This window comes from Cnephaeus nilssonii (genome assembly GCF_951640355.1).
Source record: "Cnephaeus nilssonii genome assembly, chromosome: 19".
Classification (NCBI taxonomy): Eukaryota; Metazoa; Chordata; class Mammalia; order Chiroptera; family Vespertilionidae; genus Cnephaeus; species Cnephaeus nilssonii.
Window position 1 is genome coordinate 47,908,887 of NC_137090.1, and position 71,438 is coordinate 47,980,324.

Below are 71,438 nucleotides of genomic sequence, written 5' to 3' on the forward strand. Positions count from 1 at the left end.
TCCTTATAAGAAAAAAAAAAAAAAAAAGATGAACAATCCTAAAAACAGGAACTCTTTATCAATTTATCTGAAATTAACTATGACTATGAAATACAATACAAGCTAGCCTATCTTCCTGATAAGACAGAAAACATCTTTTCCACTCAAAGTGAGAGACAAAATAAAGAAGCATGATAAGAGAAGACAGATTTGACCACATCAAAATGTAATGAACATATTTGGCAAAACACACATCAAATTGAGACAAATGGCAAGCTAGAGAAACCATTTGCAAGTTACAAAGCTGATATTCATGACAATTCAGATTTGCTAACAATCCAATGGAAAAGAGGGCAAAAGGTCTCAAACTGAAATTCCAAAACAAGGAATAGGCCGAAAGTATGAGGAAGATATCCAACTTCAGTTTAAACCAGAATGAACAATTCAGATGAAAATATTGCTCTTTCTCACCCTGGACAGGGTACCTCATCAGTTGGTTGGGGAGTCATCCCATACACCAAAGGGTTGCAGGTTTGATTCCCAGTCAGGACACATACCTAGGTTGTGGGTTCTGAAAATGTTCTGGAACTAGACTGTGTTTGTGATGTTATAGAACAGTTGCAAAAATTGTGAATGTACTTGATGTTGGAATTTTTACTTGGAAGGATCATAGAACGAAAATTTATAAAATTTAAATTTATTTTAATATAATATTTAAAATTCATTTTATTTTACTCAATAGTATAAGGAAAATACACTAATATTCTAAGTGTGTGTAAGATAAACACAAAAATGTTTTAAATTGCTATTATTGGGGAGGGAAAGTCCTCTCTGCCATGGCAGCTGACACACACTGAGGCCCAGGACCTGGGACCACAGACCTTGCAGGAGCTGAGGCGAGTGGCTCACAAGCTGCAGGTGGGTCCACATCTGGAAGTTCAGGGACAGCTGTGCCTGGAGCCTGCTCTGGCTCTGGAGAGGGCAGCAGAGTTGGCGTTTCCTCTTTAGGTGTTTCTTGATCTTGCTCTGGAGCTGCTTCTGTAGATCCAGGAAGAGAACATGTTACACAGTGACTGCCTTTTGTGCCTTCCAAAGAAGGGAACCTCCCATTTCCATCACTAAGTCCCAGTTCAAACCACACTCCAGGAAGTCCTCCTGAATGCAGACGAGGGGCACTGACCTGAGCGGCTCTGTGCTCCTGCCTAACCCCAGCCTCTGGGAGCTCTTCTCTGTGTGGTCCAGCCACATGGCCTCTCCCTCAACCACACCACGCTCTCTGACTCCTCCTGTGTCTCCACCTCTGTGGGCTCAGGTGTTCCAGCTGTGAGGGAGATACTGGGCCTGGTTTGGCATGTTTGGGACTGGAAAGGTGAGCTCTATGTGCACAGAGCAAAAGCATGATCAGGCTTGGAAATTCTGGTGGCCAATATAAATCTGGAGGGTACTGGTCCAGCCAGATGCCCAGGGTGCAGGAGATGGCCCTGGGGAGAGAGAGAGATGGACAGCAGGATCTGAGGCCTGACCTTTCCTTCCACACGACCCTCCCAGAGCACCACTCAGAGAGCCGGGGGTCCTGTGCCTGCTGCTCCTGCCCATCCAGAAGCCAGACCTACTCCTTGCCCACCTTCAACCTGGCAGTCCTGGCAGAGATGTGCTTGGTCACCCAGGAGGGGCTGACAGAAAGCCCTCCTAACTGACAGCTCTGGATCAATGAGGGAAACACCTGCCCCCTTCTTCAGAGGAACCTGACATGCTCTCTCAGTGTCCCTGTCCCTCCCACTACCCTCCTCCCCAAATGTCAACTCCATGAGGACAGGGAGGGCTGGTGTCTATTCTGTCATGTCTTTCACTCATTGGCACACAGTAGGTGCTCCAGGAATAGCTGACCAATGAACGAGCAAAGAAAATCTGTCTACACCTCTGGCAACCAAGAGACCTCCTAACACCTCAGCTTTTGGCTCCTGCACTTATATGCTGCCTAATTCACTAGCTGCCTGTGGGGTTCTCCTCGTCCCATTGACATTTACCTCCCATGGGTAAAGAGCAACAGCCACGCTGCCACTGAGGAGGTTCTACCAGATTAGTAAGCAAGGTCCCAGGATAGGGGTGCAGGCAGGGCTGGGATTAGGAGCGGAAAGGTATGAATTTTCTGAGGGGCTCACTCTGTCCACTGACCTCCCCACTCGCCCACACCACCCATATCCACATGCACAGCTCTCTGACTCGTGTCCTTTTTTCTAGAAGAAGCCCTCAGACATCTGCCCTCTTGCAGAAATACCACCATGTGTGGGATGCAGGGTTCTGACAGCACATTGAATTCACACTCTCCATACTCCCCTCCTGGCTCTGATCCAACACCAAATCACGTTTTCTGCTGTAACAGAGGTCCGCCGTCCTCTTCACTATACGGGAAGATTCGCCATAGGAAGAGGAGGCCAGGAGGACGTCACGTCAGCTGTCCTGTGGACACTACGAGCCTGTGAAGCCTAGTGTGCCTCAATCGCTCCCAACTACAAGGAAGCTCTGCAGTGCAGGCTTGGGGCGTGCTCTGAGCACTGGATTATGGTCAGGGCCTAGAGAAGTATCTGCACCTGGCAGGACGTCAGATATATTTGCTGAATGAATGAGCCTAAACCAGCCCCATCTCAGATAGCTAGGAGAGCCTGGGCCCCACTGCTCACCCCGGGGTTTCTGCTCTGGCTTAACCCAGGGCAGGGACCCATAATGGAAGTTCCAATCTCTTTATCTAATGAGAAAAGTGCTTAGCCCTGGGCCCTGAGTAGAATCACAAATTTGGCAGACTTTGTCAATATGAAGAGAAAATGACCAATTGGCTCAAACACAGCCCCTCCAGCAGACCTCTCCACTGTCCAGGCACCCAGAGGCACCCCACTGAGATCCTACACTAACCTTATTGGACCTCATTTCTCCGCATGTTCCAAGGAACAAACACTCAGAGGCATGCAGTGACCTGAAGTTTCACAGCAAACAGACGGCCAATGACCACTGTGCTGTGCAGGGGAAGGGGCTCACCTGGTACATGGCTGGTCCCTCACCTGTTATAGCAAATGCTGTATAACAACACGGAAGGGTGGGGACAAATGTGGGGTCCCTGCCCAGGAAGTTGGGCACCTGGTATTTGCCCCATTTGTCCAATCAGTGAGCCCAGGTGGTCAGTACCACACTGGTCTTTTGCTTTTTCTCTTCTGTTTTGCCTCGTGAGGATGGACTTTATTGGACACCACAAGTGGGTGGTGCTGGGGCCACTGGGCTGGTTGGCAGCGGGGCCCAGAGGTGGCTGACCGGCCTCCGTGTTCTGACAGGTGCCCCCATGGGAGGCCCGCGCTGAGTCGGGCACACAGTGAGGCTGACTCCCCGGGAAACAGAGTCCTGGCTTCCAGAAGGGGCAGGTCTTGACGGTGAGAACCTTTCTCAATGGCGGTTTCTGCGTCCTGGGGGCCATCAACTCAATGATTGTCCAGCTCAACACTGTCTGCCTGACCCCCCACTCACCAGAGCATTCTGGGTAATAAGCAGAGCAGCTGGGGCTCCCTGTGGGCTCCACCACGTTAGTTTCCAGGTTGTGAGCTCATTCACACTGAATAGGGTTCCACTTTGTGTTTCCTGGGTCTGTCTCGGTGCTAAACTGAACTGTGAACAGAAAAGCAGCTGGTCCTTCCCGGGCTTGGCTAGAGCAGGGGGATGGGTAGGGGACAGGCAGGCTCGAAGGTGGGATTGGAGTGTCTGAAGATGCGGGTGGGGAAGTGCTTGACGTGGGAGCTTCACGTTGTTCCACTCCACACCGTCGACGAGGACCCGCAGTGTGTTCTGCGGCTGCTTGGCCCTGCAGATCAGGCGGCTGATGCCCTCGAGGCACTGGCTCTGGTACGCCACGTCCTTATCCTTGGTTTTCTTGGGCAAACACATCACCTTGTTGTTCTCCTTGTCCACAGTCATAAACCTGGAGGGCGTGGCTCCAGCCTCACCCCTGCTGGGCAGCCTGCTGACCTGCAGAGACTAGAAGGTACACTTAAGGGTGTTGCTGGCAGTAGCCTGGTCTTTGTTCTCAGTGTCTCTCTTCCTGTCTGTGGGCTGTGCTGCCATCCAGTAATCCACCTGTGGCCCCATCATCTCAGCGACAGCACCTGGCTCAAGGAGGACTCGGGAGGAGGGAAGATGTGTGAGGCCTCCTTGTTTGCCGCAGACCTGTGTGGCGGGGTGGACGACAACACGCTAGAGCCCAAGTGGGCCGCATAATCTCAGTGTCCTGAGGCGACCCAGAATGGTCCCACAATTCCAGTTCCACCACCCCCACGAAGGGAATGATGGTCAAGGACTCCTCATTGGGGCTCTTTTGTTTGTAGGTGAGTGTGGCCTCCACGAAGGGCAGTTGGTGGGCACAATTGTCCCCTGCCACATACTGTGTGATTCTCAACACCATGCCCAACGTGTCCTGCACAGCCCTCTGGGACTCCTTGTAGAACAGGTCCTGCCTGGCCAGGTCCTGGAAGAAGCTCTTGTAGCGGTAATGCACGGAGCCCAGGTACCTGGCCACAGGGTGGGAACCCAGCAGATGACCAGGAAGTACATGTAGCCCAGCCAGGGACAGGGGGGCACGGTTGTAGGACAGCAGTTCTAGGAAAAGCCAGAGCACAGAGCTGAAGTACTGCTGTGCCCCTTCCACCGGGATCTTCACAGGGTTCAGGGGCTGGGAATTGAGGTGACAGTGTCTTTGAATTCACGAGATGATGGTGCTGAAGGCCACCTGGACTTCAGACTTGGAGCAGGTGCACACCTCGGGCAGCATGTGTTGCTGCAGGACTCAGACGGGAACTGCCCCTGTCAGTCAGAGGTGTTGAGGAGGAGGATGTTCTGGGGCAGCTGGTGTCAGAGATGAGGATGTGGTTCAGCTGGTCGTATACCGTCTCCCTGGGGATCTGCAGCTGACTCAGCGAGTCGGGGCAGTGCTTGTTGTCCAGGCTGTGGGCCCACTTGTTCTGGCTGTGCCACCAGCTGCTCCTTCAGGGATGTGCCCCAGCCCCAGCAGCCCTCCTGCTCTCTGGGATCTGGTGGAGGGGATGAGGAGAGACTCGGTCTTGGTGATGCGCCCACTGGTTGCTTGGGGCTCGTCTTCTTAGGCACGTGGGTTGGACTTTGAGGCTCCTCTGGCGCTGGCACTGTGGATGCTCTAGCTCTCCATTTGAGAGCTGGGCTGGGACAGGTCTTCCAAGTATGGCCTGAGCCAGGGCTTCGGGGTCCTGAGGACACTCTCATGGGCCCCTATCACTGGGCTTCCCTAGTGAGTCATACAGCAGATCCAGGTCCTCTACCTCAGGGACCTGCTCCGAAGACTCCTGCTCTGACTCCAGGACCTCCTTCCACATTGGGACCCTGCGCAGCCACCCCCCAACTTTCTTGTTGGCATCTTGTTGCCTGGTCATGAATGGTGATCTTACTTCTCCTTGGTGCTGCTTTTTGGACTCCTCAAAGTCAAAGTCCTCCTCCTCTTGGTCCTGCCCGTGCACGGAATCATGGCTGGCCTGCTGTTCCGAGAAGATTTCATACTCCATCTCTGAGTAATGAACCCTGGACTTGGCCTTGAGGCCGGCCTGCCAGGTGCTGTCCTCGGGGTCGATGGGTTGGCTGGACAGGGAGGAGATGCTGAACTCAGCCACCTGGGCAGATGCCTCCATGAAGGTGCTATGGAGGTTCAGCATCTGGCCACCCTCGAGGGGTCGCTGCATCACCTCAGCCATGTCGATGGTGCCCTCGGCGAGCGCCCGGTAACCCAGGATGGTCTGGTTTTTAAGAGGCTGCTTCTGCTGCAGCATGATCTGTAAGTTGTTGCCTTCTCTCTTGAGGGAGTGAGGGTACTGGAGGGAGAAGGTCAGTGCCAGGTTGGTCTTCACGTGACCACTAGGGGGCAGCAGAATCTCGTCTGACCTCAAGATGTTTTTGGAGCCCTGCATTTTAACAGTGATCACCACAGCTCTGAGCTCCTTCTCCAGCTCCTTGTAGATCAGCAGCTTGGCTAAGGTGAGGCTACACAGCCTTGGCACGCAGGCGGGGCTGGAGCAGTCCACCTCCCAGGTGGAAAACAAGTTCATGGGCACCTGTGTGTTGAGTGCGGCGGGTATGCTGTCCAGGCCAGTGGGCACTGACATAGTGGTCTTATTTCTACCCTGTGTTGGGAGAGGGGGCACATGCCATCAGAGGCAGCTCATAACCTGTCAGGTGGGTTGGGGGCTGCAGCTCAGACTGAACCCCAAGCACTCAGTGATTGGTGGCAAGTAGTGGGACAGGAGTGATCATAGGGACCACATGCTAACTTGGCGGCCTTGCAAACTAGAGACCTAAAGTGACCAAACAGGATGGTCTGAAATGAAAGTGTTTGTGTGTGTGTGTTTTTTTTAACTAAAAGCAGCTTATGGTGGATAGTGGTGTCCTAGGTTGTCATCTTCCCTTAAAAAGGTTTATCTTTATCTTAATTGAGCCCGTCTATTGTCTTTTTGCATCTATAAGAACATATTTTTGTAATATCAAAGGAATTTTCCTTTATTCAGACCCCTCAAAGCACAGGCACTGCTCTGCTCTCTGCAGAGACCACACTTGCCCTCATTGTTATTGAGTTCATTGTTGACTGTTCACATCCTGCACACACCTGAGTGAAAGAAGTATGTGTCTGTCATTTCACCTTTTATCCAGTCCCAGAGAGTTCCCTGCTGTGATTTCTCCTGCTTCCCTAATCTGTCACCAATGGATTTCATGAAACCCACACAAGTCTCCACTTTTGATTGTAATGTATAAAATAAGGTGCAAAGCTGCCATTCTCCAGAGCATTATTATCTCATTTTGTTGAGATTTTGCTTCACCGCAATTGTCTACACTTTGGCTCAAATAAACTCAGAAAAATTCTGCACAGGTTTCCATGTTTTCTACACAGACAAGAGAAAAGGTTCTCAGCAGGCAACGTAGACTTGGAGGTGAGTGATGATGAGACACTTTGGTGTCAGTCACTTCTTAGCAGAGGACGGACAGCACCTCCCTGTGTTAACATGGTCACCTTGGGATTTCTGACAGAACATCCCATTCTAAGATGGGAACACAGAGGCTTTTCCTGGGGTGGGAGGGTCTGGATATTAGAATAATGGGGTGTTCAGGGCAGCACCGTTCACATGACAACAGGAGGGGATCACGTCCAGGTCCCACAGCAGTGAAGAGATGGATCGCCAGCCCTGATAACAGGTCCCCCTCCAAGTATGTTGTGCAGCCCAGGGAAGCCCCAGCTCCTGACCGAGAGGGACCACAGGGATGTGATCCTCCGGGCAGCAAAGGGCAAAGCAACAGACTTGGTACCTTGAGCCCCGTGTCCTTTTGGGAAAAGCATCCCTACTAATCACCATGATGTGTAAGAGTGGGAGACGATGAGTAAGGATTGTCTGGACAACATGGACATGTAGAGATGGGCATTAAAAGGGAAAGTCTGTAAAAAATACAATAATACACTTGACTGAGCATGACATGAAATGGTACAAAGTCTTCTGATATTCCTAACAGTTTGTGGGCAGTGACTTTCCACCAGTGAGAGTGGGCTGTGGGGAGGATATAGGCCAAAGATTCCTTTGGAAATTGGACTCTAGGAGGGAGCTAGGAGCATGACAAGGCATCTTCTGGAACACAGGGCTCTCTTCAACTACATGGGATCCTGGAGTCTGGGTCACCTCAGCACCTGCACTCACCCTGCGGTCCTGCTGCACGCTGGAGGGTGGATGGGGCCCCTGTGCCTCCTACAGGGGCATGGAGTTGAGGACCCCATCTGTCAGCTCCTCTCTGTTGTCCTGTGCGGAGCTCTGTAAAGACAGTTCACAGTCACCAGGGGAAAGCCTCAGCGCCCTGTTTTGCTGGTTCTGTGCCCCTGTGACCCTCCACTCCAGGCGCACACACACAGTGTGATGCGCTCCGAACTCCACTGCGAAGGAAAAGGCGTGACATCCTGAGGGCTTGGATTCCCATAGGCAGAGATAAGGGTCCCCTCTGGAACCACATCTCCAACTACCTGTACTTTCCTGGGGTGTGATCACAGCAGGACCTCTAGGTGATCCACTGCCCCAAAAGCTGTTCCTGCCCCAGGGTTCTCCCTTCAGTTCCCTCTTCCCAACACATGAAGGGGAGGGGATGTGGGCTGTACAGGGATGGAGCACAGAGGTGGCCTGGCCTGAAAGGGTCTGCCCAGGCCACCTTGTGTTACCTGAGGCCATATTTTTTAAAATGGCCAGCAATGTCGGGGACAAGGGTTGAACCAATGTCTGCACCGTCTGGGAAAGCTCTCACTGTGGGGTCTCCGGAAGCAAGAGCACCAATCACTGGGAACACAGCAAGAGAACATCTTGCACTGGCAAATGCCTCTTGGCAAGTATGCTGCCTGTGGGGCTGATGTGGGTGCCAGGTTACAGGGTGTCCAAGTTCTATTGGTTAGTGACCTCAGTACATGGGATTGTCTTGCCTGAGTCCCCTCATCTCATGACAGCTATGCAAATAGTCCTGTGGGCTGCTGTCTGTTGTCCCCTCTTCTCCATGAAGCACCTGATCTGTACACACCTTTAGGGGCAACAACACATCTCTCCCCCAGCCCCCTAGAAACTCTGGGTGCAGCCAGGGTCCCAGAATTGAGTAAACCAAACTGGACTCAGACTCAACCCCTCATTCTTACCTCTTCTGGATCCTGGATAAGTCATTGTGTCTGTCAGGGCCCATCTCTCTCCTCCTGCACAATGGGTTATGCAGCAAGTGCTTCTTAGGGCTGTTCAGGCTCATGTGGGGAGTAGCTGTAAAGCAGGAGGAGGACGGTCACATGTAGGTAGTGCCTCCAACCTGTTTTTCCATCCTGTTGTCACCTCCTCTGAGTCTGCTTTTCTTCTAATCCTACCCAAGATCATCGCATTTAGAGTGTGTGTGTCGTGCCAGTGCTCCCTTTCTGGATCCCAGAAGAAAATGGCCCCACATAGGGAGGAACTGGCAGGAGCTGCCCAGTATGTCAGGATTTCTAATTTCCAGACCAACTCTGTTGGGAAGGTGGGAGCCTTGGCCTGGAAGGTCTGAACATTCCTGAACTCTGGACTCTGAATGTCATGTACCCTGGCCAATCCCTGCCTGACTATGGGCTTCTGTTTCCCACTTATCCAATGAGGGTGTGATTCAGAACTACGTAAGCATGAGATCAGCATAGGGGGGCCCAGCCACAGATTTCTCCACTGTGGGTGGGTTGTGGAGAGAGGTGCACCTTTGTGATTCCAAATCTAGGTGCCTTTTCAGACAAATACTGTCTAGGCTGCCAAATGCCCACTGTCTCTCCCATGCCATCTCCTTGTCTGTACACGATTCCACCAGTGCAGCCCTTTCCAGAGCCCCTGAGGAAACCTGGGTGCAGCCAGGACCCCAACTTTCAGGACACACAGCTGGGTTTATCTCAGGCTCTGCATTCTGACCATCTGTGATTCTGGGCAAGGCATGGACCTCTCGGGTCACTGGTTCTCTCCTCAGTGACTCCCCATGGTCTTCACCTTCCTCATGTGGTGTGAATGTGTGCCTCCCTTTATGTGTGGGTGTCAGTAGTGACTCCATAGAAGACGGCAAAGGGATCCAACACAACCTCCATGATTTGGCTCTAAAACATTAGTGATTATCCCAGCCAGAGTGGTTGAGCATCATTCTGGGCACTGAAAGTTTGCTGTTAGGTTCCTGGTCAGGGCACATACCTAGGTTGTGGGTTTGATCCCTATTCAGGGCGCATACAGGAGGCAATCAATTCATGCTTCTCTCTCACATTGATGTCTCTCTCTCTCTCTCTCTCTCTCTCTCTCTCTCTCTCTCTCTCTCTCTCTCTCTCTCCTCAATTTTTTGGGAAAAAATTAATTTAACATTTTAAAGCAAATCCATTTCATTTATTTTTTTAATCTTTATTGTTGAAAGTATTACATATGTCCTCATTTTACCCCATTGACCACTTCTAGCCAATTCCTGCCCCCCTCATCAGGCCTTTACCACCCTATTGACTGTGTCCCTGGGTTATGCATATACGCATACAAGTTCTTTGGTTGATCTCTTCCCACCCTGAAAAGTTTTTTAAAATGTTGGTGTCTACCCACTTGCTCACTCTGATCTGTTCTCTCTCTCTCTCTCAGGCCACACTGAGGAATAAGCCTCTGTGCTCTGTGCTGCTATCTGGAGAGACCCACATGGCCTAGCACTGAATGAGACCAACAGACAGAGAGGAAGTCAGGCCTTCCATCCAAACTGAATTCCAAAGTCCCCCCGAGTGAGCTCAGACCCTCAGTGACACAGATCCTGCGTCAGCTGACACCACAGTAGTCCCAGCTGAGTCATGAGGGATTCTTTGTCACAAACATGTGAGCTAATAAGTGTGTGTTGGTTAAGTCTCTAGTGTGGGGGAACTCTCAGCAATAGATCTCTAGCACAGTCGTCCCACACCAGGTGCTGCCCTGCCCTCCTATCTCCCTCATTTTTCTCCTCCCAGTTCCCTACAGTCCCCACCGCCTCATTTCTAACACCCTCTGCCTCTAGTTTCGAGGATGGCTGTGAAACTTAGGAAAGGACCCTGGAAAGTAGAGCCAAACTGAAAAGTGTAATTTGAAATAGGAAACAGCCTCTGCTGAGACCACAGTTCTGAGCTTCCAAGGTAAGGAGATGCTCCACGCAAGGCGGGTGGCTGCCCCTCCAGGCCCATTGCCAATGCGCACAAGTGCACTGACCATCACCACGGACCTCTAAGGTAGACCTGCCCCTTGATTTCCAGACCTCCATTTAATTTCACAAAGCTTTCATCAGCTGCCATTGTAAAATCAGGATTAAGAGGGTAGACAAGTATTTATTCAGCTTTCTGGTTTAGGAATTGCATCCTAAAGAGCCTGTATAATGTCCCCACGATGAGCTCACCTTCTCAGTGCTTACAGTCCTCAGGGTCAATGGTAGGACTCATCACACTCCATTAGAATTTCCTTTCTATCTGCGTCAACCAACAGGGCTAAACTCCCTGAGAGCAGGGACCCTGGATGTGGTCCAAAGTTAATAGTTAATACCTATTTGTCCTGAGACAGTGTAGCTTGTGCCATGGCAGGCGCCATACAAGGCTGTTAGTCCATCCTCACCAGGGTAGTTCAGAGCACAGAAGAGGACTGATGTAAAAGGAGAAGCCAGGCTGTCTCCACAACCTTGTTCAGCCTCGGGGCGTGAGAAATAATGGCCGCTGGGCTCTGGTGAGACGGAAGAGCATCAGGAAAAAGCCCAGATGAACCAGAGCTCAGGGGCTGAGGGTGGAGAGAGGCTCTGATCCTAGAGGAGACTTTGAAGGGGTGTCTGTGGAGGAGATGAGTGTGGACCCCGGGCCTTAGAACATTCCCTGTCCCCTCTTCAGTGCTGTGAACCAACAGAGGAGATGCTCAGAATGCTGTTCAGTGCTAGTGGAGTAGGGTGGAGTTTCTGTCCAGGTGCAGGTGGCAGTCAGTGTTCAGGAACTGCTTGTTGCTGGTTAAACCCTACAGCATTCTGCAATGTGGACACCAGGGGGCACTTAAAGTAATGCTTTGCCCATGTGCTGGTGGGAGATGTCAAACAAAATGTGGGTTCCCAGGGGTAGCCCTGATATAAAGGGTCCCTGCCCCAATGCTCCTGGTCAATTTCCCCGAAGTCCCATTGTGCTGAGTCTCAAGAACACATTCGTAGAGCTGATGGCTCCTGAGAGACTAATTATTCCCAACCTATGACTCATTGGAACCCCACGAAGGCCCAGAAGAAACAGACTTGCTCAAGGCTCTGAAGGTTTATAGAGTTAAATTTTATAGAATCGAAATTAAATTTATACTTAAGAGTATTTCATTACATTTTCTTTCAAATAGATTATATATTACTGGATAGTATAAGAAAAACACAGTAACATTTTAAGTATATATAAAATAAACACAAATATTTTCAAACTGTATATAAAGGGGATGTGGGAGTCCCATCTGCCATGGCAGCTGACACACACTGTGGCCCAGAATCTGGCACCACAGGCCTCCCAGGAGCTGAGCTGAGTTGCTCAAATGCTGCAGGTGGTTCCACATCTGGGAGTTCAGTGACAGCTGTGCCTGGATCCTGCTCTGCCTCTGGAGAGGGCACGATGGTTGCATTTCCTCTTCAGATGTTTCTTCATCTTGCTCTGGAGCTGCTTCTGGAGATACAGGAAGAGAACATGTTACACCATGACTTCCTTTTGTGCGCCTTCCAAGGAAGGGAACCTCCCATCTCCATCATTGAAGTCTCAGTTCAAGCCCCCACCCCAGGAAGTCCTCCAGTCTGCAGGCCAGGGGCACTGACCTGAGAAGCTCTGTGCTCCTGCCTAAGCCCAGCCTCTGGGAGCTCTTCTCTGTGTGGTCCAGCCACACCCCTCCCCACTCCCCAACACTTCCCAAATCCGCATGCACAGCTCTCTTTGACTCCCTCCCTTTTTTCTAACAGAAGCCCTCAAACTTCTCCCATCTGACAGAAATCCCACCATAAGTGGGATTCAGGGTGTTGCCACCTTCTCCAAGTCACAGTCCCCATACTCGCCTTAAGTCTCAGATCCAAAGCCCAATCACTTTTTCTGCTGGTCCAGAGATCCACATTCTACTTCAAAATAGGAGAAGATGCGGCAATACTTTGAAGAAGAAGTCACATGACTATCCTGTGGACGCTACCTGCCTGTTCAGCCTGGTGTGACTGAATCACTCCTGACTAGAAGGAAGTGCTGGAGTGCAGTCCTGGGACCAGGGCATTTGCTGAATGAATGAGCCCAAATGAGCCCCATCTCAGATAGCTGGGTGAGCCTGGGGTCCCCCTGCTCACCCCTGGGATTTCTAATCTGGCTTCACCCAGGACAGGGACCCCTAATGAAATCTCCACTCTCTTTATCACAAAAGAAAATAGCTTAACCTAAGGCCTTAGGAGAATCACAAATAAGGCAGAAATTTGGTTAAGAAGAAGACAAAATGGCCAATTAGAACAACCACAGCCCCTCCAGCATACCTCTCCAGTGTCCAGGCACCCAGAGGGCCTTTTCCCAGGAGGAAGCCCTCTTTCCGAGTCCCTACAATAACCCTATGAGGCTGGGCCTAGGTTCTCCCCATGGTTAGAGAACCAAACACTCAGAGAGATTCAGTGACTTGAAGACTAACAGCAAGCAGGTGGCTGAGTGACCACTGTGCTGTGGAGGGGCAGGGCTCACATGGTACATGGTTGGTCCCACCCATGTTGGGTAGTAGCAAATATTCTGTATTAAAACAGAAGGGTGAGTGGGGACGAATGTGGGGACGCTACCCAAAAAGCTGGGCACCAAGTATTTGATCAGTTCATCAAGTTACTGTTCCTGGGCAGCCTGCACTATACATTCTCAGCCTTGTGAGGGTCAAGTTTATTTGGAAGCCTGAGAGAGTGGTGTTGGGGTCAACCTGGATGCCCAGGGCTGAGCCTACTGGCCTCCATGTTGGGCTCAGGATGCCCCCATGGGAGGACATTCCCTGGCCTCTGGCCACCCAGCTCTGAGTCTGGGCACAGGGGGAGCCAGCTCCCTGGGAAGCAGAGTCCTGGCTACAGGAAGGGCAGGTGGAGAAGGTGAGGACAGTTCTCCCTGAATGGGTCAGGGTCCAGAAAAACAGACTTGCTCCAAGCTCTGAGGGTTAATAGGGTTAAATTTTATAGAATCTAAATTAAGGTTATATTTGTGAGTATTTCATTAAATGTTTTCTACAATACACTCTATGTTACTAAATATCATAAAAAATACAATAAAATTATAAACATATGTAACATCAACAAAAAACATTTAACACTGCATCTAAATGGGGGTGAGGGGTGCTCTCTCTGCCATGGCAGCTGACACGTGCTGTGGCCCGGGATCTGGCCTCGCAGGAGTTGGGTGAGATGCTGCAGGTGGTTCTTCTGCCTCTTGAAGTTCAGTGAAAGCTGGGCCTGGATCCGGCTCTGGCTCTGGAAAGGTCACTAGGGTGGCATTGCCTCTGGAGGGTTTTCCTGATGTTGCTCTGGAGCTGGTTCTGCAGATCCAAGAAGAGGACATGTTACCACCCTCACTGCCTTTTGTGTGCCTTCCAAAGGCACACTCACCCACACCACCCCCGGAGGCTGCCGCCTCCTCCTTTCTCGGCCTTAGTGGGCTCAGGTGCTCCACCGTGAATGGAGCCAGTAGGCCTGGTTTGGCAGGTCAGGGACTGGAAAGTTGGGTCTACGGAGGCCAACAGCATCATCAGGCTGGGAAATTCTGGACGTACTGGTCCAGCCAGATGCCCAGGATGCAGGAGATGGCCCTGGGGAGAGAGAGAGGTGGGCAGCAGAGTCTGAGGTGTGCACGTTCCTTCCACATGGCCCTCCCAGAGGTCCTTTGCCTCCTGCTCCTGCCCATCCAGAAGCCAGACCTACTCCTTGTCCACCTTCAACCTGGAAGTCCTGGCAGAGACGCGCCTGGTCACTCAGGAGGGGCTGGCAGAAAGCACTCCTAACTGACAGCCGTGGATCAATGAGGGAACTACCTGTCCCCTTCTTCAAGGGAAGCTGATATGCTCTTTAAGTGCCCCTGTTCCATCCCACTAGGACTGAGAGGGCTGGTGTCCACCCTGTTCATGTCACCCATTGGCACAGAGTACGAGATTCAGGAATACTGACCAATGAGCGAACAAACGAACTCCAGGGCCTTCCTATCACCTCATACTTTGGCTCCTGCTCCTACATGCTGCCTAATTCACTACCTGTCCTGTGTGGTTCTTGGCCTCCCACTAAAATTCAACTCCCACAGGGTGGGGTACACCTGCCAAGCTGCCATTAAGGAGGTTATACCAGATGGGTGAGCAAGGTCCCAGGATAGGGGTGCAGGCAGGGCTGGGATTAGGAGCAGAAGGGTACGAATTTTCTGAGGGTCTGACTCTCTCACTGAGCTCCCACTACTTGCCCACACCACCCATATTCACATGCACAGCTCTCTGACTCGTGTCCTTTTTTCTAGGAGAAACCCTCAGACCTCTAACCTCTTGCAGAAATCCCACCATGAGAGGGATCCAGGGTTCTGCCAGCACCTAAATCACAGTGCCCATACTCCCCTCCTGGCTCTGACCCAAAACGGACTCACCATTTCTTCTGGAACAGAGGTTCACCTTCCTCTTCACAATACGGGAAGATGCAGCCATAGGGAGAGGAGGCCAGGAGGACATCACATCAGCAGTCCTGTGGAGACTATGAGCCTGTGCAGCCTAGTGTGACTGAATCGCTCCTGACTAGAGGGAAACTCTGGAGTGCAGACTTGGGGTCTGCTCTGTGCGATGGATTATGTTAAGTGCCTAGAGATGTGTCTGTACTTGGCTGGGCTTCTAATATATTTGCTGAATGAATGAGCCCAAACCAGCCCCATCTCAGAGAGCTGGGTCACCCTGGGACCCCACTGCTCACCCCTAGCATCTCTGATCTGGATTCAACTGGGACAGGGACCCCTAATGGGATCTCCAATCTCTTTATGAAATGAGAAAAGAGCTTAGCCCAAGGCCCCAAAGACAATCACAAATTTGGCAGAGGCTTCCTCAAGAGGAAGAGAAAATCACCAATTGGCTCAATCACAGCCCCTCCAGCAGACCTCTCCACTGTCTAGGCACCCATGAAAACTTACCAGGAGGACCCAGCCAGTCCCTACAATAGCCCTATGAGCTGGCTCCGGGGTTCACCGAGGGTTCAGAGGAACAAACACTCAGACAGTGCAGTGACCTGAAGGCAAACAGCCAACATGTGGCCTGGTGACCATGTGCTTTGAAGGGGGAGGGGCTCACCTGGTAAGTAATTGGTCCCACAGCTGTTGGGTGGTAGCAATGTTCTGTAGTACCAGACAGGAACGAAGATGGGTTCACTGCTCAGGAATTCGACTACTTTGTCTAGCCAGTGTGCCAGGGCGATGTGCACCATAGAGGTCTTTTTCTCTCCCTGTGAGGCTGAAGTTCATTGGGAACCCCGAGTATGTGGTGCTGGGGCCAGTTGGCTGGCTGGCAGCTGGATTCTAAGGTTGTGCTGACTGACCTCCACGTGGTAAGGCTCAGATGCCTGCAATCAGAGGCCAGCCCTTGACCTCTTGCCACCCAGCTCTGAGACTGGATACAGGCTGGAGCTGGCTCCCAGGGAAGCAGAGTCCTGGCTTGCAGGAAGGGCAGGTATTCAAGGCCAGAAGCTTCTCTCTGGGAATATTGGGCATCCTGAGGCCAAAACACATCGCCCATAATTTTCCAGCTCAACACTGCCCTCCAGTGAGGAGCTCCCAGTGAGGGGCAACCCCCTTAAGTTCCAGGCTGTGAGTGCATTCGAACCCAAAACAGTTTCTTTTTGGGTTTCCAGGATCTGTGTTTGTAGTAAACTGAACTGTTCACAGAAAAGCAGCTGGGTTCTTCTGGGCTTGGCCAAGGCAGGGTGAGGGGCAAGGGAAAGGGCAGGGCTAGAAGGTGGAATGGGAGTGTCCGAAGATGCAGATGGGGAAGTGCTTGACGTGGGACGACCACTGGGCTGCCAGCTGGAGGAATGTCACGTCGTTCCACTGCACATCATCAATGGTGACGGGCAGCATGTTCTGCTGGTGCTTGGCCTTGCAAACCAGGCGACTGATGCCCTTGATGCACTGGCTTTTGGACTCAACATCCTCATCCTTGGTTTTCTTGGGCGCCTTCTTCTTCTTCTCCTTGGTGACCACTGTCATGGACATGGCGGGTGTTGCTGTGGCCTCATCACTGCTGGGCAGCCTGCTGACCTGGACAGACTGGAAGAAGCACTTGAGTGTGTTCTTGGCGGTAGGCAGGTCTTTCTTCTCTGCAACTCTCTTCTTGTCTATTGGCTGAGCTGCCGTCCAGTAATCCACCTGCAGCTCCATCATCTCTGCATGGACACTCTGGCTGGGGGACGACAGGCCCCCACTCACTGACGGGGGGAAGAGGGTGTTGGATGAGGGGGGTGCATCATCTGAGTCTCCTGACATGGCTGAAGATGGTTCCACTCTTCCAACCATCACTGCCCCCACAAAGGGAATGAGCTTCTTGGAGGACTTCTCGTCAGGGCGCTGTTGCTTAGACATGAGCATGGCCTCTGCGATGGGCAGCAGGTAGACACAATTGGCCCCCACGACATACTCTGTGATTCTCGACACAACATCCTGTGTGTCCTGCAAGGTGTTCAGAGAATCCAGGTTGTTGAACAGGTCCCACCAGTACAGGTCCTGGAAGAAGTTGTCGTAGCGGCAATCCATGGAGCCCAGGTAGCTGGCCAAGGGGTGGGAACCCAGCGGGATGACCAGGAAGCGCATGTAGTCCAGCCATTGGGGTGGCTGGTGGGACAGCTGCTCCACGAAGACCCCCAGCACAGCGCTGAAGTAGGGCTGTGCTCCTGCCACTGCGATCTTCACAGGTGTCAGGGCCTGGGAAGTGCAGGTGCAGTATCTCTGCATCCAGGAGATGATGATGCTGAAGGCCTCCTGGACGTCATCTGTGGAGCAAGTGCACACCATGGGCAGCGTGTGCCCCTGCAGGATGTCCAAAAGTAACTGGCCCTGCCAGTCTGAGGTGTTGACCAGCATGATGTTCTCAGGCAGCTTGTCGTGGGAAATGAGGATGCTGTTTAGCTGGTCACACACAGGCTTCCTAGGGATCTGCCGCTGGCTCTGTGGTTCTGGGTCCTCGTTGTCCCATCTGTTGAACCACTCATTCAGGGATGTGTTACAGCCTCGGTGGCCAGCCTGCTTCCTCTTGGACCTGCTGGAGGGGATGACTAGAGATTTGGTGAAGCGCACTATGGATGGCAGCTTCCTGGTGAACCAACCCCGGGCAGAGGACTCTGCCTCCCCACTGTCCTCCAGCTGCTTCCTAGGGGAGCGAATTCTGTGAGCCTTTGAGTCAGAGCCACTAAGACTTGACATGCTGTCAAAGTATCGCCTGAGCTTGGGCTTTGGGGTGCTGGGGACGCTGATGTCATCTTCCGTGTCTAGGCTACTCTCGCTGGAACTCTCCACAATGTCATACCGACGACGGACCAGGGCCTTCTCCACTTTGGGGACATGCCTCACCAGGGCCTGTTCTGAGGACATGACCTCCTCCGACACTTTGGCCTTGAGAATAGATGCCACAGCTTTCTGGTGGTAATTCCGTTGCCAGGTCATGAACCTTCTTCTTACTATCAGGTTCCCTTCCTCAAACTTATTCTCCTGGGACTGCCTGTGGGCGGCACTGCAGCTGGCCGCCTGCTGAAAGAAGAAGCTCTCAGACGGGCCGGCAGAGTCGTTAGGCGAGGTCAGGGCCGTGGTGCTGGCCTGCCTGGCACTGGCCTCATGATCGATTTGCTGGCTGGAAGGGGAGGCCATCTGGATCTTGTCCACCTTAGTGGTGGGTGTGCTGTAGGCCACAAATTTGGAGTCACTGTGGCTTGGCTGCTTGCCTCCCGGGGCACACGTCTTCCCAGGCAGGTGGGCCAGACTCAAAGGCTCCTTTCGGATCCTGGTGCTGTGGACGCCCCACATCTCCATCTGCAAGCTGGAGTCTGACAGGCCCTCCATGCATGGCCTCATTTTGGGATTGGGGCTGCTGAGGACGCTGTGATTGTCCTTCATGTCTGGGACGCAAGACAGGCCTTCGAAGTATGGCCTGAGCTTAGGTGTGGGGGTGCTGAAGACGCTGTCATCATCCTCAATGTCGGGGCCACTGTCACTGGGGTTCTCCAGCATGTCATACAGGAGGTTCAGGTCTTCCTCCACCTCCAGGACATGCTCGCCAGGGTCCTGCTCAGGGTCCAGGACCTCCTCCGACACTTGGATTGTGTGCAGCCATAACAGGACTTTTTCATGGTAGGTCTGTTGCCCGGTCATGGTCCTTCTTCTGAATACCGGATTCTCCTCATTGAAGTCATCCTCCTCCTGGTCCTGCCTGTGGGCGTCATTGGAGCTGGCCTCCAGCTGTGAGAAGAAGTCCTCACACTTGCACTCATAGTAGATATCCGAGGACTCAGCCTTGGGACTGGATTGCCTGGCGCTGTCCTCGTGGTCGATGGGAGGCCTGGACAGGCAGGTCATCCGGATCTTGTCCACCTTGCTGGTGGGTGTGCTGCAGGCCACAAATGCATTTTCAGTGTCACTTGGCTGCTTGCCGCCCAGGGCCCATGCCTTCTCCGGCATGTGGGCCAGACTCAGACTCTCCATTTCGGTCCTGTCACTGTGGCTGCCCCACATCTCCGTCTGCGAGCTGGAGACTGACAGGCCTTCGAAGTATGGCCTGAGCTTGGGCCTGGGGACGCTGAGGACGCTCTCATCATCCTCCATGTATGGGTCACTTTTCCTGGGGTTCCCCATCATGTCAGACCGACGGCCCCTCTCTGACACTTTGGACTTGTGAAACAGCGCCAGGACTTTTCGCTTCAAGTTTCCTCGTATTGATCGCCGCTGCTTCTTTGGCTTCTCCTTCTCAAAGTCATCCTTGTGCAGGTCCTGTCTGTTCTTTCTACTGCAGCTGGCTTCCCGCTCAGAAAAGGAGCTCTCATCCTGCCCCTCGGTGTAGTTACCTGCACACTTGGCCTTCGGGCTGGCCTGCCTGACACCGTCCACAGGTTCGATGGGCTGACTGCACAGGGAGGAGATCCAGATTTCGGCCACCTTGGTGGAGGACTCCTTGACACTGCTGTAGAGGCTCAGCATCTGGCCACACTTGGGGTTTCGCTGCATGACCTCAGCCATGTGAATGGCGCCCGTGGCCAGTGTCTTGTACTCCAGGACAGCCCGGTTCTTATAGAGCTTCCTCTGCTCCAGCATGACCTGTAGTTTGTTGCCTTCTCCCTTGAGGAAGTGGGAGTACTGCAGGGAAAAGGTCAGCGCCAGGTCGGTCTGCACTGGTCTACTGGGGGGCAGCACAATCTCTTGGGACCTAAGGATGCCCTTGCAGTCCTGCATCTTCAGGGAAATCACCACAAAGTTGAGGTCCTTTGCCAGCTTCTTGAAGATCACTAGCTTCTTTAAAGTGAGACTGCACCACCTGGGCACGCAGGTAGGACTGGAGTAGTCCACCACCCAGGTGGCGAACAGCTTCTGGGGTACCTGTGTTTTGAGCACAGTGGATGTGCTGGCCAGGCCCAGAGTTCGTGAGGAAGCTGCAGCTGCTGGCACCTTACCCGTCCTTTTCCTACTCAGGGTTGATGGTTTGTCCTCCTGTGGTGGGACAGAGAAGGGACATGATTGGTGACAAGAGGTGGGGCATAAGTGATCGAGTGTGGAGACATAAAAAGTGGCCATTTGTTAACCTGTGATTAGGTCAGGGAAGGCCTGGGTGGTGGTCTTTTAATCTCAGAGACCTAAAGTTGTCACAAAGAATGTCCTAAAGTTAAAACTTTTTACCTCAAAGCAGTTTATAGTGGGTCGCTATGTCCTAGGCTGGAATCTTCTCTAAAAAAAGATCAATCTTTTCCTTTACTGAACCTGCCTATTGTCTTTTCGAATCTAAAAGAACATAGCTTTTGAATGTCAAAGGAATTTTCCTTGTTCTGGACACTTTGTGCTCTGCGGAGACCACAAATCCCATCATTGTTATTGAGTTAATTATTGGCTGTTGTCTCCTATATGCACCTATCGGAAAGAAGTATGTGTCTATCATGTTACTTTTTATGCAATCTATGAACAATGTATTTCATGCAACCCACATACATCTCCACTTTTGACTGTAATATCTAAAATAAGGTGAAAACTGCCATTCTCCAGAGCATTATTTCAATCCATTGAAATTTTGCTTAAAGGCAATTGACAGTTTGGCTCAGATAAAATCTCAATAATTGTTCACAGTTTTGACTGCTTCTTACATTGACATTTACTTGGCACAATACAGCAGGATGTCAGAAAAGCTCGCCCAGCACCACCCTGCAGACCTACACCTGGTGCTGGGATGCAGCAAAAGGCCCATTGACCCACCAGTTCCCTGCCCGTCGGGTGAACTTGTGTGAATTGTCTGTTGGACCCAGGACCTTCCCTTGCTTGTGCTGCTGACTTTATTTGAGACATATTTTTGAATACTCTTGGTGGAACTAAAGTTAATGGTTTACAGATTCCAGGCTAAGGCGAGACAGAAGGAAAAATGGGCCTGGTTCTGGCTTTTCTATTGGAATTGCCTTCTGAGAGTGTGGAGAGAAAACCTTGTCTGTATAAATGAGAGCTTATCTTCTTCAGCTCAGAAGATCTTGAAGCAGCACATTCTCCTTGCTGCACGAATCTCAGGTGTTCTTAGGCAACTGAGGATATTTGCAGATGTGTCAGAGGTCATTCCTCACCACATGCAGGAGCCCCAGAGGGAAATTCCCACACAACTGTAACTAAACTATCTGGCTCTTCAGGTGGAGCACTAATCAGGTTTGGTCCACCTGCACTGGTAGCCCTTCAGTTTGTTTTACACAGCAGGGAGAGAAACCGAGGCACATAAGAAGGTTGAATGAGACTCTAGAGGAGTGAGCATCGTGTAGCTCAACCTATAAAGCAACACACTTCAACCCCCTACATCACAACCTAGAAAATATGCTGAGACACTGCAGACACCAAACAACAATAAAAACAACAGCAGCAAACACATCTCTGGTTAACATGGGAAGTTGCCTCCACAGCTGGGAACTCCCAGACTCCAGCCCTCATTAATATCACTGATAGGGAGCCTTGACTTGCAAGTGCCTTACAGAAATGGGAAGACTTATCTAGAAAATATCAACTATAAAGTGACCAATATATAGTTGTCTTTGCATGCCTAAGTTAATATTTCCCAGGGGGGGAAAAAAAACTAGAAAAAATGCCGACCTTAAAATTAAACTGATTGAATGAATAGGACACATATCTTGTTTTGGAAATTAGAAAACTCTAAGGAGGAGCACCAATAAACTCTCCTTAAAAAATAAATTAAGATGGCGGCATAGGTAATCAGCTATACTTGCTGCCTCTCACAAACACATCAAAACCACAACAAAATGGCAGAAAAACTACCACGCAGAACCATGGAAAACTGACTGAGTGGAAGTTCCACAACTAGAAGAGGTGAAGAATGCGCATTGAGACCAGTAAGAGGTGCGGAGGCTTGGAAGGTTCTGTCACCAGGATGTGCTGCTCTTTCATACTAGAGATAAAAGCTATCGCTTGCTCTGAACTCCAGTTCCGGGCGAGACTCTGGGGGACCCATGCACATACAGGGTGAAACTGGACTTTCTGGCATCAGGACAGGAACTCAAGGACGGCTTACTCTAAGAGGTGCTCCCAGCCTTCATTGTTCATGCACCGGGCGGGGGGGGGGGGGGGGGTGGAGGGTTGGTTAGAACCCAGAGAACATGGGACTTTTCTGGTTCAGGGCAGCCATTGCTGTTTGCTTTCTCCTGGTGATTATCAGAAACCCCGCCCCACCCAATTTACAACCCCATCCAAGCTTTGTGCATCCGTTTTTGCATATGAATGGCCTGTCCTTTTGCCTAAAATAAACTGCAGCTGGGTCAGAGATTCCAAAAGAAGGCCCACAATTTGGCAGCATCAGAGGCCTTGCGTCATAGCTGGGCCTCTTCTGGGCATATCCAAACCCCATACAAAGAGGAGGAATCTGCAGATATCTCTGTAGCTCCTGCTGGTCGGCCCCAGACAATGACTGACCTTGTACCTCCTTGGAGATCCACGAGCCAGTGTACTCAGTGGTCAGAGTGAAACCATACTGGATTACAACTCTTCACATCCATAAGAGAAACACTGGTGAAAGAAATAGACTTTCAAGTCCAGGAAGTGCAGAGAACCCCAAACAAGAGGAATCTAAAGAGGACCACACCAAGACACATCATAATTAAAATACCAAGGGCAAAAGACAAAGAGAGAATCATAAAAGCAGCAAGAGAAAAACAGTTAGTTACCTTTAAGGGAGTACCCATATGAGTTTCAGCTGATTTCTCAACAGAAACTTTGCAGGCCAGAAGGGAGTGGCAAGAAATATGCAAAGTGATGAATAGCAAGAACCTACCAGCAAGATTACTCTACCCAGCAAAGCTATCATTCAGAATTGAAGTTCAGATAAAGAGCTTCACTTTAGAGGGAGAAACCAAGATAGCGGCATAGGTAAACACCTAATCTGCAGTCTCGCACAACAATTTCAAAAATACAACTAAAAGTCAAAACGGACATCATCCAAAATCACAGGAAAGCTGGCTGACTGAAATGCCCACAACTAGAAGAAAAGAGAAAACCACAAGGAAAATCAGAGGAGCCATAAAAGCCTGAGGTATGGAGACACGGGTGGAGAAACGGGCGCGCGCGTGTGTGGGGAGGACGGAGCCGGAGAGGACGGGGCGGCTGAGTGCCTGGCCGGCGTTCTCTAGCAGGAAGGAGATAAAAGCTGCAGATTGTGCTGAACCCCAGATCCGACTGCACTGAACCCCAGTTCCGGGCAAGACCCTGGGCAGCCAGGCTCATACTGGGAGAATCTGGGCTGTAAGGCGGAAACTCAGGGGAGCGGAAAAAGGCAGAGCTCCAGAGGTGCACACATGAATGCGCACAGAGGACGGACTGTTGACTGTGCCACTGAATTGCCTTAGCGGGAAGGAGACAAAAGCTCCGGACTACGCTGAGCCCCAGTTCTGACTGCACTGAAACCCAATTCCGGGTGAGAATCTGGGAATCCAGATCCATTGGGGGAGAGACTAGACTGTTTGGCAGCGGGCGAAACTCCAGGGCACCTTTCTCTCAGAGGTGCTTGCAGGGAGTGCAGAGGGACACTGAGGGACACTGAGACCCAGGAACCTCATAGGGCGGGGCTGACAGGAAGCCAAGGCTGGATGCTCCACCCTGAAACTCCGCCCCATCCAAGCTGAGCACAGAGGCTTTTACAATTTTGCAAGTCTAGTTGAATAAGGCTGTCTCCCGGCGTAGACACAGCTGGTCCTCACAGCCAATTGGACTGGAGGTCAAATCCTCCTAGTGTACCAACAGCAATCAAGGCTTAACAACACCAAGACTTTGCACTCAGCCCACAAAGGGGGTTACCAAGAGCGACCACCTAGACAGATTGGGGAAGCTGAGCTACCGGCCCCTGTAGGTCACTGACCACACAAAGCCAGTCCATCAACATAGGGAGGCAGCCAAAATGTGGAGACACCGAAGCAGGTCATGAATAGAAAAGATGGAGGAAAGTAAACTAATGGACGACACAGTGTTTAGAACCACATTTATAAGGTTACTCAAGAATCTTCTAACAACCGCTGATAAACTTGAAGAGACCTTCAAGGACCTTAATGAGAATACCAAAAAAAAAAAATGGAAAAGGACCAGTCAGAAATTATGCATACACTGTCTGAAATAAAGAATATACAGAAACTCAACTGTAGTTCACAGTACCCCAAGAGGCAAACCAAAGATCTGTTATATGAGAAAGAAAAAAACACCCAACCAGAGAGGCGGAAAGTAAGAAGAATCCAAAAGTGTGAGGATAGCATAAGGAGGCTCTGGGACGGCTTTAAGCGTACCAACATCCGAATTTTGGGGTGCCAGAAAAAGAGAGAGAGCAAGATACTGAAAACCTATTTGAAGAAATAATGACAGAAAACTTCCCCCACCTGGTGAAAGAAATAGACTTACAAGTCCAGGAAGTGCATAGAACCCCAAACAAGGGAATCCAAAGAGGACCACACCAAGACACATCATAATTCAAATGCCAAGGGTAAAAGACAAAGAGAGAATCTTGAAAGCAGCAAGACAAAAACAGTTACTTACTTACAAGGGAGTACCCATACGACTGTCAGCTGATTTCTCAACAGAAACTATGCAGGCCAGACGGGAGTGGCAGAAATATTCAAAGTGATGAACACCAAGAACCTACAACCAAGATTACTCTACCCAGCAAAGCTATCATTCAGAATTGAAGGTCAGACGAAGAGCTTCACAGACAAGAAAAAGCTAAAGGAGTTCATCACCACCAAACCAGGATTACATGAAATGCTGAAGGGTATTCTTTAAGAAGAGGAAGAAGAAAAAAAAGGTAAAATTAAAAATTATGAACAACAAAAAGACATCAAATACATACCTACCAACAAGGGAATCTAAAAATCAAGTGAATAAAAAAATTTGAAGAACAGAATGGACTGGTGAATATAATAGAATCAGGGACATAAAAAGGGAGGCGACAGACAATTCTCAGGGGGAATGGGGTCTGAGGGGTGCAGGAAGAGATTGAACAAAAATCTTACACCTATGGATGAAGACAGTGGCGGGGGGTAAGCGCATGGGGTGGGGTGCGGAATCAGGTGGAGGGGAGCAATGGGGGGAGGGGTGGAAGAGGAACACCTGTAATAATCTGAACAATAAAAATTTATTTAAAAAAAAAAAAAGAGCTTCACAGACAAGAAAAAACTAAAGGAGTTCATCACCACCAAACCAGTATTATATGAAATGCTGAAGGGTATTCTCTAAGAAGAGAAAGAAAAAGATAAATATAAAAATTATGGACAACAAATACATATCAACAAGTGAATCTAAAAATCAAGTGAATAAAAAATCTGAAGAACAGAATAAACTGGTGAATGTAATAGAATCAGGGGCATAGACAAAGAGTGGACTGGTGGGCGGTGGCGTGCCCCTGCAGGCACAGAGGAGAGGCAGCCCAGGTGGCCGTAGTGGGGTTTGCCTGGAGGGCGGGAGAGTCACCTGAGAGCGGCAAAGCCTGTCACCTGATGACCCGCAGGGTATAGATCGTGCGGGCTTCCTGGGCCTCCTGGCTGTGCACCCTGGGAGGCCCAGGCAGGGAGTGGGCAGAGTCTGCGACAGGACTTCGGACGAGGAAGAGTCAGAGCTTGGCTGCCGCCGCTGCCCGCGCCCACCAGGGCTATTAGCAAAAGATGGTAGATCTTTGGCAAACAGTGAAGCAAATACTAGGCCTATAATATATTTAGAAAACTGTTTTGGAGAAGCTGGTCAACCCTTAACTATACCCGGAGGGGTTCTTATTGGAGAAGGAGTATTGACTAACTTGTGCAGAAAAAAGGCCAAAGCCAGGCAGTTTTTCTTATTTAATGATATTCTTGTATATGGCAATATTGTCAACCAGAAGAAAAAATATAACAAACAGCATATTATTCCCCTGGAAAATGTCACTATTGATTCCATCAAAGATGAGGGAGACTTGAGGAATGGATGGCTTATCAAGACACCAACTAAATCATTTGCAGTTTATGCTGCCACTGCCACTGAGAAATCGGAATGGATGAATCATATAAATAAATGTGTTACTGATTTACTCTCCAAAAGTGGGAAGACACCCAGCAATGAACATGCTGCTGTCTGGGTTCCTGACTCTGAGGCAACTGTATGTGTTGTCAGAAAGCAAAATTTACACCTGTTAATCGTCATCACCATTGCCGGAAATGCAGTTTTGTTGTCTGTGAACCCTGCTCTGAAAAGAGATTTCTTCTTCCCAGCCAGTCCTCTAAGCCAGTGCGGATATGTGACTTCTACTACGACCTGCTTTCTACTGGGTACATGGCCTCATGCCAGCCTACTAGATCAGACTCTTACAGTCAGTCATTAAAGTCTCCTTTAGGAGAAACCAAGACGGTGGCATAGGTTAAACACCTAACCTACAGCCTGGCACAACAATTTCAAAAATACAACTAAAAGTCAAAACGGACATTATCCAGAACCACAGGAAAGCTGGCTGACTGAAATGCCCACAACTAGAAAGAAAGAGAAAACCACAAGGAAAATCAGAGGAGCCGTAAAAGCCTGAGGTATGGAGACACGGGTGGAGATACGAGCACACGCGCGTGCGGGGAGGATGGAGCCAGAGAGGACGGGGCGGCTGAGTGCCTGGCTGGCATTCTCTAGCGGGAAGGAGATAAAAGCTCCAGATTGGGTTGAACCCCAGCTCCGACTGCACTGAACCCCAGTTCCGGGCGAGACCCTGGGAAGCCAGGCTCATACTGGGGGAATCTGGGCTGTAAGGTGGAAACGCAGAGGAGAGGCAAAAGGCAGAGCACCGAAGATGCGCACAGGAATGTGCACAGAGGATGGTCTGTTGACTGTGCCGCTGAATTGTCCTGGTGGGAAGGAGACAAAAGCGCCAGACTGCGCTGAGCCCCAGTTCCGACTACAATGAAACCCAGTTCCAGGTGAGAATCTGGGAATCCAGATTCATTGGGGGAGAGACTAGACTGTTTGGCAGCGGGCGAAACTCCAGGGCGCTTTTCTCTCAGAGGTGTTTGCAGGGAGTACAGAGGGACACTGAGACCCAGGAACCTCATAGGGCGGGGCTGACGGGAAGCCAAGGCTGTAGGCTCCACCCTGAAACTCCACCCCATCCAAGCTGAGCACAGAGGCTTTTACAATTTTGCAAGTCTAGTTGAATAAGGCTGTCTCCCGGCGTAGACATAGCTGGTCCTCACAGCCAATTGGACTGGAGGTCAAATCCTCCCAGTGTACCAACAGCAATCAAGGCTTAACAACACCAAGACTTTGCACTCAGCCCACAAAGGGGGTTACCAAGAGCGACCACCTAGGCAGATTGGGGAAGCTGAGCTACCGGCCCCTGTAGGTCACTGACCACACAAAGCCACTCCATCAACATAGGGAGGCAGCCAAAATGTGGAGACACCGAAGCAGGTCACGAATAGAAGGGATGAAGGAAAGTAAACTAAGGGAAGACACAGTGTTCAGAACCACATTTATAAGGTTACTTAAGAATCTTCTGGTGGACCAAGATGGCGGCATAGGGCAGACGCCTGATTGCTGCCTACCACAACAATTTTGAAACTACAACTGGAAAACAGAGCAGACACCATACAGAACTATGGCCAGAGGAATTGCTGAGAAGGAATTGAACGATGGGAGTTGGGATCGGGAAGACGAGGCCCCGCTGGGTCCCGGATCCAGGTGCGCTTGCCCGGCGACTGGTCGCCGCTGCAGATCCGAGTACCACTGCAGCGACCTTAGACCAGCCCGCCGCCACGCACCGTGCGCACCGGAGCTTCTCCCAACCCTCCGCCCAGCGAGTTCCGTGGCAGCCGCCCCGGATCTTTGAGAAAATGGCCGAAGGACTTGCTGAGAGGGAATTGACCAACAGGAATTGGGATCAAGAAGACGAAGCCTCACTGGGTCCCTGGTCTGGGTGAGGCCGCGCCCCTGGGTCCAGGTGATGCCACGCGCCCCTGGGTCCGGGTGAGGCTGGATCCCGGGACGGGGTGAGGCCACGCACACCTGGGTCCGGGTGAGGCCACGCGCCCTGGTATAAGTATATTTCTAGTAACACATGATCTCACTCATCGAGGGGAAATGATGAACAAGAACAGACCCAGAAACAAGGAGGCATCGATCGGACTAACGGGCCTCAGAGGGAGGGTAGGGGAGGGTGGGGGTAGTGGGGAGAGATCAACCAAAGGACTTGTGTGCATGCATACAAGCCTAACCAATGGTTAAGGACAACAGGGGGGTGGGGGCATCCATGGGGAGGGGTCGGGGATGGGAATGGGGGGATGAGGACAAATATGTGACACCTTAATCAATAAGAAATAAAAAGAAAATTTTTAAAAAAAGGTCTCCTTTAAATGATGTATCTGATGATGACGATGACAGCAGTGACTAAAGACATAATTTGAAATATTTAATTGGGTGTGACTATCTGAGAAATCAGCTTTGCGGAGAATGTAAAATTCTGAACTCTCAATTTTGCTCCAGTCATGCATTTGCCTGATAAACTTTTAACCCATATGCCTCAATATATTCTACAGAAAATAGGTCCTGTTGTCATTACCTCATCCCCACCACTACCACACTCCCCCTACAGCACCCAACTCCCCACTCTCCTACAGGGATAGCCTATTGCAAATATAGCAGATAAAGTTTTGGCTTCTTATTGTTTAATTTTAGATTATTTTCTTGGAAGATTGGGAAAAGGTGTTTATATAACAGATCATGTTCTACATTGTTTATTCTATGTTCTGTTATGAGGAAAAACTAAAAGCAAAGAATGATGGAAAAAGGAGTATAATTTGGTTAGTTAGTAATATAAGCTTTTTTTCTAACCATTCTATCTAATGGTTAAGACACCAGTCACAAAAGTACATGATTTAGAAATACTTTGCCTTTTTTATATACCAAGTGGTGCCTTATCATAATAGCACTGTTACATGAAATAAACTTCTACTTTCTCACTTTTTATTTGCTTTAAAAATACCCTGGTGCTCTTTGAATCGATAAAATGTGTGTTTATGAAAGGGTATAATTAGAAAATACTTGTCATCTGACAGCTACAAATAACTAAATTTAGAGGTTCTTCATTGTATATGAATAAGTATTTTTCCATAAAATAGTTATGATTATGTTTTTGTTTTATAGGTACCAAATTATAATTGTCAAAAAATTTAAGTTAATAGGAGGTCTTTTTTAGGAATTTGGTTTGAATTTTATCCAATATAGAATTGTCATGTTGCATTACTTTCTGTTTTTAGTAAGACATTTGTAGGTATAAATTCATTTGCTTTAACATTATTTCTAGAATGAAAAATCTTATAATTTCTTGTGATGAGTTAAAATCCTGTCATAGAGCACAGATCTACTTAAGCTAAGATTTGGAAGAAATAATATGTAAGAATGGTCAAGACAGACCAGGTTTGAGTAGACTTCTAGGGAAGTATTGTCTATTTCAGTGTGAAACTATCTTGAATTTACATAGCATTATATTTTATAAAGTTTTGTAAAGTCCCAAACAATATTTCTATTTTTGTAAGACAATTGTATGTTTAATCTGTTTCTGAAATCATTTTGCCATGTATGGAACTAGAGTAGCAATTGATTTTCTAAATTGTGAACTTTACCGAGTCAGTCTAGATTGCTTTTGAGAAGTGGTAATTTTTCACTCTGCTTTGAGGCAGCCATTAGGTTGAAAGTATATTTATCATATAAAACTTGATGCATTTGGCACTACTCTCTCCATTTGTACGCTGCAAATAACTAGTCTTTCAAATACGAAAAATCAGTCTAAAAATTGTTTTAAATCCTAAATTCTTTTGTTTTTAAACCTTTAAATCTGGGTATATAGTATATGTTATGAGAGATTTGACTCAGTAACTTGTGTGGAGGATTCTTTGGTTTGGTTAAGGCACGCATTTTACTGTTAAATTGTGAAAGCATTGAGATATGTAGATCTCCCTATAGGAAATGTGAAAGAAAGGCACAGTAATTTTGTTTGTTTTAATATCAGATGGACTTTTGTGTCTAAGCAATATATCATATAATCAACATATCTAAAAAGGACCATGAAACCCGAGAAGTGCTAATGGAGACTTACTGGTACCCAGGAGCCTAGCAGAGCCAGGAACTCAGGGAAGTGTTCTGTGATTACATTTGCATTGTCAGCCTCTTGACTTTTCTTTACAATAAAAAATACCTTGCAACTTAAAAAAAAAAAAAAAAAGAGTGGACTGACAATTCTCAAGGGGAACGGAGGTGTGGGTGGTGCGAGAAGAGATTGGACAAAAAGCTTACACCTATGCATGAGGACAATGGAGGGGGTAAGCGCATGGGGTGGGGTGGGAACTGAGTGGAAGGGAGTTATGCGGGGGGGGGAGCAACTGTAATAATCTTAACAATAAAGATTTATTTTAAAAAAAAGAAATTTCAGAGTTTATCTCTGAACTCTCCTGAACCTAATAAATGCTAACACCCCATTTTCCCCCATCTACAGTATGTCCACTACATCTTTTGCTCTCTGAGCTTCCTTGTTTAGACATGTTCCTTCCCTTCCCTTCTGCATTCCCATTCTGTCTCCTCCACTACCACTCCCTACTGACTTAAGGAAAAATGAGAATAAGATTCCAACAGCTCCCTTTGGACAAAAGCTACGCTCAGCCAGGTAGGAACCAGAAATTGTTCCCGATTTTCTCTATGGCCCTGTTGGTTCACGAAGAAATTTAACTGTTACAACATGTACTCCTGGCTATTCTAACATATTCCAATTAATATACTCCTGATTTCTGGGAGCACAGCAACAGAATTACTAAATAAGGTTGTAAGATAACTCCTATAGAGAAGTCTGCCCTCTTTAAGGATGATAGGAAACTGAAATAGGATTTAGAAAAAGTAAACAAATACAAACAAGCATAGGGTTGCTACAAGTGTGTTTCACCTTCTCACTGATACTTTGGGAGAATTTTAAATTATCATTAAAAGGAAAGCCACTGCTCTAGCCAGTTTGGCTCAGGAGATAGAGTATTGGCCTGTGGACTGAAGGGTCCCAGGTTTGATTCTTTTCAAGGGCACGTGCCCAGGTTGTGGGCTCTATCCCCAGTAGGGGGCGTGCAAGAGTCAGCCAATGGATGATTCTCTCTCATCATTGATGTTTCTATCTCTCTCTCCCTCTCCCTTCCTCTCTGAAATCAATAAAAATCTATTTTTTAACAAGGGGGAGGGGAGAAGCCATTAAGTACCCAGCATATACGAAGGCTGCTTTATTTGTTCTTAACCGAGCCCAATTAATTGCTTTCACCATTGGAATAAAGCTTCCCTACCAATGTCTGTTTTTTAATCAAAACCTGTTTCCTTCCAACTAGGCAATGTTATGGGAATATCTATATATATGGATTGCTTATCAAATCTTCCCCAATTCACCTGTTAAACGAGTGGAGGTTTTGTATTTTTAATGAATCAGTGAGGCTTATATATGCTTTTTCCAGAATAGTTATATATTTAGAATAAGTGAACGAGATACTGAACCAAAAGGGAAATTAGAGATTTTAAAGGAACCTTCCAGGAGGAAACTAAGCTCGAGACTGACCAAATGTTTGCTAATCAGCTTTTCTTCATTATTATCTTCCTGGAGAGCCTGGGAGATGGCTTCACAGGGTACCCATCCTACTCAGAATGGTCCCAAACAGCCCAGACATGGGCAGAAATGCCTGTAACACTTGGCTTGCTCTTATGTCTCTATATGTTATAGTTTACAAAAAAGCAAAGTTTTTTTATCTATTGCATGACAATCAAAACTGTAACCATGACACTTTGTTTTGTCATTCATAGATAGTTATTGTTTTAGTCTAATGAATTTTCAAATATGTTACATCTTTAGAAAAATCCGTGAAAAGGACTCTGACTTACTCTAAATTACAGGTTTCTAAGCAGGTCACATCTTTGAACTGAATGAAGAAGTATAGAATTCTAAGGAATAACTGAATTCATGAAAATACTGGCAAATAATCAGGATAAACAAAAAAAATGGGTATGGAACTTAATGAAGTGAAGATGATTATTGTTGTTATGACTCTGTTTAAAATACTGCTGATTTTTAAATCTTTTTGTTTTCCAAATATAAGGGAAACTAAAAGAAGACCTTCTACATTACTATCAATGACTCTCTAAGAAGGTTATAGGCCTGATAAATTTGTGACATTCATTTCACAGTACTCCCAAGAGAAAAAGACTTTAAAGACCAAAACTTACAACCAGGAGATTTTTATTTAATGATAAATAAATGAATTAAAGGCTCTCTCCAACATGTTAAAAGGGACATTACCTTATCAGAGGCCTAGCCACAAATGGACATCTGTCTCTGACACTGGCCTCCATCCACCATGGAGATTGAAGACTTTTCAAGGATGAGGAACCACTGGCCATGGGGGCTGACAGCTAGCCCAAGAAGTCAACAAGGCCTGAATGCTCACAAATTTCTGCGGCTCAAACCTTGTTCTTCTATCTCCTACATGTTATTGATTGAATGTACATCAACTGAATTTTATATTGTTATTACCCTCCTATGGTTTCCTAATGGAAACAATATCTGTCTCCCCAGGCCTCTCCCTTATTACACATGAAAAGTTTAATTTGGATACCTGCTAATTTTTCCCACCTACTAGACAATGACGTTCATTTGATTAATTATGATAACGAAAGAATAGAGAGTCTTAATTCATCTGGCCAAACATATCATAAGTAAAAGGGACAGTGGATGAAGGAGGAACACCTATACTTAGTGTAATGAACAATTATGATAATACATGCAAAGGGTTTTTTGGTTGGCTGGGATGCTTATTCCCCTCAGTCTAGCACTAGACATTTTCTATTCCTAAACATTGTTACTGCTTTAAGGCTGTTGTTTTTGTTCCTGGTTGTAAATGTTATACTAGATGCATAAAACCAAAACTTAAAACAAGCAGCAAAAGGACTCTGCTCATGGTAGCTCAAAATTTAAAATTGATCCAGAATATTTTGTAACAAGTACATATAGGATCTCATGTCCTCCCATTCACCTGCCTTTTATTTTGAATAATAATAAAAATTTCACCTTGAATGCCATTTAAGTTTATTTAAGGTCTTGCCTCATCCCCAATGATCCATTGTTCAGCAAGACAAAGCACTAACACTGATACACAATGCATAATGTATATTGATTTGTGAACAAAAGTAGGATGTGTGGTCGAAAAAAGGAGCCACATGCTAACCTGACTAGGTCAGGGAAGTCCTGTGTGAAGGCCTTGCAAACTAAGACACCTTAAGTAACTACAAAGGATGGTCTGAAATTAAAACACTAACTCAAAGGAGCTCATGGTGGTAGTCATGTCCTAGTCTGGCACCTTCCCGGACAAAGGGAAGGTGCCAGAGTCTATGTACTGCCTTTACCTTACCAGAGTCTATGTACTGCCTTTTGGCATCTATGATAACATAGTTTTGGATTATCAAAGGAATCTTCCTCATTTTGGACAACTCATGCACAGGCACCACTAGGTGACCTGCGGAGATCACAAATCCCTTCGTTGTTATTGAGTTCATTGTTGACTTGAAGCTATCCTACATCCACCTATGGAAAAGAAGTATGTGCCTATCATTTTACTGTTTATCCAATCACAGAATTTCCACACTTTGCTTTCCCCCCTCTCACTAATCTACCACCAATGGAGTTCATGTAACCCACATAAGTCTGCACTTTGCTTGTAATGTGTAAAATAAGGTGCAAAATTGTCATTCTCCCGTGCGTTCTCTCAACCCATTGAGATTTTGTTCCCTGGCAATTGTCGACACTTTGGCTCAAATAAACACACAAAATTTTTTCACAGCTCTGAATGTTTTTTTACATTGATAAGAGAAAAGGTTCTTGGCAGGAAAAGTAGAACTGGAGGTGAGGAATATGAAACACATTAGTATCTTAGATCATTTTCTTAGCAGGGGAAAGACAGCACATGCTTTATTAACAGTGCCACCCGTGTGGTTTCTGACAAAACATCCCAATGTAAGATGAGACACAGAGGCTTTTCCTGGGGTGGAGAATCTGGATATTAGGGCATGTAGTGCATTCAGGGTGGCACCGATGTCATGGCAACAGAGGTTATAAGGCCCAGGTCCCACAGCAATGAAGACCTAGATCGCCGTGATAAACCATCCCTGTCCTGGTGCAATGTGCAGCCCAGGGAGGCCCCAGCTCCTGACCTGGAGGAGATGGGGACGCAGATTCCTTTGGAAACTGGACACTAGGAGGGATCTCAGGGGAGAAGCAGGGAGCCTTCTGGAACCCAGGTCCTGGTGACTCCCAGGGGTTCAGGAGTCTGGGTCAACTCGGCACCTATACTCACCTTGCCGCCATGCTGCACGCTGGAGGAGGTATGGGGCACCTGTGCCTCCTGCAGGGGCATGGAGTTTAGGACCCCATCTGTCGGCTCCGGTCCATTCTCCTGTGCGGAGCTCTGTAAAGACAGTTTCCAGTCACCAGGGGAAAGCCTCAGAGCCCTGTTTTGCTGGTTCTGTGACCCCTGTGAACCTCCACTCCAGACACACAAACACAATGTGTTCTGTTGAGACCTCAACTGGCGAGAAAAAGGTGTTACAGGCTAAGGGTTAGGACTCCCATTGGCACAGATAAGGGATCCCTCTGGAAGCCCATCTCCAACTACCTGCCCTTCCCTGGGGTGTGATCACAGCAGGACCTCTACCTGATCCACTGCCCCAAAGGCTGTTCCTGTCCTGGGGTTCTCCCTTCAGATCCTCTTCCCATCACATGAAGGGAAGGCATGTGGGCTGCACAGGGCTGGCCCACAGAGGAGGCTGGCCTGGTGTGAATGGGTCTGACCCAGGCCACCTTCTCTTACCTGACGGGATCTTCTTGAAAACGGCCAGAGACGTCGGGCACGAGTGTTGAACCGTCTGCAGAGTCTGGAACAACTCTCACTGCAGGGTCTCTGAGAACCAGAGCCCTGATAACTGGGAACACAACAAGAGAACATCTTGAACTGTCAACCGTCTCTTGCCAAGTGAGTGGCGGTTGGGCAGTTGTTAGAAAGTGGGTGCCTGGTTACTGGGGTTCTGAGTTCTATTAGGAAGTGACCTCACTTCCTGGGATGGCCCCCTCCACCTCCCCTCACCTAATAACAGCTATAGATAGTCCTGTGGGCTGCTGACAGCTCAACCACCTTCTCCATGGAAAACCAACAGTGCACACAGTGACACCAACACACCCTCTCCACAGCCCCTAGAAGGTCTGGCTGCAGCCAGGGCCCCAGATTTGAGGAGACAGACCAGGGCTCAGACTCAACCCCTCATACTTACCTCTTCTTGATCCTGGATAAGTCACTGTACCTGTCAGGGCCTGTCTCTCCCCTGCCTGCACAATTGGTTATTGAAGCATGTGCTTCTTAGCAATGTTCAGGCTCATGTGGGGGAGTAGCTGTGAAGTAGGAGGAGGAATGCCACAAAGCAAACGTGCCTCCAAATGCTTTTTTCTTCCTCGGTGTCTGCTTTTCTTCTGCGCGTGCACACACACAAGAGCTAGTGCTAGGTTGTATTGTGTTAACAGAGCCCTGAATCTCAGTGGTTTACAGCAGCAAAGGTTAATTTCATAGCCATGTGACTTCAATGATCTGGTGGATCTAAAAATAATTCTTGTCTTTTGCATTGTTCATTGTTTTTCTTCTTGTAAGGATATGAGTAGGGACTTCCAAGCTGTTATATGTCAGAGTAGAAACCAGAAGTCAATGTTTTATGTGACAATGGCCTGTGGAGGACATGACTTCCATTTCATCCTTTCTAACAGCTGCCAATTTCCACATCCAGCTGGTTAGGAGTGTGTGGTTCAAGGCCCCAGAGTGGAGGTATCAGCACATTTCTCTGGCCAGACCACAGTGATGATGGTTGTATGTGGACATGTGACTTCAGTGAGTTTAATAAGATTCTTTATACAAGTGACCAGAAGAAAATTCTGGATGTTTTCTATTAAATTAGAGCAGCCAGTGAGTGAGAGAAAAAGACACAGCTGTTCGCCATTAATAGTTGGGAGTCTGTGGATAGGAGGGTCTTGGGTTTGATTCCAGTCAAGGGTACATACCTCAGTTGCAGGCTAGATCTTTGGCCCTGGTCTGAGCAAGCGAAGTAGGTAGCCAATCAATGTCTCTCTTTCTCACATCGATGTTTCTCTCTCTCTGTCTTCCTCCCTCCCTCCCTCCCACGCTCTCTAAAGAAGAGGAAACTTATCCTTTGGTGAGAATTAACTAAAAAAATTTTAGTGAGAAGATTGGCACTGCCATTTGCATTAAAACCTCAGGCATCTTAGCTGAGTTCATTAAGGCTTGTTCTTTTCACGTGAAAGATGAGTTGCAAGAATAAAACTGAGTAATAAAGTGCTTAACATAATGACTTGGCATGTGGTGGGCACTCAATATATATTGCCCATTACTATTATAAATACACTAGAGGCCCGATGCACAAAATTCATGCAAGGAGCATGGCTCTCGCAACTGCTCACAGCACCGGCTGGCCCTGGCAGACCAGGCTTCATCTGGAATGTCATCCAGACTGTTCGGTCTAATTAGCATATTAGCTCTTTATTATATAGGATATGTATGCAAACAACCATTAGGTGGAAATACAAAGTGTGACATCAACAAAATAATCTAAAGCAGTAAGATGTTAACAGGAATTGCCCTGGGCCTTCCAATGCTCTATTTCTCCATTTAATCATAAGTGTACGAACTTACTAATTTCTGGATAGAAAGATAAAATATTGCAAAGGCACATACTCTCCTGAATCAATCTAAAATTTACTTATTTGAAGTAAAAATCATAGCAGGATTTTAGGGAAACAAAAAATACTCTAAATTTTATCTAAAAATAAATATGCAAACAAATTAGGAAACAGATGAAAAGAATATAAGAAGGGGACTTGCTCTGTCAAAGAGACAGGATTCTCAAGCAGTGCGGAACGAGTGCTGGAGTGAGCAGGCCACGGGAGCTGGGCAGTGACATCAGGAACAAGGCTGAGCACACGTGGGACTGAGTGGATCATTATGGAGGCCCTTTGGCAGTAAGTAGCACTGGGACATCGGCTCAGTTGTTGAGGGGAAAACTTTATTTATTTTTTAAAAATAGATTTTACTGATTTTTTACAGAGAGGAAGGGAGAGGGATAAAGAGTTAGAAACATCGATCAGCTACCTCCTGCACACCCCCTAATGGGGATGTGCTCTTGACTGGAATCAAACCTGTAACCCTTCAGTCCACAGGCCAATGCTCTATCCACTGAGACAAACCAGTTAGGGGTTTGAGGGGAAAACTTTAGATCAATATTTCAGATCTTACAGAAACATTTAAATGTATTTTAAATTAATACATTTTAATGTGTCTTTTTCCTTTTGAAAATCTAATGCAGGTGGAATGAAAATTTTAAAAATAAAAAATGAGAGGATATAAATAGACTCTATTTAATTCCATGACATAGAGATAGAGAACACGTTCCACATGTTGATGTCTTTTTGGGTGAGATGTAAAGGAGAAAAAAGGTCAGTCCTATGAAGTCCTAAGCAAAGAGCCTTGCAGACAAAGAGGTGTGTGTGCAAAGGCCCTGAGGTGGGGAAGAGCTCACTGGGTTGAAGGAATGAAATAGGGCCAGTGTGGCTGGAGGAAAGAGGAGAGTGAGAGACAGGAAGTTGTTCAGGCCAACGGGGTGCAGAACCTGCAGAGTCTTGTTCAGGCTGTAAAATGTATTCCAAGTGCAATGAGGCCTTTTAGAGGATTTTAAATGAAAGATATTTAGCAACTATCTTTCTGTTTGTATTTGACAATAGTACTTAAATAATCAGATATTACTGCTGGCTCCTAACTACTCACCTGCCTGTCTGCTGGATTGCCCCTAACCACTGAGCCTGCCGGCCTGCTTGCCCCCAACTGCCCCCCCTTCCAGCCTGCTTGCCACCAACTGCCACACCCCCTGCCAGCCTGCTCGCCACCAACAGCCACCGCTCCATGGTCTGCTCACCCCCAACTGCCCCCCCCCCCCGCTGACCTGCCTGCCCCCAACTTCACACACACACACACACACACACACACACACACACACACACACACCCGCAGGCCTGATCGCCCCTAACTACCTCCGCCTTGGACCTGCCACCATGGCTTTGTCAGGATGGATGTCCAGAAGGTCTCCTGGTCTAATTAGCATATTACCCTTTTATTAATATAGCTATTGTTTCAGGTCTATGATATAGTAATTCGACCATTTTATCACCTCACCAATTCTTATAATCAATCTGTCACCATGCAAATTTATCACAATATTATTGACTATATTTCCCTTCCACTTTTCACCCATCCCCCACACTGTCCTTCTGGTAACTATTCCTTTTTCCCTTTTTTTTTTTAATGAGTCTGTGTTTTGTTTTGTTTTTAGAGTCCACATATTAATAAAAGTCTATGGTAATTGTTTTTTGCCTCCTGAGTTAGTTCACTTAGTATAATACTCTCTAGACCCACCCATGTTGTTACAAATGGTAAGATTCCCTTCTTCTTTATGGTCCAGTAATATTCCATTGTACATATGCACCACATCATCTTCATCCATTCATCTGTTGATGGATACCTAAGTTACTCCCATATCTCGGCTATTGCAAATAATGATGCAGTGAACATAGGGGTAGAGCTTTTAGAAGCCTCCTAATATTAAACCATACTTGTGTTCCAGTATAAACTAATGAAGTAAATATGCTAATGTTTTATGTAGTCTTTTGTAGTCATATTTATTAATAAGTTGGTCCAAAGCTGGTTTTTTGTATGTGCCAAACTTACTTTTTATTATGATATCTGTTGCATTAACTTCCATATTAAATTTGCTGTCACATGTGTTTATTTTATACTATTTGGATTTTGTTGAATTTTCTTTAATATCCTGAAGTATAAAATGTAAAGGAAGTAAAAATCACTTCACATCCTGTTTACATTTTCTTGAAAATTCTTCCCATTTTGTTTTCTTACTAAATTATTTTTATTCACTCATTGTGCTGGTGAGCATACTCTGTAAATATTTTCATCATTTTTAATGGATGCATGCTATTACATTTTATGACTGCATCAGGTATAGTTTTAATCAATATTGTGATGATAATATTTCGTTTTTTCCTGTTTTACCTATTACATAAAATGCATCAGTAAATGTCTTTGTACATCTTTTTTGGGTACATTTCTAGGTACATTCACAAGGAAACACACTTCATTTTTATACATATTGCCAGAGTGTCGCTCTGGAGTGCCTCAGAGCAGCATGCCATTGGGTAAAGCCAGCATCCACTCTATTCTGTTCACTGGGATTTTGTCTCTCAGGGCCAGACAGTGAAACAAAGGCACCAACTCAACAAACTCTTTGAAGGCCCACTGACAAATGCATTTGCAAAACATGTCATGTGCTTCTCTACGCACTTGAAGAAAAATGTCAAGGGAAATCTCGGGGTCTTTGATCCCAGTCAAAGATTCAAGTGATCACTTTTGATCCACAGGCATTTATTGCTACCTTATGGGTGTCTACTCCTGCCCTGGGCACCTGGGCTAAGAGCTACCAGACATGGTAGAAGTTTAGTCCCCAGATCTCCTGGGTCCAGGTCATAAACTTGTGCAAAGTGGAAATAACAAGACATGTTAACCTGGATTATCTCTGACCCCAGAGATAAGACCTGGCTCCATGTAGTCTCCAGGGAAAGGAGGAACTAGGCTGAGAGGGAGCATCAGGAGCGCCCACCAGGTCAGGCATGAGACTGCCTCAGTGCTCCCATCTGTGTCCTCACTAATGCGGCTCCAGGGAGGATCTGCTTCCTCCTCCCTCTAGGTTCCTTGACTCAGATGCTGCATTAATCACTAGGAAGGTCTCTGCCATCCATCCAGGTCAACCCACTTAGTGGGTAAAAGTTGGATTATTTGGAAGGTCTCTCAGAAAACCTGTTCCCCTTCCCAGACATGGGTCTCCAAAGGGCGAAGGAAAATAATGGATAAGGAGGTGGGTGGTTGTTGTTTTGATTTTTGTTTTCTTGGTTCAGGGCTCCGTAAATCATATGCCTCAATTCATGACACCTCGTCACCACCATTCCTTGCAAGATATCTTCTTAATATTATTGTCTCTTATTACATCGAATCTCCATTCCCTTCTTCTCCCTCCATAAAGGTAGCCACTGAAAAATAGATATGTGCACTTGAATAATTCATGTCTTTGTATGCTTGTGTGTGTTATATACACACAGAGTTGTGCTGTAAACTCCAAAGTGTTTCTTACTTACTGTGTGAACACTATAATTTTTATGATCCACTCTGCTTGCTGTGTGGATACTCAAATCCCTGCTTCTTTTATCTTTTTCCAAACCATTCTCTCTACACACAGATGAATTTTATTAGTCTAAATCAAACCCTATCAATTTCTTGCTCAAAGCATTTAAAGAACTTCCCATTACCATTGAAAGATAAAAAGGAAACTAGCCTATGAGGTCTACTTGTCAGCTCCTACATACATCTCCAACCTCAACCAGTGTCCTCTTTCCTCTGCTCCCCACACTTCAGCCATACTGGCTTTCACTCAGTTTGTGGAATTCACAAAGCTCTTCATCTCAGCGCCTTTGCCTTCTCCCCCTCGCCCACCTCATCTCTTGGAAGGGCTTCCTCTTCCTCAGCCTTCAAGCCTCTCCTAACTGTGGACATTGGTGCAGCCCTTGGCAATTTTAGTCATCTTGGGCCAAGCTCCCTGGAAGCAATGACTTCTGGGAACTGGGACAGAGTTTAGTGAAGGAGGGACCTCAGAAGGAGAAGATGGAGGGAGGTGAGCAGAGATGTGGACTCAGCACATTATGTTCAGCCTGGTCTTGAGAGGGGATCTGGAACAGGAATTGTACCCATTGAGTGAGTCCCATTGGAGGTAAGGAGCCAGGCTTGTCTACCCAGTGCCAGTCATCACTGGCCTCTGGCTAAGCCTACATCCCAGGGCACTGGAGGGGGAGTGCCTACCCCCTCTGAACAGGGAAAGGGCTGTCAGGAGCCATGAGCAGCCAACATCCACAGCAGCTGTGAGGCGGGGTTGGCTGAACCAGTGAAGTTGCAGTCACTAGTAAAGCCTAAGGTGTGCATGGCCTTCCTGCTAGAAATTCATTCTTAGCATCATACTCTAGAGAACCTTCATTCACGTGCCCATGAAGAAGGATACAAGAAGTCATTTCAGCATTGTTTATGATGGTGGAAACCTAGAGATAACCTAAATGTCCTTCAACAGGAGAATAAAGTAATCATAGTAAATACCTATTAAAGCGGTAAAAGTAATGGACTGGAGTATGGGTATCAACATGTACAAATCTCATAAAGCATGATTTGAGTGAAAAATCAAGACTAAATATAACTGTGGACACAACTTTCGAGTAAAATTACAGAAACCTACTTAAGGACAAGCACAAAGTGGATGGTAGTAAGTAGCTCTGGGGAAGGAAAAACTGGGATGGAATCAGGAGTTCAACTGTCTCCCAACTGACACCCTAATGTTCTATTTAAAGACACACAGGAATGGCAGCATTTTAAGATTCAGTAGTAACACCAGTGATCATAATTTATTCTACATATATTTTATTCTTTTACATTTAATGCATAATATTCACACTTTAAATATTACAAAAACTATTTATGTGGCTATATGTACACCTATAGTGATACTTTTTGTTTTTCCTATGTTATCATTTTCCTTGCAAATGACAACAGAAGAAAGTACACAGACGACCCATTCTCTTTTTTAGGCTCCATCACAGCACTTTGCCACGTTTCATCATGTCACATGAGTTTGTTAGCCATGCTGTTCATATACAATACCATTAACTTCGCGGGAGGATGTTTATGTCAGGGGGAAAATGCTCATAAAAAGGTTAATGTTTCTGAGATGGAATGGACAGGATAAGGTTTGGGGACACACTTACCCAGCTGTCTCTTTGCTATCTATCCTAGCAAATATTTCCAGTGGTCCATTCCCACCCAGTGATGCTGACCTGAAGAACCAGGTTCATGCTCTTGGACTCTGAGGGGCTATATTTTGACACAGAAGGCCTGCTTTTCCCCGTGTGTCCCAGCCAAGAAAATGTTATTCAGAAAGTAATCAGTTCAAGCTTGAGAATGAGAGGCCTATGTTATAGGTTCTCCTATGGTGATTCTTCATGCCCTTTGGACGTAGCACAATTATATATGTGAATATTCAAATATCTAAAAGCATATTTAATTTTAATTTTGCTAAGTACTTACAGATGGCCCTCCTGGGTGCCTGCACTAGTTTACAGTCCCATCAGTCCATGATGTTTCCATTTGTCCCATAGCCTCACCAACACTTCCCATCATCACACTCTCATCTGTCATGCAGATGGGTGTAAAGAGCTCCTCATTACTTCTCTGACTACAAGTGCAATTTAACGTCGCTTCATAGCTTGTTAACATTTTGCGTTTCCCTTTATGAAATTCCCTTTTCAGATACTCTACCCATTTTTTATGTGACAGACGTTTCTTACAAACTCTAGATATGAATCCTAACATGGGATTTCAGAGAAAGCTTGCAAGTTTTAAGACAGAGCTCCTATAGACATTTGTGCTCAGGTTTTTGAGTGGATGAAAGTTTCGATTTCTCTGGGATAAGTGCCCAGGAGTGCAATTGCTGGGTTGTGTGGTAGTTGCATGTTTAGTTTTATAAGAAACAAACTAACTGCTTTCCCTAGTAGCTGTAATAGTCTACATTCCCACCAGCCCTGAATGAGTGAGTTTCTCCACATCCTCACCAGCATCGAGTGTTTTCACCGTCTTTTATTTTAGTCTCCTTGTTGTTTAATTAACCTTTTCCTAATGGCTTATGATGTTGAACTTTTTAAGTGCGCATGTGACATGTTATAGCCTCTTCAGTGGTCTGTTCATTTATTCCGTTTAATTCTCCAGTGAAACCACCTGGGCCTGGAAGCCCTTCATTAGAATGCTGTAACTACAAATTCCATCCCTGTAATAGACTAGTCAGGGCATCACATTCTTCTGAGGAAGGTTGAGTAGTTTGTTTCTTTCCAGGAATCGGTCATTTCACCTAACTCGTTGAAACTATGTGCACAGCGCTTTTCTCTGTTTCTTGATCAGAATGGCTAGAAATCGGTTTATTTTACCAATATTTCTAGAGAAGCAGTTTCCCAGTTTGTTGAAGGCTATTTTGAAATTCTTTGTTTTACTGATTTCTGCCATTATGTTTTCCCCTTCCTTGTTTCTTCAAGGTCAGTCTGTTGCTCTCTCTAATTTACTATTTGGATACATAGATCTCAATTCACAGATGTAATTCTTTCCTTAGAAGTCTATTTAAAACTAAAACTCTCGTTTGTGGCTGCTTTTGATCTGCAGCTTTTCTTTATTGTTTTTTAGTTACCAGTATTCCATTATCTCACTCATGATTTCCTTTGAACTCAGGGTTTATGTAGAATATACTTCACTTCAGCTTCAGTTATACCTGATTAAGTGTCCAGATATTTGGAAATTTTAAAGCCATCCTTTATTATTAACTTACCTTAGTACATTATGTTAGAGAACATATATGCATCATACATTATGGTTCATGAACATGTCAGTGGAGAACAAACATATATTTATTCTTTGGAATTTATTGAGACTTCCTATGTGACATAGTAGGTGTTAATGATTTAATTTTGTTTAAAAGACTGGGTATTATCTGTTAGTCTGATATAATATGTATAACAAAACAAACAATTACTTCCATTTGTCAAATTTTCTTCTGATTTTTAGAAAATAATTTATTGCTTCTCAGTTAATAGGTTCTATTTCTTCAAGGAGGTTAAAATTAACACACTCTATTTTGCAAGACACAATGCTTTCCCTTAACTTAAAATACATTTACTTAAATGTATCCCTGTGGTTTCTTACACATGTCTATATTTCCTCAGCAAGATAAGCTCTTTAACATGCTCTCCCTCATCCACTACACAGTGCTGACACTATCTGTATTTTAGAATTTTTTCACACTTTTTCTATATTCTTTTAGCCAAGAATAAACTTAGCATGGAGCCGCATTGCTCACTTCTGGGATTTTTGGTTCTGGCTTCACCCAGGACCGGGACCCCTCTTAGAATCTCTAATCTCTGTATTTAAGGAGAAAAGCTTAGCCCAAGGCCTCGTGGAGAATCGCAAATGAGGTAGAGGCTTTGTCATGAGGAAGAGAAAATGGCCCATGAGCTCAACCACAGCCCGTCCAGCAGACCTCTCCACTGTCCAGGCACCCAGAGAGCACTTTTAGGGAGGACCCCACTGAGTCTCTACAATAAACCTGTGAGTTTGATCCTAGGCTCACCCCATGTTTAGAGGCACAAGCACTCAGACACACAAAGTAAACTGAGACTCACAGCAAGCAGATGGCAGAGGGACCACTGTGCTGTGGAGGGGCAGGGTGCTCAGCTGGGAAATCCATGGTCCCACACTTGTTGGGTGGTACAAATGTTCTGAAATAACACAGAATGATGAGGGCAAAAGTGGAGTTTCTGCTCAGGAAGCGGGCAGCTGGTGTTCCACCAGTTTGTCTAGTCCGTGTGCCTGGGGGTCTGCACCATACAAGGTATTTTTTTAGGGAACCACGAGTGGGTGGTGCTGGGCCCACTTGGCTGGTTGGCAGCTGGGGCCCAGGGCTGGGCTGACTGGCCTCCGTGTTCTGCTCAGGACCCCCCATTGGGAGGCCAGCCCTTGGCATCTGACCACCAGCTCTGAGTCCTGTGGGGGCAGAGTCCTGGCTTCCAGGAAGGGCAGGTGGAGAAGGTGAGAGCCCTTCTAGCTGGGATTGTTAGGGGTCCTGAGGCCAAACTCACCTTCTATGAGCCTCCAGCTCAGCACTGCCCACCAGACCTCCCACCACCAGAGAGTTCTGGGTAATCAGCAGAGCAGTTGGGGGCTCCCTGTGGGGTCCACCACTTTAGTTTCCGGGTTCTGAGCACATTTGTACTTACGAAGGTTTCTCTTTGTGTTTCCAGGGTCAGTCTCTGTACAAAACTGAAACATTCAGAGAAAAGCAGCTGGGCCCTCCTGTGCTTGGCGTCAGCAGGGCCACAGGCAGGGCTGGCAGGTGGACTCAGAGCGTCTGGAGATGCAGATGGGGAAGTGCTGGACGTGGGAGGACCCTGGGCTGCCAGCTGGAAGAACTTCACGTCATTCCACACCACACCTTTGATGAGGACCCGCAGCATGTTCTGCTGGTGCTGGCCCTGCAGACCAGGTGGCCTATGCCCTCCAGGCACTGGCTTTTGGACTACACGACCTTGTCCTTGGTTTTCTTGGGAAAAACAGCACCTTCTTCTTCTTCTCCTTGGTGAGCAATGTCATGGATGGTGGGTGTTGCTGTGGCCCCTCCACTGCTGGGCAGCCTGCTGACCTGGAGAGAGTGGGAGGTGCACTTGAGGGTGATATTGACAGGAGGCAGGTCTTTCTTCTTCGAGTCTCCCTGTCTGTGGACTGGGCTGCCGTCCAGTAATCCACTGGCCGCTCCATCAGCGTGGCACCATCGCCCTGGCTCGGGGAGGAAAACCCCACTCACTGACAGGGAGCAGAGTGGGGTGACGAGGCCTCCTTGGTGACCATTGGTCTGGACAGAGGGATGGACGAAAGCATGCTGCAGCCCAAGGGGGCCCATTATCTGAGTCTCCTGACATGTCTGCGGACTATTGCACTATCCTATCTTTCACCCACTCCCCCGAAGGGAATGAACCATAAGGACACCTCGTGGGGGCTCTTCTGCTTGTCGGAGAGCAGGGCTTCCACGATGGGCAGCTGGGAGGCACAGCTGGCCCTGTGATGTACTGTGTGATTCTCGTCACGATGTCCAGCGTGTCCTGCATGGTGCTCTGGGCCTCAAGCTTGTGGAACAGGTCCCACCAGGCCAGGTCCTGGAAGAAGCTGTTGTAGAGGTAATGCACGGAGCCCAGGTGCCTGGCCATGGGATGGGAACCCAGCGGAATGACCAGGAAGCGCATGTAGCCCAGCCAGTCGAGCATCTTGTAGGACAGCAGCTCCAGGAAGATGCGCAGCACAGCGCTGAAGTAGTTGTGCTCCTGCCACCAGGATCTTCACTGGCTTCGGGGGCTGGGAATTATTGTCAGAGTATCTCTGTATCTGCCAGATGATGGAGCTGAAGGCCGCCAGGATGTCAGCAGGGGAGCAGGTGCACAACAAGGCAGCGTGTGCCCCTGCAAGATGTCCAGGGCTGATGGCTCTGCCTCCGGGCTGTCCTTGGGCTGTGCTGGCTGCTGCCCTGGGTGGGCATGCTCTGAGGCGCTAAGTGGGCGACACTGTCACTTGGCTATTGCTGCCTGGGCTTGGTCTTCTGGGGCAATGCAGCCAGACTAGGAGGCTCCTTTGTTTGTTTTGTTAACCTTCACCGAAGTTTATTTTTCCACTGATTTTTTAGAGCGAGTTGAAGGGAGAGGGAGATATAGAGAGGGAGAGAAGCATCAATGTGAGAGAGACACATGGATTGGTTGCCTCCTGCACATGCCATGACCAGGGCTGGGGATCAGGCCTGTAATTGAGACAGGTGTGCCCTTGACTAGAATGGAACCCTGGACCTTTTAGTCCATGGGCCAACACACTAGCCCCCAATGAAACTTACTAGGGCTCGGAAGCTCTTCCTGGCTCTAGGCACCATGGATGCACCCATGACCTTTTTCGAACATAAATGTGACAGGCCTTTGCAGTATGGTCTGAGCTTGGCCTTGATGTTCTGAGAAGGTTGTCATCCTCCTCCCTGTCAGGGCTACTGTCGCTGGTTCTCAGCATGTCAGACAGAAGGTGCAGGTCCTCCTCCACTCAGGGACATGACTTGCAGGATCCTGCTCTGAGTGTAGGACCTCCTCTGATACTTAGGCCCTGCTCAGCCAAGCCATGACTTTCTGATTTAAGTTTGGATGCCTAGTCATGGACATGGTTGTGACTTTCAATAGTCGCTGCTTCCTGGGCTCCCCCATGTCAAAGTCATCCTGGTCTGGGTCCTACCCATGGGCGGCATCTTCACTGGCCTCCTGTTCTGAGAATCTCTCGTACTCCTCCTTAGAGTAGTGATTTGTGGACTTGGCCTTGGGCCGGCCTGCATGGCACTGTCCTCATGATAGTCATGGCAAAGGTACAGACCCAGGAGACCTTGGGGTTGGGGCTGCTGTGGGCCACCGTGTTCCAAGCACTGTCGCTGGGCTGATTGATGCCTGGGACTCATGTGTTCTCTCACACTTTGGCCAGATTTGCAGGCTACTGTTGGCTCCGGGCCCTGTGGATGCTCCCCATCTTTGTCTGTGAGCTGGAGTGTGCCAAGCCTTCAAAGAACAGCCTGAGCTTCGGCTTGGGGGTGCTGAGGGTGCTGTTATCATCCTCCATGTTTGGGTCACTGTTGCTGGAGTTTTCTATAGGGTCATATAGAAGGTCTAGATCCTCCTCCAACTTGGGGACATGCGCGAGTCCACAACCTCCTCTGACACTTTGAACTTGCCCAGCCATGCCACGACTTTCTCCTTGATATTTTGTGGCCTGGTAATGGACGTCTTTCCTAGTACCCATGGCCTCTGCTTGTTGGGCATCCCCATGTCAGTGCCCTTCTCAGCCTGGTCTAGCCCATTGGTGGCATTGTAGCTGGCCTGTTGTTCAGAGGAGAAGCTCTGATATACCACATTGGAGTAGTTAACCCTTGACTTGGCCTTGCATCTGCCCTGTATGGCACTGTCCTCCTGGAGGATGGGCTGGCTGGACAGGAAGCAGATCCAGATCTTGGCCACTTTGGCAGAAGCCTCGTTGATGCTGCTGCAGAGGCACAGCCCGTGGCCACCCTTCAGGGGTTGCTGCCTGACCTCGGCCTTGTGGATGGCGCCCGCAGGGAGTGTCTTGTAGCTCCAGATGATCTGGTTCTTAAAGCGATTGCTCCAGTGCACAGGACCTGTAGCTTGTTGCCTTCTCTCTTGAGGAAGTTGGGGTCTTGCAGTGAAGTCAGCCCCAAATCTGTCTCCAGTTGTCCACTGGGGAACAGCACACTCCCATAGGATGTGCTTGTAGCCCTGCATCTTCATGGTGATCACCATTGATATGAGGTTGGAGCCCTGCATCTTCATGGCAATCACCATGGAGATGAGGTCCTTCTCCAGCTCTTTGAAGACCACCATCTTCACTAAGGTCAGATTTCACAACCTGGGCACGAATCTGAGGTTGGGGCTCTCAAACTCCCAGGTAACAAACAGGTTCGTGGGCATTGGTGTGTTGACCCTGGGCACGGGGGTGGGGGTGCAGAGGTTTGTGGAGACCAGTACTGTGGGCATCAAAGAAGCTGCAGCTGCTTGCCCCATACAAGTCCTTTCTGTATTCGGGGGTGATGGTTTCTCTTCCCTTGTTGGGACAGAGGAGAGACATTCTGTCAGGGGCAGCTGATGACCTGCCAGTTGGTTTGGGGGCTGTAGTGCAGACCGAACCCCTAAGCACTCAGTGATTGTTGTCAGGAGGTAGGACACGAGTGATCCAAGGACAACGTGTGCAAAAAGGGACCCCATGCTCTCTGACTAGCTCAGGGAAGGCCTGTGTGGTGTTCTTGCAAACTCAGAGACCTAAAGTTATTACAAAGGATGTTCTGAAATGAAAACTTGTAGCTAAATGCAGTTTATGGTGGGTAGTCATGTCCTAGGCTGGCATCTTCCCTGACTAAGGTCAATCTCTATCTTAACTGAGCCTGTCTATTGTCTTTTGGCAACTACAATAATATATCTTTGGAAGGTCAAAGGAATTTCCTTTTTTCCAGACCCCTCAAAGCATAGGCAATGCTCTGTGGAGACCACAAATGCCCTCATTGTACCCGAGTTAATTGTTGACTTGTAACTCTCCTATATCCACCTATGTAAAAGAAGTATGCCTGTGTCATTTTAATGTTTATCCAGTCACATAGGATTCCCCACTTTGATTTCTCTGGGACCCTAATGTATCACGACTGGATTTCATGTTACCAACACACATCTCCTGCTTTGATGTAATGTATAACATAAGGTGCACAACCGCCATTCTCCAGAGCATTATCTCAACCCACTGAGATTTTCTTCCCACCAATTGTTGACAGCTGGACTTAAATAAACTCACAAAAATTCTTCACAAGTTTGAGTGTTTCTTACTTTGACATTTACTTGGCATAGTGGGGCAGGATTCCAAAGAACCCGCTCCACCCCCCTCCCGGACCAAACTGTGGACCCGGTGTTAGGATTGAACAAAAAACCCATTGAACCCACTGGATCCCCACCCATCAGGTGAACCTGGGTGAATTGTGTCTTAGACCAAGGACTTTCCCTTGCTGGTGGTAGAGGGTTTGATTTATTTGAGCTGTATTTTAAATACTCCAGGTGTAACTAAGATTAAGGGTTGAGGGAATTTAGGCTAAGACAAGACAGGAGGAACAATGGATGCCTGGTTTTATATTGTGGCTTTCCAATTGGAATTGCTTTCTGAGAATCTGAGAAAAATTAACCTTTGCTGTATAAATTAAAGTTGAACTTGATCAGCTCCAAAAATACAGGGGCATGTCCTCTCTCCAGCCTGAATATCTGGTATTCTTAGGTGACTAAGAATCTCTGTGGAGATGTCAGGTCTTTCCTCATGATGTGCAGGGGCCCCAAAGCCAAAATTTCAACTCAAGTGTAATTAAAGTGACTGGTTCTGGTGGGGGAGCACCCATAAATTTTGGTCAACTAGTTCCCTGAACTCTCTGGTTGTTTTAGACAGCAGGGAGATAAACCGAGGCACATAAGAGGATTGAATGTTAAGGGGTGAGAGTCTCATGAAGCTCAACCATAAGCAATAATTGTTGACCAAGTACATTATATTACAATCCTAGAAAATTTGCTCAGATTCTACAGATATCAGAAAAAACAAACAAACAAAACAACAACAACAACAACAACAACAACAAACACACACACGCAGAAATACAAAAGAACAAGATCAAAACACACCTAAAATTAACATGGGATTGTGCCTCCAAAGCCAGGATATGCCAGATCCCAGCCCTCATTAATGCTCCTGACAGGAAGCTTTTACTTGCAAGTGCTTTACAGAAATGGGAAGATTTAACTAGAAAATCTCCTCCTAAAAATGGCCAAAATGCAGTTTTATTTCTGTGCCTAAATTAATTTTTGGCATGCAATAAAAATAAAAAAATGCCAGGTCTAACGTTAAACTGAATGAATTAATGGAAGCATATCTTGATTTGGAAATGAGTAGATTCTAAGGAGAAGCACATATAAATTCTTTTTAAAAAAAAAATTAAGGAATTAGAAACTGTCTCTGAACTCCTCCAAAGCTAATGAATGCCAACACCCCATCTTCCCCCTTTTCTAGCTCCCCCACTATATCCTTCACCCTTTCCCTCCATTCTTCCTTCCCCTTCAGTCCTCTCCACTACCACTCCCTACTGACTTAAGGAATAATGAGAATAGGAATTCCAACAGCTCCCTTTGGAGAAAAGCTTGTCTCAGTAAGAGAGGAACCAGCAATTGTTCCTGATTTTCTCAATGACCCTGTTGGGTTCACAAAGGCATTTAACTGTTAGAACATGCAATCCTGACTATTCTAACCGATTCCAATTAATATAGCTAATGGTTTCTGCCAGCAAATGCAACACAATTTCTAAATAAGGTTTGCAAGAAAATTCCTGTAGAGAAGTCTGTCCACTGTTAGAATCATAGGAAACTGAAATAGGATGTAGTAAAAGGGGGAAAAAACCCACAAAACAACCATAGGGTTGACCCAAGGGTGTTTCCCCTTCTCACTGATAGTTTGGGAGAAGTTGAAATGATCATAGAAAGGGAAGCCACTGAGACCCCTGTAGATACTGGGGCTACTTTATTTGTTCCTAACCACATCCAACTAAGAGGAATTTTCCTTTTATTTTATTTTATTTTATTTTATTTTATTGTTTAAAGTACTACGTATATTTCTGTTTCCCCCCATGGACCCCTCCCCCAGCCACTCCCACCCCCTAGCACATGTTCCCACCCACCTCATTGTCCCTGTTCATTGGTCAGAGTAAAGCTTCTGTGCAAATGGCAGGAATATTTACCCAATGTCTGTTTTTAATCAAAACCTGTTTCCAACTAGGGAATGTTATAGCAATATTAGCAAATATATATCTTTGCTAATAAAATCTGCCCCAATTCAACTGATAGGGAGAAGCGTTTGTTTGTTTGTTAATTTGTTTTATGAAATCAGTGATACCCACACATGCTTTATCCAGAAGCGTGTTTAGAAATAAATGAACAAGATACCGAACCCAACAGAGCCTCAGATGAACCCAGCGGTGTGTCCTCCAAGTTGGGGTCCTGGCTGCACCCAGGTTTCCTCAGGGGCTCTGGAAATGGATCTGCTGGTGGAATCATGCACAGACATGGAGAAGAATGGGGGAAATGGTGAGCATTCAGCAGGCAAGATGGGCATTTGGCGAACATTTGTCTGAAAAGGAGCCCAGAGTTGGAACCACATTCATGCACCTCTGTCCAGTACCTACTCAGGGTGGAGGGAGCTAGGCCCCTTTGTTCTGACCTCAGGCTTATGCAGTTCGGAACCCAACCCTCAATGGAAAATGGGGAAACTGATGTCCATAGAGTGGCAGATGTTACCCAATGTCCATGACCTTCAGAGCCCAGAGTTCAGGAATGTTCAGACCTTCCAGGCCAAGGCTGCAATCTCTCCAACAGAGTTGGTCTGGACATTAGAAATCTTGACATACTGGGAAGTTCCTTACAGTTCCTCTGTATCTGGGGGCTGGGGTAGGAGGGAAGGGGGGTGCTTTGTTCTGGGATCCACAAAGAGCAGTAGCTGTTTTGTTTGTTTGCTTGTTTGTTTTTTACTAAGAGGAATTTTTATCTTTTTATTGTTTAAAGTATTACATATGTTTCCATTTTCTCACATGGACCCCTGCTCAGCCACTCCCACCCCCTAGCACATGCTCCCATACCCCCAGTGTCTGTGTCCATTGGTTATGCCTATATGCATGCATACAAATCCTTTGGTTGAACTCTTACTCTCCCCACCACTCTCCCCTGCCTTCCCATTGAGATGTGAAGATCGGTTCAATGCTTCTCTGTCTCTGGATCTATTTTTGTTTATCAGTTTATGTTGTTCATTATATTCCACAAATGAATGTGATCATGTGATATTTATCTTTCTCTGACTGGCTTATTTCGCTTAGCATAATGCTCGCCATGTCCATCCAAGCTGTTGTGAATGGTAAGAGTTCTTTCTTTTTTCACAGCAGCACAATATTCCATTGTGCAGATGTAACACAGTTTTTTAATCCACTCATCTGCTGATGGGCACTTAGGCTGTTTCCAAATCTTAGCTATCGTGCTGTATGTACATAGGGGTGCATATATCCTTTCTGATTGGTTTTTCTGATTTCTTGGGATATATTCCTAGAAGTGGAATTACTGAGTCAAATGGCAGTTCCATTTTTAATTTTTTAAACAAACTCCATACTGTTTTCCACATTGGCTGCACCAATCTGTGTTCCCACCAGCAGTGCACAAGGGTTCCTTTTCCTCCACATCCTCACCAGCATTTGTCCTTTCTTGATTTGTTGATGATAGCCACTCTGACAGGTGTGATGGTATCTCATTGTGTGTTTTTTAAATATATTTTTACTAGAGGCCCAGTGCATGATTTAATCATGCACCTGGTGCACCAGTGGGCTGGCTGTCCACCGGTGCCCCAGGCCTTCCGAAAGCCTCCAGCGCTGCGGAGGCTTTCGAAAGGCCTTGCGCCGGAGCAGACAGCCGGCCAGGTCCCCCGCTTTGGCCTTTGATCGCGGGGGACCTGGCCGGCTGTCCGCCGGTGCCTCAGGCCTTCCAAAAGCCTCCGGGGCAGCCATGGCACAGACGCTGAGCTCGCGGCGCCAGTGGCGCCTCAGCGTCCTGCTGGCCCAATCAGCTACCCCGGCCACCCTGAGTCCCGCCCCCTGCGCCTCCTGCTGGCCCAATCGTGGGCGTAGTGGAGTGATGGTAATTTACATATTACCATTTTATTATGTAGGATTGATTTCAGAGAGGAGTAGAAACATCAATGATGAGAGGGTCATTGATTGGTTGCCTCCTGCACATGCTCTATTGGGGATCGATCCCCCAACCTGGGCATGTGCCCTTGACTGGAATCAAACCCTGGACTTTTCAGTCCACAGGCCAACACTCTACTCACTGAGCCAAACTGGCTAGGGCCCTCATTGTTGTTTTAATTTGCATCTCTTCGATGATTAGTGGCTTTGAGCATGTTTTTATAAGGCCAAGAGACATATGAAAACAGAATTTTTTTTCTTGTGACTAATAAAAAGAATTTTATTAAACTCACTGAAGTCACATGTCCACATGAAACCATCATCACTGTGGCCAGGCCAGTGAGATGTGCTGATACCTCCACTCTGGGGCCCTGAACCACACTCCCCAGAACCAGCTGGATGTGGAAATTGGCAGCTGTTAGAAAGGAGGAAATGGAAGTCATGTCCACCACAGGCCATTGTCAAATAAAACATTGACTTCTGGTTTCTACTCTGACATATAAGAGCTTGGAAGTCCTTACTCCCATCCTTATAAGAAAAAAAAAAAGATGAACAATCCTAAAAACAGGAACTCTTTATCAATTTATCTGAAATTAACTATGACTATGAAATACAATACAAGCTAGCCTATCTTCCTGATAAGACAGAAAACATCTTTTCCACTCAAAGTGAGAGACAAAATAAAGAAGCATGTTAAGAGAAGACAGATTTGACCACATCAAAATGTAATGAACATATTTGGCAAAACACACATCAAATTGAGACAAATGGCAAGCTAGAGAAACCATTTGCAAGTTACAAAGCTGATATTCATGACAATTCAGATTTGCTAACAATCCAATGGAAAAGAGGGCAAAAGGTCTCAAACTGAAAGTCCAAAACAAGGAATAGGCCGAAAGTATGAGAAAGATATCCAACTTCAGTTTAAACCAGAATGAACAATTCAGATGAAAATATTGCTCTTTCTCACCCTGGACAGGGTACCTCATCAGTTGGTTGGGGAGTCATCCTATATACCAAAGGTTTGCAGGTTTGATTCCCGGTCAGGACACATACGTAGGATGTGGGTTCTGAAAATGTTCTGGAAATAGACCGTGTTTGTGATGTTATAGAACAGTTGCACAAAATTGTGAATGTACTTGATGTTGGAATTTATACTTGGAAGGATCATAGAACGAAAATTTATAAAATTTAAATTTATTTTAATATATTTAAAATTCATTTTATTTTACTCACTAGTATAAAAAAAATACACCAAAATTCTAAGTGTGTGTAAGATAAACACAAAAATGTTTTAAATTGCTGTTATTGGGGAGGGGAAGTCATCTCTGCCATGGCAGCTGACACACACTGAGGCCCAGGACCTGGGACCACAGACTTTGCAGGAGCTGAGGCGAGTGGCTCACAAGCTGCAGGTGGGTCCACATCTGGAAGTTCAGGGACAGCTGTGCCTGGAGCCTGCTCTGGCTCTGGAGAGGGCAGCAGAGTTGGTGTTTCCTCTTTAGGTGTTTCTTGATCTTGCTCTGGAGCTGCTTCTGTAGATCCAGGAAGAGAACATGTTACACCGTGACTGCCCTTTGTGCCTTCCAAAGAAGGGAACCTCCCATCTCCATCACTAAAGTTCCAGTTCAAACCACACCCCAGGAAGTCCTCCAGTCTGCAGGCCAAGGGCACTGACCTGAGCGGCTCTGTGCTCCTGCCTAAGCCCAGCCTCTGGGAGCTCTTCTCTGTGTGGTCCAGCCACATGGCCTCTCCCTCAACCACACCACGCTCTCTGACTCCTCCTGTGTCTCCGCCTCAGTGGGCTCAGGTGTTCCAGCTGTGAGGGAGATACTGGGCCTGGTTTGGCAGGTCTGGGACTGGAAATGTGAGCTTTATGTGGACAGAGCAAAAGCATGATGAGGCTGGGAAATTCTGGTGGCCGATATAAATCTGGAGGGCACTGGTCCAGCCAGATGCCCAGGGTGCAGGAGATGGCCCTGGGAAGAGAGAGAGGTGGAGAGCAGGGTTTGAGGCCTGGCCTTTCCTTCCACACAACCCTCCCAGAGCACCACTCAGAGAGCCGGCGGTCCTGTGCCTGCTGCTCCTGCCCATCCAGAAGCCAGACCTACTCTTTGCCCACCTTCAACCTGGCAGTCCTGGCAGAGACACGCCTGGTCACCCAGGAGGGGCTGGCAGAAAGCCCTCCTAACTGACAGCTCTGGATCAATGAGGGAACCACCTGCCCCCTTCTTCAGAGGAACCTGACATGCTCTCTCAGTGTCCCTGTCCCTCCCACTACCCTCCTCCCCAAATGTCAACTCCATGAGGACAGAGAGGGCTGGTGTCTGCTCTGTCATGTCTTTCACTCATTGGCACACAGTAGGTGCTCCAGGAATAGCTGACCAATGAACGAGCAAAGAAAATCTGTCTACACCTCTGGCAACCCAGAGACCTCCTAACACCTCAGATTTTGGCTCCTGCATTTACATGCTGCCTAATTCACTAGCTGCCTGTGGGGTTCTCCTCCTCCCGTTGACATTTATCTCCCATGGGTAGAGAGCAACAGCCACGCTGCCACTGAGGAGGTTCTACCAGATTAGTAAGCAAGGTCCCAGGATAGGGGTGCAGGCAGGGCTGGGATTAGGAGCGGAAGGGTATGAATTTTCTGAGGGGCTCACTCTGTCCACTGACCTCCCCACTCGCCCACACCACCCATATCCACATGCACAGCTCTCTGACTCGTGTCCTTTTTTCTAGGAGAAGCCCTCAGACATCTGCCCTCTTGCAGAAATCCCACCATGTGTGGGATGCAGGGTTCTGCCAGCATCTTGAATTCAGTCCCCATACTCCCCTCCTGGCTCTGATCCAACACCAAATCACGTTTTCTGCTAGAACAGAGGTCTGCCTTCCTCATCACAATTCAGGAAGATGCGCCATAGGAAAAGGAGGCCAGGAGGACGTCACGTCGGCTGTCCTGTGGACACTACGAGCCTGTGAAACCTAGTGTGCCTGAATCACTCCCAACTACAAGGAAGCTCTGCAGTGAAGGCTTGGGGCGTGCTCTGAGCACTGGATTATGGTCAGTGCCTAGAGAAGTATCTGCACCTGGCAGGACGTCAGATATATTTGCTGAATGAATGAGTCTAAACCAGCCCCATCTCAGATAGCTGGGAGAGCCTGGGCCCCACTGCTCACCCCTGGGGTCTCTGCTCTGGCTTCACCCAGGACAGGGACCCATAATGGAAGTGCCAATCTCTTTATCTAATGAGAAAAGTGCTTAGCCCTGGGCCCTGAGGAGAATCACAAATTTGGCAGACTTTGTCAATATGAAGAGAAAATGACCAATTGGCTCAAACACAGCCCCTCCAGCAGACCTCTCCACTGTCCAGGCACCCAGAGGCACCCCACTGAGATCCTACACTAACCTTATTGGACCTCATTTCTCCCCATGTTTCGAGGAACAAACACTCAGAGGCATGCAGTGACCTGAAGTTTCACAGCAAACAGACGGCCAATGACCACTGTGCTGTGCAGGGGAAGGGGCTCACCTGGTACATGGTAGGTCCCTCACCTGTTATAGCAAATGCTGTATAACAACACGGAAAGGTGGGGACAAATGTGGGGTCCCTGCCCAGGAAGGTGGGCACCTGGTATTTGCCTCATTTGTCCAATCAGTGAGCCCAGGTGGTCAGTACCACACTGGTCTTTTGCTTTTTCTCTTCTGTTTTGCCTCATGAGGATGGAGTTTATTGGACACCAAAAGTGGGTGGTGCTGGGGCCACTGGGCTGGTTGGCAGCTGGGCCCAGGATTGGCTGACAGGCCTCTGTGTTCTGACAGGTGCCTCCATGGGAGGCCCGTGCTGAGTCAGGCACACAGTGAGGCTGACTCCCCAGGAAACAGAGTCCTGGCTTCCAGAAGGGGCAGGTCTTGACGGTGAGAACCTTTCTCAATGGCGGTTTCTGGGTCCTGAGGGCCATCACCTCAATGATTGTCCAGCTCAACACTGTCTGCCTGACCCCCCACTCGCCAGAGCATTCTGGGTAATAAGCAGAGCAGCTGGGGCTCCCTGTGGGCTCCACCAGGTTAGTTTCCAGGTTGTGAGCTCATTCACACTGAAAAGGGTTCCACTTTGTGTTTCCTGGGTCTGTCTCGGTGCTAAACTGAACTGTGAACAGAAAAGCAGCTGGTCCTTCCCAGGCTTGGCTAGGGCAGGGGGATGGGCAAGGGACGGGCAGGCTCGAAGGCGGGATTGGAGTGTCTGAAGATGCGGGTGGGGAAGTGCTTGACGTGGGAGCTTCACGTTGTTCCACTCCATGCCGTCGATGAGGACCCACAGTGTGTTCTGCCTCTGCTTGGCCCTGCAGATCAGGCGGCTGATGCCCTCGAGGCACTGGCTCTGGTAGGCCACGTCCTTCTCCTTGGTTTTCTTCACCTTCTTGTTGTCCTCCTTGTCCACAGTCATGGACCTGGAGGGCGTGGCTCCAGCCTCACCCCTGCTAGGCAGCCTGCTAACCTGCAGAGACTAGAAGGTGCACTTAAGGGTGTTGCTGGCAGTAGCCTGGTCTTTGTTCTCAGTGTCTCTCTTCCTGTCTGTGGGCTGTACTGCCATCCAGTAATACACATGTGGCCCCATCAGCTCAGCGCCAGCACCTGGCTGAAGGAGACTCCTCTCCACTCACAGACAGGGAGGAGGGAAGATGTGTGAGGCCTCCTTGTTTGCCGCAGACCTGTGTGGCGGGGTGGACAGCAGCACGCTAGAGCCCAAGCGGGCCGCATAATCTCAGTGTCCTGAGACGACCCAGAATGGTCCCACAATACCAGTTCCACCACCCCCACGAAGGGAATGATGGTCAAGGACTCCTCATTGGGGCTCTTTTATTTGTAGGTGAGTGTGGCCTCCACGAAGGGCAGTTGGTGGGCACAATTGGCCCCTGCAACATACTGTGTGATTCTCAACACCATGCCCAACGTGTCCTGCACAGCCCTCTGGGACTCCTTGTAGAACAGGTCCTGCCTGGCCAGGTCCTGGAAGAAGCTCTTGTAGCGGTAATGCACGGAGCCCAGGTACCTGGCCACAGGGTGGGAAACCAGCAGATGACCAGGAAGTACATGTAGCCCAGCCGGGGGCCAGGGGGCACGGTTGTAGGACAGCAGCTCTAGGAAGAGCCACAGCACAGAGCTGAAGTACTGCTGTGCCCCTGCCACCGGGATCTTCACAGGGTTCAGGGGCTGGGAATTGAGGTGACAGTGTCTCTGAATCCACGAGATGATGGTGCTGAAGGCCACCTGGACTTCAGAATTGGAGCAGGTGCACACCTCGGGCAGCATGTGTTGCTGCAGGACTCAGACGGGAACTGCCCCTGTCAGTCAGAGGTGTTGAGGAGGAGGATGTTCTGGGGCAGCTGGTGTCAGAGATGATGATTTGGTTCAGCTGGTCGTACACCGTCTCCCTGGGGATCTGCAGCTGACTCAGCGGGTCGGGGCAGTGCTTGTTGTCCAGGCTGTGGGCCCGCTTGTTCTGGCTTTGCCACCTGCTGCTCCTTCAGGGATGTGCCCCAGCTCCAGCAGCCCTCCTGCTCTCTGGGATCTGGTGGAGGGGATGAGGAGAGACTCGGTCTTGGTGATGCGCCCACTGGTTGCTTGGGGCTCGTCTTCTTAGGCACGTGGGTTGGACCTGGAGGTTCCTATGGCGCTGGCACTGTGAATGCTCTAGCTCTCCATCTGAGAGCTGGGCTGGGACAGGTCTTCAAAGTATGGCCTGAGCGAGGGCTTCGGGGTCCTGAGGACACTCTCATGGGCCACTGTCACTGGGCTTCCCTAGTGAGTCATACAGCAGATCCAGGTCCTCCACCTCAGGGACCTGCTCCGAAGACTCCTACTCTGAGTCCAGGACCTCCTTCCACATTGGGACCCTGCGCAGCCACCCCCCAACTTTCTTGTTGGCATCTTGTTGCCTGGTCATGAATGGCGATCTTACTTCTCCTTGGTGCTGCTTTTTGGACTCCTCAAAGTCAAAGTCCTCCTCCTCTTGGTTCTGCCCGTGCACAGAATCATGGCTGGCCTGCTGTTCCGAGAAGATTTCATACTCCATCTCTGAGTAATGAACCCTGGACTTGGCCTTGAGGCCGGCCTGCCAGGTGCTGTCCTCGGGGTCGATGGGTTGGCTGGACAGGGAGGAGATGCTGACCTCAGCCACGTGGGCAGATGCCTCCATGATGGTGCTATGGAGGCTCAGCATCTGGCTACCCTCGAGGGGTCGCTGCCTCACCTCAGCCATGTCGATGGTGCCCTCGGCAAGCGCCCGGTAACCCAGGATGGTCTGGTTTTTAAGAGGCTGCTTCTGCTGCAGCATGATCTGTAAGTTGTTGCCTTCTCTCTTGAGGGAGTGAGGGTACTGCAGGGAGAAGGTCAGTGCCAGGTCGGTCTTCACGTGACCACTAGGGGGCAGCAGAATCTCGTCTGACCTCAAGATGTTTTGGGAGCCCTGCAGTTTCACAGTGATCACCACAGTTCTGAGCTCCTTCTCCAGCTTCTTGTAGATCAGCAGCTTGGCTAAGGTGAGGCTACACAGCCTGGGCACGCAGGCGGGGCTGGAGCAGTCCACCTCCCAGGTGGAAAACAAGTTCATGGGCACCTGTGTGTTGAGTGCGGCGGGCATGCTGTCCAGGCCCGTGGGCGTTGACATAGTGGTCTTATTTCTACCCTGTGTTGGGAGAGAGGGCATATGCCATCAGAGGCAGCTCATAACCTGTCAGGTGGGTTGGGGGCTGCAGCTCAGACTGAACCCCAAGCACTCAGTGATTGGTGGCAAGTAGTGGGACAGGAGTGATCATAGGGACCACATGCTAACTTGGCGGCCTTGCAAACTAGAGACCTAAAGTGACCAAACAGGATGGTCTGAAATTAACGTGGTGTGTGTGTGTGTGTGTGTGTGTGTGTGTGTGTGTGTGTGTGTGTGTGTTTTAAGTAAAAGCAGCTTATGGTGGATAGTGGTGTCCTAGGTTGTCATCTTCCCTTAAAAAGGTTTATCTTTATCTTAATTGAGCCTGCCTATTGTCTTTGTGAATCTATAAGAACATATTTTTGTAATATCAAAGGAATTTTCCTTTATTCAGACCCCTCAAAGCACAGGCACTGCTCTGCTCTCTGCAGAGACCCCACTTGCCCTCATTGTTATTGAGTTCATTGTTGACTGTTCACATCCTGCACATACCTGAGTGAAAGAAGTATGTGTCTGTCATTTCACCTTTGATCCAGTCCCAGAGAGTTCCCTGCTGTGATTTCTCCTGCTTCCCTAATCTGTCACCAATGGATTTCATGAAACCCACACAAGTCTCCACTTTTGATTGTAATGTATAAAATAAGGTGCAAAGCTGCTATTCTCCGGAGCATTATTATCTCATTTGGTTGAGATTTTGCTTCACCGCAATTGTCTACACTTTGGCTCAAATAAACTCAGAAAAATTCTGTACAGGTTTCCATGTTTTCTACACAGATAAGCGATAAGGTTCTCGGCAGGCAACGTAGACTGGGAGGTGAGTGATGATGAGACACATTGGTGTCTTAATCGTTTCTTAGCAGAGGACGGACAGCACCTCCCTGTGTTAACATGGTCACCTTGGGATTTCTGACAGAACATCCCATTCTAAGATGGGAACACAGAGGCTTTTCCTGGGGTGGGAGGGTCTGGATATTAGAACAATGGGGTGTTCGGGGCAGCACCGTTGACATGACAACAGGAGGGGATCATGTGCAGGTCCCACAGCAGTGAAGAGATGGATCGCCAGCCCTGATAACAGGTCCCCCTCCTGGTATGTTGTGCAGCCCAGGGAAGCCCCAGCTCCTGACCGAGAGGGACCACAGGGATGTGATCCTCCGGGCAGCAAAGGGCAAAGCAACAGACTTGGTACCTTGAGCCCCGTGTCCTTTTGGGAAAAGCATCCCTACTAATCACCATGATGTGTAAGAGTGGGAGACGGTGAGTAAGGATTGTCTGGACAACATGGACACGTAGAGATGGGCCTTAAAAGGGAAAGTCTGTAGAAAAATACAAGAATACACTTGACTGAGCATGACGTGAAATGGTACAAAGTCTTCTGATATTCCTAACACTTTGTGGGCAGTGATTTTCCATCAGTGAGTGTGGGTTGTGGAGAGGATATAGGCCCCAGATTCCTTTGGAAATTGGACTCTAGGAGGTAGCTAGGAGCATGACAGGGCATCTTCTGGAACACAGGGCTCTCTTCAATACATGGGATCTTGGAGTCTGGGTCACCTCAGCCCCTGCACTCACCCTGCGGTCGTGCTGCACGCTGGAGGGTGGATGGGGCCCCTGTGCCTCCTACAGGGGCATGGAGTTGAGGACCCCGTCTGTCAGCTCCTCTCTGTTCTCCTGTGCGGAGCTCTGTAAAGACAGTTCACAGTCACCAGGGGAAAGCCTCAGCGCCCTGTTTTGCTGGTTCTGTGCCCCTGTGACCTCCACTCCAGGCACACACACACACAGTGTGATGCGCACTGAACTCCACTGCGAAGGAAAAGGCGTGACATCCTGAGGGCTTGGATTCCCATTGGCAGAGATAAGGGACCCCTCTGGAACCACATCTCCAACTACCTGTACTTTCCTGGGGTGTGATCACAGCAGGACCTCTAGGTGATCCACTGCCCCAAAAGCTGTTCCTGCCCCAGGGTTCTCCCTTCAGTTCCCTCTTCCCAGCACATGAAGGGGAGGGGATTTGGGCTGTACAGGGATGGAGCACAGAGGTGGCCTGGCCTGAATGGGTCTGACCCAGGCCACCTTGTGTTACCTGAGGCCATATTTTTTAAAATGGCCAGCAATGTCGTGGACAAGGGTTGAACCAATGTCTGCACCGTCTGGAAAAGCTCTCACTATGGGGTCTCCGGAAGCAAGAGCACCAATCACTGGGAACACAGCAAGAGAACATCTTGCACTGGCAAATGCCTCTTGGCAAGTGTGCTGCCTGTGGGGCTGATGTGGGTGCCAGGTTACAGGGTGTCCAAGTTCTATTGGTTAGTGACCTCAGTACATGGGATTGTCTTGCCTGAGTCCCCTCATCTCATGACAGCTATGCAAATAGTCCTGTGGGCTGCTGTCTGTTGTCCCCTCTTCTCCATGAAGCACCTGATCTGTACACACCCTTAGGGGCAACAACACATCTTTCCCCCAGCCCCCTAGAAACTCTGGGTGCAGCCAGGGTCCCAGAGTTGAGTAAACCAAACTGGACTCAGACTCAACCCCTCATTCTTACCTCTTCTGGATCCTGGATAAAGTCATTGTGTCTGTCAGGGCCCTTCTCTCTCCTCCTGCACAATGGGTTATGCAGCAAGTGCTTCTTAGGGCTGTGCAGGCTCATGTGGGGAGTAGCTGTGAAGCAGGAGGAGGACGGTCACATGTAGGTACTGCCTCCAACCTGTTTTTCCATCCTGTTGTCACCTCCTCTGAGTCTGCTATTCTTCTAATCCTACCCAAGATCATCGCATTTAGAGAGAGAGAGAGAGAGAGTGTGTGTGTGTGTGTGTGTGTGTGTGTGTGTGTGTGTGTGCATGTGTGTGTGCGCGCACGCGTGCCAGTGCTCCCTTTCTGGATCCCAGAACAAAATGGCCCCACATAGGGAGGAACAGGCAGGAGCTGCCCAGTATGTCAGGATTTCTAATTTCCAGACAAACTCTATGGGGAAGGTGGGAGCCTTGGCCTGGGAGGTCTGAACATTCCTGAACTCTGGACTCTGAATGTCATGTACCCTGGCCAATCCCTGCCTGACTATGGGCTTCTGTTTCCCACTTATCCAATGAGGGTGTGATTCAGAACTACGTAAGCATGAGATCAGCAGAGGGGGGCCCAGCCTCAGATTTCTCCACTGTGGGTGGGTTGTGGACAGAGGTTGTGGACAGATTTCTCCACTGTGGGTGGGTTGTGGACGCCTTTTCAGACAAATACTGTCTAGACTGCCAAATGCCCACTGTCCCACCATGCCATCTCCATGTCTGTACACGATTGCACCAGCACAGCCTTTTCCAGAGCCCCTGAGGAAACCTGGGTGCAGCCAGGACCCCAACTTTCAGGACACACAGCTGGGTTTATCTCAGGCTCTGCATTCTGACCATCTGTGATTCTGGGCAAGGCATGGACCTCTTGGGTCACCGGTTCTCTCCTCAGTGACTCCCCATGGTCTTCACCTTCCTCATGTGGTGTGAATGTGTGCCCTCCCTTTAAGTGTGGGTGTCAGTAGTGACTCCATAGAAGACGGCAAAGGGATCCAACACAAACTCCATGATTTGGCTCAAAAAAGTTAGTGCTTGGCCCAGCCAGAGTGGTTGAGCATCATTCTGGGCACTGAAAGTTTGCTGTTAGGTTCCTGGTCAGGGCACATACCTAGGTTGTGGGTTTGATCCCTATTCAGGGCGCATACCAGAGGCAATCAATTCATGCTTCTCTCTCACATTGATGCCTCTCTCTCTCTCTCTCTCTCTCTCTCTCTCTCTCTCTCTCTCTCTTCAATTTTTTGGGAAAAAATGAATTTAACATTTTAAAGCAAATCCATTTCATTTATTTTTTAATCTTTATTGTTGAAAGTATTACATATGTCCTCATTTTACCCCATTGACCACTTCTAGCCGATTCCTTCCCCCCTCATCAGGCCTTTATCACCCTATTGACTGTGTCCCTGGGTTATGCATAAATGCATACAAGTCCTTTGGTTGATCTCTTCCCACCCTGAAAAGTTTTTTTAAATGTTGGTGTCTACCCACTTGCTCACTCTGATCTGTTCTCTCTCTCTCTCAGGCCACACTGAGGAATAAGCCTCTGTGCTCTGTGCTGCTATCTGGAGAGACCCACATGGCCTAGCACTGAATGAGACCAACAGACAGAGAGGAAGTCAGGCCTTTGATCCAAACTGAAACCCAAAGTCCCCCTGAGTGAGCTCAGACCCTCAGTGACACAGATCCTGCCTCAGCTGACACCACAGTAGTTCCAGCTGAGCCATGAGGGATTCCTTGTCACAGACATGTGAGCTAATAAGTGTGTGTTGGTTAAGACTCTAGTGTGGGGGAACTCTCAGCAATAGATCACTAGCACAGTCGTCCCACACCAGGTGCTGCCCTGCCCTCCTATCTCCCTCATTTTTCTCCTCCCAGTTCCCTCCAGTCCCCACACCCTCATTTCTAACACCCTCTGCCTCCAGTTTCAATGATGGCTGTGGAACTTAGGAAAGGACCCTGGAAAGTAGAGCCAAACTGAAAAGTGTAATTTGAAATAGGAAACGGCATCTGCTGAGACCACAGTTCTGAGCTTCCAAGGTAAGGAGATGCTCCACGCAAGGCGGGTGGCTGCCCCTCCAGGCCCATTGCCAGTGCGCACAAGTGCACTGACCATCACCACGGACCTCTAAGCTAGACCTGCCCCCTTGATTTCCAGACCTCCATTTAATTTCACAAAGCTTTCATCAGCTGCCATTGTGAAATCAGGATTAAGAGGGTAGACAAGTATTTATTCAACTTTCTGGTTTAGGAATTGCATCCTAAAGAGCCTGTATAATGTCGCCGCGATGGGCTCACATTCTCAGTGTTTATGGTCCTCAGGGTCAATGGTAGGACTCATCACACTCCATGAGAATTTCCTTTCTATCTGCGTCAACCAACAGGGCTAAACTCCTTGAGAGCAGGGACCCTGGATGTGGTCCAAAGTTAATAGTTAATACCCATTTGTCCTGCGACAGTGTAGCTTGTGCCATGGCGGGCGCCATACAAGGCTGTTAGTCCATCCTCACCAGGGTAGTTCAGAGCACAGAAGAGGATTGATGTAAAAGGAGAAGCCAGGCTGTCTCCACAACCTTGTTCAGCCTTGAGGAGTGAGAAAGAATGGCCACTGGGCTCTGGTGAGACAGAAGAGCATCAGGTAAAACCCCAGCTGAACGAGAGCTCAGGGGCTGAGGGTGGAGAGAGGCTCTGACCCTAGAGGAGACTTTGAAGAGGTGTCTGTGGAGGAGATGAGTGTGGAGCCCGGGCCCTAGGACATTCCCTGCCCCTCTTCAGTGCTATGGGCCAACAGAGGAGATGCTCAGAATGCTGTTCAGTGCTAGTGGAGCAGGGTGGTGTTTCTTTCCAGGTGCCTGTGGCAGTCAGTGTTCAGGAACTGCTTGCTGCTGGTTAAACCCTGGAGCATTCTGCAATGTGGACGCCAGGGGGCGCTTAAGCCCATGCTTTGCCCATGTGCTGGTGGGAGATGTCAAAAAAAAATGTGGGTTCCCAGGGGTAGCCCTGATATAAAGGGTCCCTGCCCCAATGCTCCTCGGTCAATTTCCCCGAAGTCCCATTGTGCTGAGTCTCAAGAACACATTCGTAGAGCTGATGGCTCCTGAGAGACTAATTATTCCCAACCTATGACTCATTGTAACCCCATGGAGGCCCAGAAGAAACAGACTTGCTCAAGGCTCTGAAGGTTTATAGAGTTAAATTTTATAGAATCGAAATTAAATTTATACTTAAGAGTAATTACATTTTCTTTAAAATAGATTATATGTTACTGGATAGTATAAAAAATACAGTAACATTTTAAGTATATATAAAATAAACACAAATATTTTTAAACTGTATATAAAGGGGATGTGGGAGTCCCATCTGCCATGGCAGCTGACACACACTGTGGCACAAGGCCTGGGACCGCAGGCCTCCCAGGAGCTGAGGTGAGTTGCTCACAAGCTGCAGGTGGTTCCACATCTGGAAGTTCAGTGACAGCTGTGCCTGGAGCCTGCTCTGGCTCTGGAGAGGGCACGATGGTTGGCGTTTCCTCTTCAGGTGTTTCTTCATCTTGCTCTGGAGCTGCTTCTGGAGATACAGGAAGAGAACATGTTACACCATGACTGCCTTTTGTGCGCCTTCCAAGGAAGGGAACGTCCCATCTCCATCACTGAACTCCCAGTTAAAGCCCCCACCCCAGGAAGTCCTCCAGACTGCAGGCCATGGGCACTGACCTGAGCGGCTCTGTGCTCCTGCCTAAGCCCAGCCTCTGGGAGCTCTTCTCGGTGTGGGCAGCCCCATCCCCTCCCCACTCACCCTCACCACCCAAATCCACATGCACAGCTCTCTTTGACTCCCTCCCTTTTTTCTAGGAGAAGCCCTCAGACCTCTGACCTCTTGCAGAAGTCCCACAAGGCATGGGACCCAGGGTGTTGCCACCTTCTCCAAGTCACAGTCCCCATACTCCCCTTAAGGTTCTGATCCAAAGCCCAATCACTTTTTCTGCTGGTCCAGAGATCCACATTCTACTTCAAAATATGAGAAGATGAGGCGATACTTTGAGGAAGAAGTCACATGACTGTCCTGTGGACGCTACCTGCCTGTTCAGCCTGGTGTGACTGAATCACTCCTGACTAGAAGGAAGCGCTGGAGTGCAGTCCTGGGGGGCAGGGCATTTGCTGAATGAATGAGCCCAAATGAGCCCTATCTCAGATAGCTGGGTGAGCCTGGGGTCCCCCTGCTCACCCCTGGGAGTTCTAATCTAGCTTCACCCAGGACAGGGACCCTAATGGAATTTCCAATGTCTTTATCACAAGAGAAAATAGCTTAGCCTGAGGCCTAAGAATCACAAATAAGGCAGAAGCTTCTTTAAGAAGAAGAGAAAATGACCAATTAGGACAACCACAGCCCCTCCAGCGCACCTCTCCAGTGTCCAAGCTCCCAGAGAGCCTTTTTTCCAGGGGAACACCCCTCCCCCACCCGAATCCCTACAATAACCCTATGAGGCTGGGCCTCAGAATTCCCTATGGTCAGGGAAACAAACACTCAGAGAGATGCAGTGACCTGAAGCCTCACAGCAAGCAGGTGGCTGAGTGGCCACTGTGCTGTGGAGGGGCAGGGCTCACCTGGTACATGGTTGGTCCCACCCACGTTGGTTAGTAGCAAATGTTCTGTATGAACACAGAAGGGTGGGTGGGGACCAAGGTGGGGATGCTGCCCAGGAAGCTGGACACCAAGTATTTGATCAGTTTGTCCAGTCACTGTTCCTGGGAAGCCTGCACTGTACGTCCTTTTATTTTATTTTTGCTCTCTGAGGGTCAAGTTTATTTGGAAGCCTGAGTGAGTGGTGTTGGGGTCAACATGAAGGCCCCTGGCTAGGATGACTGGCAGGTGGAGAAGGTGAGGAGAGTTCTCCCTGTGTGGGTCAGGGTCCAGAAAAACAGACATGCTCAAAGCTCTGAGGGTTAATAGGGTTAAATTTTATAGAATCTAAATTAAAGTTATGTTTAGTAGTATTTCATTAAATGTTCTCTACAGTACAATCTATGTTACTAAATATCATAAAAAATACAGTAAAATTATAAACATATATAAAATGAACATAAACTTTTAACACTGCATCTAAATGGGGGGGGGGGGGGCGCCCTCTCTGCCATGGCAGCTGACACGTGCTGGGGCCTGGGATCTGGCCTCACAGGAACTGGGTGAGTTGCTGAAATGCTGCAGGTGGTTCTTCTGCCTCTTGAAGTTCAGTGAAAGCTGGGCCTGGATCCGGCTCTGGCTCTGGAGAGGCCACTAGGATGGCGTTGCCTCTGGAGGGTTTTCCTGATGTTGCTCTGGAGCTGGTTCTGCAGATCCAAGAACAGGACATGTTACCACCCTCAATGCCTTTTGTGTGCCTTCCAAAGGCACACTCACCCACACCACCCCCGGAGGCCGCCGCCTCCTCCTTTCTCGGCCTCAGTGGGCTCAGGTGCTCCCGTCATGACTGGAAGCACTAGGCCTGGTTTGGCAGGTCGGGGACTGGAAAGTTGGCTCTATGGAGGCCAACAGCATCATCAGGCTTGGAAATTCTGGCAGCGGTTTAAAATCCTGAGGATACTGATCCAGCCAGATGCCCAGGATGCAGGAGATGACCCTGGGGAGAAAGAGGTGGGAAGCAGAGTCTGAGGCCTGGCCTTTCCTTCCACACGGCCCTCCCAGAGCACCACTCAGAGAAACTGGGGTCCTGTGCCTGCTGCTCCTGCCCAAACCTACTCCTTGTCCACCTTCAACCTGGCAGTTCTGGCAGAGACATGCCTGGTCAGGAGGTACTGGCAGAAAGCCCTCCTAACTGACAGCTCTGGATCCATGAGGGAACCACCTGTCCCCTTGTTCAAGGGAACCTGACATGCTCTCCCAGTGTCCCTGTCCCCTCCCACTACCTTCCCACCAAAATGTCAACTCCATGAGGACAGGGAAGGCTGGTGTCCTCCCTGTTCATGTCACTCATTGGCACACAGTAGGTGCTCCAGGAATAGCTGACCAATGAGCAAACCAACAAACTCTGTCTCCATCCCTGGCTTCCAAGGGCTTTCCTATCAGCTCAAACTTTGGCTCCTGCACCTACGTGCTGCCTAATTCACTTGCTGCCCTGTGGGGTTCTTTGCCTCCCACTGAAACTCAACTCTCATAGGGCGGGGTACACTTGCCAAACTGCCGCTGAGAAGGTTCTATCAAATTAGTGAGCACGGTCCCTGGATAGGGGTGCACACAGGGCTGGGATTAGGAGCGGAAGGGTATGAATTTTCTGAGGGTCTGACTTTCTCTCTGAGCTCCCACTGCTCTCCCACACCACCCATATCCACATGCACAGCTCTCTTTGACGCCTTCCCTTTTTTCTAGGAGAAGCCCTCAGACCTCTGCCCTCTTGTAGAAATCGCACCATGTGTGGGATCCAGGGTTCTGCCAGCACCTTGAATTCACACTCCCCATATTCCCCCTCCTGGTTCTGACCCAAAACTGACTCACGTTTTCCGCTGGAACAGAGGTTCACCTTCCTCTTCACAGTATGGGAAGATGCAGCCATAGGGAAAGGAGGCCAGGAGGACGTCACATCGGCTGTCCTGTGGGCACTACGAGCCTGTGCAGCCTAGGGTGACTGAATCACTCCCGACTAGAAGGAAGCTCTGGAGTGCAGGCTTGGGGTCTTCTCTGAGCACTGGATTATGGTCAGTGCCTAGAGACATGTCTGTAACTGGCAGATTTCTGATATATTTCCTGAATGAGTGAGCCCAGACCAGCCCCATCACAGATAGCTGGGAGAGCCTGGGCCCCACTGCTCACCCCTGGGGGTCTCTGCTCTGGCTTCACCCAGGACAGGGACCAATAACAGAATCTCCAGTCCCTTTATGACATGAGAAAAGAGTTTAGCCCAAGGCCCCGAGAAGAATCACATATGAGGAAGAAAAATGACCAACTAGCACAACCACAGCCCCTGCTGCAGACCTATCTACTGTCCAGGCACCCAGAGAAAGCTTTAGGGGAACACCCTACAAGGTCCCTACAAAAACCCTATGAGGTTGCTCCTTGACTCACCTCATGTTCTTAGAAACAAACACTCAGAGGGATGCAGTGACCTGAGAGCTCACAGCCAGCAAGTGGCCAAATGACCACCGTGCTCTGGAGAGGCAGATTGCTCACCTTGTCAATAGCTGGTCCAACACCTGTTGCGTGGCAGCGAATGTTCTGTGGTAACATGAAGAGGTAGGGACGAAGGTGGGTGGCTGCCCAGGAAGGAGGGCACTGGTTTGTCCAGCCCGTGTGCCTGTGGGTCTGCACCATGCAGCTCCTTTTTGTTATTTTGCCCTCTGAGGCGGGAGTTCATGGGAACCATAAGTAGATGGTGCTGGGGCCACTTGGATGGTTGGCAGCTGGGGTCCAAGGTTGGGCTGGCAGGCCTCCATGTTGTGCTCCGGATGCCCCAATGGGAGGCCAGCCCTTTGCCTCTGGTGGCCCAGCACTGAGTCTGGGCACAGGCTGGAGCCAGCTCCCAGGGTTAAGCAGAGCCCTGGTTTCCAGGAAGGGCAGGACTCTAAGGCCAGAAACATTCTCACTGAAAGTGTTGGGGATCCTGAGGCTAAAACACACCTTCCATGATGCTCCAGTTCAACAGTGCCCACCTGACCTCCCACCTGCCGAGTGTTCTGGTTATTAAACAGAGCATTTGTGGGTCCCAGTGAAGGCAACCACCTTAGGTTCCAGGCTGTCAGCACATTCTAACTTAAAACAGTTTCTCTGTGTTTTCAGGGTCTGTGTCTGTAGTAAACTGAACTGTTGACAGAAAAGCAGCTGGGCCCTTCTGGGCTTGGCCCAGGCAGGGTAAAGGGCAGGGAGAGGGGCAGGGCTAGAAGGTGGAATTGGAGTGTCCGAAGATGCAGATGGGGAAGTGCTTGACGTGGGAGGACCACTGGGCTGCCAGCTGGAAGAACGTCACGTCGTTCCACTCCACGCCATCAATGAGGACCCGCTGCCTGTTCTCCTGGTTCTTAGCTGAGCAGACCAAGCGGCCAATGCCCTGGATGCACTGGCTTTTGGACACCAAGTCCTTGCCCTTGTCTTTCTTCGGCAAAAACATCACCTTCTTTTTCTTCTCCTTGGTGACCACAATCATGGACATTGTGGGCGTACCTGCATCCTTGCCACTGCTGGGCAGCCTGCTGACCTGGAGAGACCGGAAGGTCCTCTGGAGTGTGTTTTTGGTGGTAGGCAGGTCTTCCTTCTCCCCGTTTCTCTTCCTGTTTGTGGGCTTGGCTGCCATCCAATAATCCACCTGTAGCTCCATCAGCTCAGCACTGACACCCTGGGTGGAGGAAGGTAGGCCTCCACTCACTGATGAGGAGAAGGTTGGGTTGTGTGAGGCCTCCCTGGTGGTGGACAAAAACATGTTGGAGCATGAGGGGACCGCATCATCTGTGTCTCCTGACGTGGCTGAAATTGGTTCCACTATTCCAACTTTCACTGCCCCCACAAAGGGGATGAACTTCTGCGAGGACAACTTGCCTGGGCTCTTCGGCTTAGAGATGAGCATGGCCTCTGCAATGGGCAGCTGGTGGACACAGTTGGCCCCTGTGATATACTCTGTGATTCTCGACACAATGTTCTGCACAGAACTCTGGGCCTCCACATTGTTGAACATGTCCTGCCAGGCCAGGTCCTGGAAGAGGTTGTTGTAGCGGTAATCCACAGAGCCCAGGTAGCTGGCCACAGGGTGGGAACCCAGTGGGATGACCAGGAAGCGCATGTAGCCCAGCCACTCAGGGT

General features: G+C 48.6%; 2 protein-coding genes and 2 pseudogenes across 4 annotated transcripts in view; 1 reads left to right on the forward strand and 3 right to left on the reverse strand.

Annotated features, from left to right (window-relative positions):
- Positions 1-6,107, reverse strand: part of LOC307115738 (phosphofurin acidic cluster sorting protein 2-like) — a 14,571-nt pseudogene extending 8,464 nt beyond the window's left edge. The window contains exons 1-5 of the transcript in view: positions 5,267-6,107; positions 4,972-5,045; positions 4,272-4,687; positions 3,766-3,940; positions 861-1,017 (exon numbers count right to left, since the gene is read on the reverse strand). The product of the transcript in view is annotated as a phosphofurin acidic cluster sorting protein 2-like (transcript). The remainder of the gene's footprint in view (positions 1-860; positions 1,018-3,765; positions 3,941-4,271; positions 4,688-4,971; positions 5,046-5,266) is intronic.
- A 10,385-nt stretch (positions 6,108-16,492) lies between these two features.
- On the reverse strand, positions 16,493-20,101 carry LOC307115739 (phosphofurin acidic cluster sorting protein 2-like; the record flags this gene model as incomplete). Its single annotated transcript, XM_079799117.1, has 1 exon — positions 16,493-20,101. The coding sequence occupies exon 1, from the start codon at positions 19,973-19,975 to the stop codon at positions 16,493-16,495; it is 3,483 nt and encodes a 1,160-aa protein (XP_079655243.1). The 5' UTR covers positions 19,976-20,101.
- Positions 20,102-25,746: 5,645 nt separating this feature from the next.
- Positions 25,747-26,635, forward strand: LOC307115740 (pleckstrin homology domain-containing family F member 2-like; annotated as a pseudogene). The gene is made up of 2 exons: positions 25,747-25,758; positions 25,906-26,635. The product of its transcript is annotated as a pleckstrin homology domain-containing family F member 2-like (transcript).
- A 43,886-nt stretch (positions 26,636-70,521) lies between these two features.
- LOC307115760 (phosphofurin acidic cluster sorting protein 2-like) overlaps positions 70,522-71,438 on the reverse strand; it is a gene marked incomplete at its 3' end in the record, with an annotated part of 3,131 nt that continues 2,214 nt past the window's right edge. The window contains exon 2 of the mRNA XM_079799130.1: positions 70,522-71,438. This exon is cut by the window's right edge and continues 634 nt beyond it. Within this exon, the coding sequence (XP_079655256.1) occupies positions 70,522-71,438 (917 nt within the window).